Source organism: Takifugu rubripes, chromosome 2, assembly GCF_901000725.2.
Source record: "Takifugu rubripes chromosome 2, fTakRub1.2, whole genome shotgun sequence".
Taxonomy (NCBI): Eukaryota; Metazoa; Chordata; class Actinopteri; order Tetraodontiformes; family Tetraodontidae; genus Takifugu; species Takifugu rubripes.
The window spans coordinates 14,223,512-14,292,170 of NC_042286.1; the positions used below are offsets into that span (position 1 = coordinate 14,223,512).

At 51.2% G+C, this 68,659-nt stretch overlaps 5 protein-coding genes, 1 long non-coding RNA gene and 1 pseudogene across 7 annotated transcripts in view; 4 read left to right on the plus strand and 3 right to left on the minus strand.

Annotated features, from left to right (window-relative positions):
- Positions 1-771: 771 nt before the first annotated feature.
- foxi2 (forkhead box I2) lies at positions 772-3,208 on the plus strand. Its single transcript, XM_003962831.2, is given in 6 exon segments — positions 772-1,072; positions 1,074-1,112; positions 1,114-1,569; positions 1,571-1,586; positions 2,248-2,506; positions 2,508-3,208. Coding segments are annotated over 6 exon segments (1,275 nt in total). The 5' UTR covers positions 772-964; the 3' UTR covers positions 2,905-3,208.
- Positions 3,209-16,477: 13,269 nt separating this feature from the next.
- Positions 16,478-19,589, minus strand: LOC115247331 (uncharacterized). Its single transcript, XR_003886390.1, has 4 exons — positions 19,486-19,589; positions 19,297-19,393; positions 17,383-17,473; positions 16,478-16,923 (listed from the first exon to the last, which is right to left on the minus strand). It is a non-coding gene; the product is annotated as an uncharacterized lncRNA (long non-coding RNA).
- Positions 19,590-21,067: 1,478 nt separating this feature from the next.
- Positions 21,068-22,550, plus strand: cfd (complement factor D (adipsin)). The gene is made up of 5 exons (XM_003976805.3): positions 21,068-21,202; positions 21,277-21,433; positions 21,522-21,663; positions 21,730-22,020; positions 22,140-22,550. Exons 1-5 carry the CDS (start codon positions 21,142-21,144, stop codon positions 22,317-22,319), a joined length of 831 nt encoding a protein of 276 aa, XP_003976854.2. The 5' UTR covers positions 21,068-21,141; the 3' UTR covers positions 22,320-22,550.
- A 266-nt stretch (positions 22,551-22,816) lies between these two features.
- On the minus strand, positions 22,817-25,289 carry LOC101069795 (GTPase IMAP family member 7-like; annotated as a pseudogene).
- Positions 25,290-26,114: 825 nt separating this feature from the next.
- dnaaf9 (dynein axonemal assembly factor 9) lies at positions 26,115-40,262 on the plus strand. Of its 2 annotated transcripts, XM_011617827.2 has the most exons (37): positions 26,115-26,293; positions 26,957-27,033; positions 27,110-27,235; positions 27,309-27,433; positions 27,618-27,714; positions 27,811-27,917; positions 27,991-28,068; positions 28,246-28,347; positions 28,435-28,490; positions 28,564-28,699; positions 28,893-28,974; positions 29,141-29,177; positions 29,959-30,043; positions 30,112-30,188; positions 30,265-30,309; positions 30,384-30,429; positions 30,500-30,611; positions 30,823-30,893; positions 30,977-31,024; positions 31,085-31,175; positions 31,253-31,356; positions 31,436-31,579; positions 31,689-31,774; positions 31,841-31,942; positions 32,089-32,206; positions 32,295-32,383; positions 32,467-32,601; positions 32,690-32,815; positions 33,779-33,816; positions 33,937-34,072; positions 34,156-34,242; positions 34,874-34,980; positions 35,222-35,296; positions 36,396-36,580; positions 36,653-36,715; positions 36,898-36,991; positions 37,076-40,262. In XM_011617827.2, the coding sequence occupies exons 1-37, from the start codon at positions 26,238-26,240 to the stop codon at positions 37,180-37,182; spliced, it is 3,450 nt and encodes a 1,149-aa protein (XP_011616129.2). In that variant the 5' UTR covers positions 26,115-26,237; the 3' UTR covers positions 37,183-40,262. The 2 variants fall into 2 exon arrangements, with proteins under 2 accessions (XP_011616129.2, XP_029683864.1); XM_029828004.1 differs by having other exon boundaries at positions 36,898-40,262.
- Positions 40,263-40,710: 448 nt separating this feature from the next.
- ky (kyphoscoliosis peptidase) lies at positions 40,711-44,757 on the minus strand. Its single transcript, XM_011617830.2, has 7 exons — positions 44,684-44,757; positions 43,526-44,022; positions 43,136-43,250; positions 42,912-43,029; positions 42,610-42,801; positions 42,312-42,502; positions 40,711-42,240 (listed from the first exon to the last, which is right to left on the minus strand). The coding sequence occupies exons 2-7, from the start codon at positions 43,997-43,999 to the stop codon at positions 40,916-40,918; spliced, it is 2,415 nt and encodes an 804-aa protein (XP_011616132.2). The 5' UTR covers positions 44,000-44,022; positions 44,684-44,757; the 3' UTR covers positions 40,711-40,915.
- A 13,853-nt stretch (positions 44,758-58,610) lies between these two features.
- slc4a11 (solute carrier family 4 member 11) overlaps positions 58,611-68,659 on the plus strand; it is a 47,358-nt gene continuing 37,309 nt past the window's right edge. The window contains exon 1 of the mRNA XM_029828186.1: positions 58,611-58,808. The gene's annotated coding sequence lies outside the window, so the exon portion shown is untranslated. The remainder of the gene's footprint in view (positions 58,809-68,659) is intronic.

Here is a 68,659-nt window from a genome sequence, read left to right on the forward strand (position 1 = left end):
CAACTATCCGGGATTATTGGGTTTGTACTGATAGAAGAGTCTGAAGGTTCTGGGTTCAGGGCTCTTCTCCTGCTGCCCACTCGCTTTTAAACTGGGAGTTGTTTCAGTCTGTAGCCATCCACACCTGAAGATCTCGACTCTGTCCGTACAATTCACAAAAACAGAATCAAGAAGCTGAAGAAACCAGAAACCAAATCTGGACCTGGTGGGCGGAAGAGACGCGCCTGCGTCACATGATTCTCCACCAATCCAGATGGCCGCTGTCTCTCACGTCATCCCCTCCTCAGCAGGTCCTGGAACACCTGAATCATGATGAGGATGATGATGATGATGGTGGTGATGATGATGTTGAGGATGATGGTGATGATGATGATGATGATGATGGTGGTGATGATGATGATGGTGGTGATGATGATGATGTTGAGGGTGATGATGATGATGGTGGTGAGGATGATGGTGATGAGGATGATGATGTTGAGGATGAAGAACCCCCAATTTCCCTACCAGCAACTAACTCTGGTTTCCACATCTGACCATGAGATTATGCAAATCCTTGAATATAAATACACTCATCTTGTCTGTGCACGTGCGTGCGTACGTGCACTCTTTCTATCTTCATCCCGAAGGTTTCGGCTTGAATGGAGGAAACGAATGTTTAATATTCACAGTTTATTTTAATCGGATTTGTTCTCCAAAGTTTTCAAAGCTCAGGAACCTGCTGCTGCTGCTGCTCAGAACTTTTTTGGGAACTTCTCCGCGGAGCGAGGAGCGACCACACCTCCTCCGCTCCCCGGTGTGTGTTTATTGGCTGCTGGGCTTCATCTGCTGCCTTCCTGCGGCTGCTGTCAGGACTTTAAACTTGGAAAACTCCTCCGTGCTGTCTGACACTTGCTGCCGCCCGCGCACCGCCGGCCGAGGCCACCTGAACCGCTGCAGCATTTCCTGGGATTTCCCGCGGGGAGTGATGAATTCCATCGACCCTCAGCAGCCCCATCACCAGCACCACCAGCACCACCAGCACACCTCCCCGACCGTCGGCTCTCTCCCCCCTAAAGGTGCCCAGGAGGCCCCGTGATATGGCCGCCGTCTACTGCGACAACTTCAGCAGCATGTTACCACCAGCAGAGCCTGCCGGGCGCGCAGAGACCCGCCGGCTACGGCCTCGGGGACTACGCCTCCTCCCCGAACCCCTACCTGTGGCTGAACGGCCCGGGCGTCAACTCCTCCGCGCCCTACCTGCACGGAAACAGCCCGACGTCGTTCATCCCGCCCTCCTACGGCTCGCAGAGGCAGTTCCTGGCCAACTCACCTGGCTTCGGCGGGCCCGACCTGGGCTGGTTGTCCATCGCCAGCCAGGAGGAGCTGCTGAAGCTGGTGCGGCCGCCCTACTCCTACTCGGCCCTGATCGCCATGGCCATCCAGAACGCGCACGAGAAGAAGCTGACGCTCAGCCAGATCTATCAATACGTCGCCGATAATTTCCCCTTTTACAAGAAGAGCAAAGCCGGCTGGCAGAACTCGATCCGGCACAACTTGTCTCTGAACGACTGCTTCAAGAAGGTTCCGAGGGGACGAGGACGACCCAGGTACCGGGAATACCGGGAATACGGGAATGAAATAGATTATTAAGGGGCATTTAAATACGTTTATTCCATTTAATTGTGGTGTTCGCGATTCTAATTGATCGAATTTCAGATTTTTTGATCAAATTAAATGTCATGTTTGCCCAAAATATTAAAAATCAACAAGTATAATAACAATAATAATATAATAACAATAACAAAACTCATAATAATAATACGTGTTTAAAAACGTTTATTACAACTTAATTTAAAAAGTTAAAATAATGGTGGGAAAAATACTTAAAAATTAACTGTAAACAATTAAATTCAACTATATAAAGTTTAAATAATATAATAATAATAGCAGTGCTCAGAAGTGAAGCTTCATCTTATTTTAAAATTTGATTTAACTTGAATTTTATTTTGCCAATGTTTCATTTTCTCTCTTATTAGAGTCTGAATTATTAGAACTAGAATAAATATTATTTTCATTGTTTTTTTAATTGCTGATGTTTTATCATTGTAATAATATGTAATAATAGCTTTACTATTACGACATATAATAGTTTTATATGTTATAACAGTTGTTATAGCTGAAATTTCATTTAAGGGGTAAAAGTTTGATCCACTGAATTAATAATTAGATGTTAAAATAAACTCCTAACACGTCCTTCTGCCTTTTCAGGAAAAGGAAATTATTGGACTTTGGACCCGAACTGTGAGAAGATGTTCGATAACGGGAATTTCCGCAGGAAAAGGAAAAGACGGTCGGATCAGAGTGGAGCAGCGGGAGCAGCCGTGGGGGCGGGGGCCACTAAGATGGAGGACGGGCGGCCGGCGGCGCCGCTGAAAGCCCTCCGACAGCCCCCAGCTGCTGGGGCGTCCTCGCCTGAGATGGAGGCCGTGAACGAGAACCACAAGAGCTCGACGGCGTCCTCGCCGCGGGACGTCCTCGTCTCCGTGCTTCAACAACTTTTACAGCAGCATGTCCACGCTCGGCTCCGGGGCCCCCGGCAGGCAGGGCTCCCTGGGACTGGTGAACGAGCTGTCCAACAGGAACATTACGGCCCTGAGCCCGTACCACCTGAACCACGGCGGGCAGGACACGGGCCCGTCGGAGCACGGCGAGGGCCTGCATTTCAACCGTGGAGTTTACTACAACACGTTTGGCGGCGGGCAGAGCGGACAGTTCAACAGCCACTTCTACAACAGCTTCAGCGTCAACAGCACTGATTACCCCCGGGAGGGTCCGAGCTCTGACCCACGCCGCCGGACTGCTCACCTGTGTTTGCCAGCAGAGAGGGCAGAGTGCATGCTGGGTAGTTGCTCCTCTGCACCCTGAACGCTGCCGTTAGCATTAGCACAAGTGTATTAGCTAAATCTGATTCGTAGCACCAGCTTTACTGTCAGAAAATCAGCACTTATCTCTTTTTTTTTGCTTATTTTAACCTTTTTCACATATCGACTCTTTGTTTTTATTATTAAATCCACCCACAAGTTAAATCCACCACAACTGAAAACCTTTAACGGCCGTTTTCTCTGCCGCTTCTCAATGTTTGCGTCTGAAATTTCAGCCCCATTAGTGCTGGCTACCGATCATCCATCCATCCATCATCCATCCATTCCATCATCCATCCATCCATCCATCCATCCATCCATCCATCCATCCATCATCCATCCATCCATCCATTCATCATCCATCCATCATCCATCCATCCATCCACTCATCCATCCATCCATCCACTCATCCATCATCCATCATCCATCCATCCATCCATCCACTCATCCATCCATCCATCCATCCATCCATCATCCATCCATCCATCCATCCACTCATCCATCCATCCATCCATCCATCCATCCATCATCTCATCCATCCATCCATCCATCCATCCATGATCCCTCAGTTTAAGTAGTTGATTTTAAATCCAATCAATGTCCACTATTACCTAAAGAATCCTGTGTTATGATGCTGCTGCTGATGACAATGATGACGATGATGAATGAAAGACAACAATGATGATGATGAAGACAACAATGATGACGATGATGATGAAGATGATGATGATGCCACCCGCCCCTCCACAGTTTACCGATGCAGTAACCCTCCATAACACGTGTGCGTCTTCGTCTCCTCGGTTCCGCCTCCACGCTGGCTGAAATCACAGCTCATGTAAATACCTGTGGACTCTGAAGTTGTAATTTTGTAAATGATGAAGATAGTTTGGGACTATTTATGCTATTTATGCTACTAGGCTTTGTTTTCTACTCTAAACTAAATGAGATTAGCTTCCAAAACCCGGCAGGGACGTCTCGCTGTGACCCAGACGCCCTCCTGCAGGACAGAGAATCCCAGTTTCTCTCAGGATCGGTGAGAACATCACGGAACAACATCTGCCTTTAATCATCTTTACCTATGAACCAATATCTGGTCATTGCCTCTTCACGTGCATGAATTTGTTCCTGTTTCCTTCCCCGTCGCCTCAATAGCTGCCTCTTTAATCTGTAAATAACAAAGACCTGCCTGTTTTTTTAAATGTCTTTATTTAAAAACTTTGGATTGAACAGTTTAAATTTGTCTGCCAGACTTTTTATTGCTCACATCCAACTGTGGCTCTCAGCTTCCTGCTGGATCTGAGAGGAAACCTGCTGCTCAAAACAAACTTAAAGGGAAAATATGGAGGATAATTCTATGGAGATGTTGAAATATGCAGATTACAATAAAAAAAACACAAAAAAACACATTCAAACAAATGTTTTCACATTAAACAGCAACACAGATAAAAGGATGCACCGGCGCGTTCTGGGTTCACGTCTCCACGGACGAATTGCTTAAAACAAAACGAGGAGAAAGTTTGGCGGGGAGCCAAGCGGCCTGCACAGGACACCTCTTCCTGACAGACGTCTCGATTGTGAGGAAACAAAAGATGGATTGTCCTCAGACCTTCAGAGGTGAGGAGATCCTCCGCAGACCCACCAGTTTTAAGAACCTCTTTTGTCTCCTCTCGTTTGGCCCAAATCGAGAGGAGACGTCTTTGTTCCTGCTGCGAGCTGACACACGGAGAAACCCCGTCCCCAGATCTGTCCCACTTCGGTGCCAGTATAAAGACAAACAGGCTCATCACATCTGACTGTTTCACAACTATTAGTCACTTTACTCTTTGTGTCCATCAGATCATCACGTTCTTCATTCTAACCAATAAAGCTGGTGAAAAGTGTGACAGAGCTATTTTTACATGACTTACGGAGACCGTTTCCTGTCTGTCTCCGTGCCGCTGCCCATGACCCCCGTCTAACTCTAGAGGTCAATCTCAGTTCTGGCCAAAGGTTTTCCACTCTAGCAGTCCATGCCGAGGTTGTCCCGTCCAATCAGGATCCCCGCTGCCAAGAGTGAGCTTCTCAATTAGCGGAGATCCACTGACCCGGGTTCTGTTTGACCACCTTCTTTTGTCCCTGGAACATCAGGCACCCCCGTCCTCATTTGGCGTCCTCACGGCTCAGCCGGGTGACATTTGAAAGGCGGCATTGTTGGCCGGGCTGGGAAGCAGGTTGAGCGCCGGGTGGTATCACGATGGCCGACTGTTGGCTGTAGGATCCGTGTCCTAGGACAACCTCAGCAAAGGAGCCTCCCCCAAGCCCAGAAAAAGGTCATGTAACAGAACTAGTCATGGTAATATAATGGTAATGGTAACCGTACTAGTCATGGTAACAGTAACATAATGGTAATGGTACTAGTCATAGTAACGGTAATGTAATGGTAATGGTACTAGTCATGGTAACAGTAACATAATGGTAATGGTACTAGTCATAGTAACGGTAATGTAATGGTAACTGTACTAGTCATGGTAATGGGACAAAAATCAGATATAAAATAAGGTGCCAGAGTGTCACTGGGTCAAATTCAGTTTACCTGCTACTGCATAGAGAGATTAAATCATGTTTAGACAACAGGTAGCCATGGGCGCCCCCTATCAATCAATCAATCAATCAATCAATCAATCCTGATTAGCACTAGCAACCACTGTGACAGCATTGCATCAGTGAGAGGAAGAAGTGAGAGGAATGGAAACATCCATTTACATCGCTGTGTTTTTACAAAATGTGGCTTTTGTACACTTCCGAAAGGAGTGAAAAGACAAGATACCATTAGTATGATCAATATTTCAAGACTCAAGTCTTGATATTGTGCTGAAAGCATCTTGTTCTCATCTGTGGAACCGAGAATTCAGCCCAAGATGATTGTTTTCACACCAGCGTTACTGCTCCCAGGAAGTTGAGTCATATAACAGCCTTAAATATCAATAAAAGCAACTCGTGTTTACACCTTAATGCTGCTGCGTGGACCCGTCCTAGTTCTGGACTTCTTAAGTAAGTTCAGAAGAAGAAAGTCAAGTTTACCAGCAAAAGAAACAAAACCGTAAAGGCGGAAGGGGGGGGGTGCAGGAAAACATCTTGATGGGTTGTGTCCGGGAGAAAGTTTGAGTTGGTGGGGGTGTAATTGCGGGGCATCTCAGGGGGTCCTGAGTACGATTTGATCCTGGAAGGCTCAATTAAGTGGTTCGTTTACCCCTCGTGTGGAGCTGGTGAATTGGAGCCAGGTCAGCTCCGGGTTGAGGTGTTGTTCATTATTTTTCCGCCTGTCGGATCTCATGAGCGGAGGCTGGAGACGGTGGCTGCCCGGCGGCCGAGGAGCAAAGGGCCTGCCGGTGGGGTACGTCAAACACACTCAAAGCCTCTCCCCTTACCGAGGGGATTATGATCAACAAAGCATGTCCCACACCTGCACCGGCCAACACAATGGAAACTCCGCGGGCCAATGGAGACGCAGGGAGAGAGCAGTTATTAGAGTCCCCCGCCAATGAAATGGATTACATTAACCCCTTCTGTTGTTGCTCCTCCTGGAGCTTAAACATTGAAGTGACAGACCCCTCGTCCCATTGAGGAAAAAATCCTTCTAACACTTTGTTACAACGGTTTTAGTCCGCCTTAACCGCTAATAGGGAAGTGTTACGTCCTCGCTGATCACTCGGCTGAAGGCTGGTGAAGTCCTAGTGAGGCTTGGAGGAAGCACCAAAGAAGAGTTTTTCAGGTTATTTTAGAGTCATTGAGGCTTCTGTAATTTTCTAAGAACAAGCTAAAATGAGGTTAGCAGGCAGGTGATGTACCTGCAGAAGTGTCTGGCTCTGTTGGGGAACAACAATAAAGGTGAGGTTTGCAGTGTTACAACTGCTGCTAGCAAGATTTGAACGTAGCCTCATTTCGATAATCCCCTGGGTCTCTGACCAAAGCCACGCTCCTCACGTGCACACGCGCGATTCTCAAACACCGCCACCTTCCTTCCAGATATACGGTGGCCATCTATCATAGCAGCAACCAGTTAGCTAACTTTGTTGTTTCTCATTTACCAGTGAGGCTACGCATGCCCACTATGAGCTGAAATGATTGACACCTCGTCAGTCGCACCTTCCGTCTCTGATTGGTTGACTTTTTTGCGGTTTCAAAAGAGAGGCTGTTTTTTTCACCGATCATTTATCTTAGGTCCTACTGACAGCTCATCGTGACGGTTTTAACAAATATGACAAAAAGTGTTTTTTCTAAATGTCAAACTCCACCTTTAATGGTTCATCACTAGCTATTATTTATGACACACCCACGTTGGGTAACTTCAGATGAAGACTGTGGTCTGGCACATTCCTCTGTGTGTGTGCGTGTGTGTGTGTGTGTGTGTGTGTGTCTAATATAATTAACACATTCACACACCTAAAAAAAAAAAACAGTCGGGCGGCAAGGCTAAAGGCTGCTACACTAAGATTTATAATGATCACATGACTGAACACGAACGTCTCTTGGCGCTTTAGAACTTCCAGCAGACCCACTAAAATTACTACATTGATATGAGCTCAACTTGGTCCTTACACCTTGTTTGGGCTCCTCCTGCAGACTCAGGGTCAAAAGAACCGTCTCCAGAGCACAGTGGCCTCATCACTCGGAAATGGGGGAGTCTGGAAGAACCAGGACGCGGCAGTGTGGGCAAAGGGTCTGGGATGTGACCCAGTGGTCTCTGGCTTTTATGGATTTTCTGTTCTAATAAAACATCTTTAAACTTCAAGCTCCATCAGGTGATTAAGCTTCTAAACAAACATTCTTCTGAGCTGTGGTGGCTCAGGCGTCTCTCCATCCATCTTGGTCTCATCCAAGTTGCTTCATGAATTATGATGAGGTCCAAACTGTTCATGTTCTCTGTGTCTCACTTCCCCAACTGTATCAACAAGTAAACAGCATCGTTTACCCGTGGCTGTGTGGTGGTAACGTAGCCTGCGAGTGTGTTTGGGGTTTGTTTCAGACGTGTTTGGGAACAACAGAGCAGGAGGATAGTCAAATATTTTCAGCAGAGGAGGGTGTCAGTCCCCAGGGAACCCGTCATGGGCGAATTAGACCGAAGCTCAGAGGAATGCGTGTTGGTGCCCTCGTCCTCACCTCCCCATCCCGCGGGTGCACACACACACACACACACACACACTCTTCCCCCATTCTCTTTTAATTGGACCCGTTCTCTGGCACCTCTCCAGATCACACTGTCATTTTACACTGTGTAATAAGCTATTAGCCCCAGCTGGTCCGGGTTCTGTCGCCACCCAACGCTAATCTACATGGACGTGGTCATTGTGTGGAGCTGGGACTCAGGACAGCACAGTCTAGCTATTGTTTTAGCCTGACTTTGGAGCCCTGGACGCCCACATTCTGAGGCGGTGGGGGTTGAGAGAAGAGGAGAACAAGAAAAGGTGAACCCATTCTTAGTGCCCCCTACCAAACAACAAAACAAACTGTAGCACCTTTGGCAGAGACACCCTGCTTTGGCAAAAATATGACTTCCTGCCATGTTTCAAACTCCTGAAAGATCGTCCGACGTTCAAGGCCCTCAACTGAAGCAGCAGCAGAAGTTTCCATGACAACTGACTGTTTTTGTAACAGGATTCATTGACTTACTTGACGGTGTGGAGGTGTTCCCCAAATTTTTCAATTTTCTGGCTGTGCGTTGGTTTGGTTGTACTTGCTACCCCATTATGCAGACGATTCTGAAATTTATATTACTATTATCAAAACTAGAAAGGGTGGCAGTCATCTGTGTAATTATCTATTGTCTGACATCGAAGAAGGTGGGTGTTCCAAGAGAAATGCCTCTTTTTACACGCTATACATTACATTTAGTCACGAGTCATTGGTACTGACAATAACAATCAGATTTTTTCCCTTTAGCTCAACCCTTTAGTTGTCTTAGTAAAGCAGAGCCTTTGGTGGTTTCCTCTCATGTTCATCTTTGATCAGAACAAGAAGGGAACCTTCTTAGACCAGGTAACATCTCCTCAACAAGTCACAACACCTACAGGCCAAAAATGAAGGGGTTAGCGGTGGCCTTGGCACTACAGCCCGTCTGAGGAGCTAATTCTTACACACAGACTTGGCAGAGATGGAGATTTATTATATGTTTGGGATGTACACACTTCACATTCATCACCAGGTGTCAATCTCTCATTTGAGACAATGGTGGGGTCAGGAGGTCGGGAGGGTTCGGGACCAATCACAGACTCGTAAATCACATCAGAGGAAGTTCTCTGACAGGAACTCTGCTTAATTACTTAATGACATGGTTGAAAACTAAACTGCTGATATTTTTGTAGGTTTTCTGTTCAGGATATCAAAGTTTAGTGCTGCAGGGGCAACAGGAGCAGGCTGCAAAGAGCCGTGAACAGATGCATGATGGGTCGGAAGTCCAGGGGGGGAAGCCCCCGTAGCTTATTAAGAAAGTGACGGGTTACAAGACTGGTTATATTTCAACATACACTGATTTAAACAAGGTTTAAATATGAAATATTAAAGCACATTTCAAGGGCTTCATTAGCACCAAAAATAGGTCCATATTTTAGAAGCGTCAATAACAACAAGGAGATGTGTTCATTTAAAAATCCTAAAAATTAAAGACGACACACACACACACACGCACACACACACACACACACACACACACACATGTGTCTGCTTCCTCTAATCCAGCCCCTTCTGTGCTGAGGAAAGGTTCATCCAGAGGGCGGAATCAGCTTCCATGGCAAAGATGGGAAGAGGTGTGTGTGTGTGTGGTGGTGTGTGTGTGTGTGTGTGTGTGTGTGTGTTTGGAAAAAAAGAAAAGAAGGGGAAGCAACAACAGTAGTGACCATTTCTGCTAGTCTTTAAGATGATGGTGACGGCTTCTTGAGTGTGTGTTGGAGGTCGACCGCTTCCTCCGGGTTCACCACCGCCAGCGTCTGCACTGCGGTCACGGGCGACCAGGTTGCCGGTCGTGACGGGGGCCACGGATTCTTCATGGAATTGCAGTGAAGCAGAGCACAGCTGTCTGAAGCAACCCAGCAAAACACACAAAATTCCAAACCTTTCAAGGACCAACTGTCTATTTAATGGAACGTACCAATGCATTCTGGACTGTTCCAACTCATTAAAATGAAATCCCTTCAGGAGATTTGGAATAATGTTGTTAACAATCCCACCAAGTTTTATGTTTTCCATGAAGCAGATCGCACTCCTTCAGACCTGATTTTCACTTTATCATCATTGAACCCTGCTAGTTCAGACAGTCGTGTGCTGCTTGACAACATACGTGTGTTGGTGTGTGTGTGTGTGTGTGTGTGTGTGTGTGTGTACTGTTTACAGTTTACCCAGCAGCGTGCTGGCAGAGCTTCAAAACCATGTTGCTTTTTGTTATGAGGTAAACACAACCCCCAACCCGAGGCAGGACCGGGACAAACAGCACAGCTCCGGGGTGCGAACGTTGTCCATGATACCCCAGCACACCAGCAAGGACCTTAAACTGGTACCAGTTCTCACAGGTGTACCGCTGCCCCCCCAGGCTGGTTCTGGTGGTGCTGGGTGCATCAGCTACAGGTGGCACCAGAGATGGACGTCTGTGGATTTGCCGCCACATTTGCACACATTTATCCGTCAGACAGTGAAACTGTTCTCAGGGTTGAGTGTGTGTGGACTGAGGGGGAGCCGGGGGGGTATCTGTGGTGTTGGTGGGGGTGGGGGGTGTACTGAGAGCCCCCGGTGCAGGTGCAGTCCAGGGCCATTCGCGACGCTCCGTCAGCTGCACGCTGGGCTAGGGAAGAGTTCAGACAAGGGTGGTGTTGGTAGGGGGGTGGGGGGCTGGAGAGTGAGATCTTCTCACCCCGCTGGCCTTCTTCTGTGAAGCAGAGCTGGTAATTTGGACAGAAAACTGGATTGGAGCCCAGCGGAGCCTGAGCAGCGAGGCGGTGAAGCCGCCCGCGGTCGGGGCTCACAGCGGGGGGAGGGGCTGAACTCGGATGACCAATATGTTTTCCCTCGTTCCATTCATTCATTCTGCTTCTCCTCAGAAAGGCTTCGTACTCTCGACCCCTCCCGTCCTCCCACTGTACTGATCCGCTGCTCTGTGATCAGCTCGCCGCGACGCTTCACCGACTCCATTGTTACAGCCAAGCACAGCAACGACGCAGAGCAGGTCCAGGATGAGCCGTTTTCAGTGTCGCCTGAAGAGGATGAATGATATTGGATCAAATCCCGTCCAGACTCCAGAAGTTACTGAATCATTGGCACTCTGCAGGCGCAGTTTTGAAGCTGCACGCTTGGCCCGGCGTCTGCGTCTGTGGCGTTTCCCCTCGCCCCGGGCTGCTCTCGTCTCCGACTGTCACTGTCACCGATTGCGTAATCACCTTTAAAAGCTCGGCCTCCTTTGTTCTCTATTCCTGCACGCAAACGGAGGAGCAGCCCGGTGGATCCACCTGCCAAGCCGTGTTAGTCAGTGTGAGGTCTGATTCTGCCAGCAGAGTACTTGAAGGTAATAAAGTACCCCGTAATAGAGCAGCGAGCAGGAGGTAATTACAGTGAGGGATGCCTTTTAACGGGTTGTTGTAATGATTCATGGTTGCACAAATGCAATTTTCATTGTCACCACCCCCCCCACACACACACACCCCCACATCACTCATTGCTGCTCATCTAGATCTGCAGATAACCTTCCTCGTCTGTAGTCTGTCAGCTCAAGCTAGCAGCCATTTCCTTCATTATCTTCACACCAAAACACATAAAAAAGCCTTATTTCTAGGATTATTTGCCTCTAATAAAGTTAACACTTTAATAATCTGACCTGTTGTGGCCTGTTCCTCCAGGCCACAGGGTGAACCAAAGCACAGATGCTTGAGGTCCTAACAAACAAACTCTGCACCTCCTCATTGTCCAACTATGGTGTCATTTTTAATAAATGATTAGCTGTAAAATGATTTCATAAAAGAATTTGGGTTAATGTGAGTTAAAGCAAAACACACGGCCCAAAGTGAACCTTATATTGTTAAAAGCTGCTCTTTTCAGGAGAAAAATATTGGAAATCAGAGTCATGCTGATTAAAGGAAAATCTTTGGTTATTTATTAATTTGCCCTGGTGGAAGGAAACCAGTGATCCCAGTATTAGACCTTGAGGTACGCCACAAAATAGGGTGTTTCAGCAACAGCAGGTTCTTAATTATAGTTGCTAAGGTTAATCAAAAAAAAGCACCTTTTTGCTGTTTTGAGGTTTTTCAAGTCTCTGAATTGTCTGTTTGTCGGCGGTTGGCGTCCTTATGGTCTTCTTGTCACCACAAAAAGCCTGTGAGCCGCCTGCAGGACCCCGTCCCAGTCTTTGATAATGGGTGTGCATGAGACGCCGTCCCTGCAGAGAAAAGCACCGAGGCGGCTTGCGACAGGGTGAACGTGCGTCTCCCCTCTGCAATCCTGGCCCCAACTGAGACCCAGACATCAAAGGCAGGTGGAGTGAAACCATGAAATTACAGGTAAGGTGTCAATTACCCTTTAACACCAAGCACTCTCCAAATCCAGGCAAGACCCGGCTGGTCCCTGGAATTAGAACAAATAAAGAGGAACCGAAGGCAGAATGTACGAGAAGGGGGGAAGGGGCGGGTTTCCAGGCTGTTTGACAATCTAGCATCAGAATAAAGATCCTAATTCACCTTTAATTACCCAGCCGTCCTCCTCGGCTCACCTGTGGGGGGAGGAGGGGGGGGGTTCTGTCTGCCGGAAAAAAAGTGAGAGAAGGAATCTTTCAGGCTGGAAGTCGGTGTCCCATGGCAACATCAGAGCGCATTATTTACTAGTAGCCAAAATGAAGGTGTGACATAAACGTATTGCTCGGTCTCTATTTTTAGATCATTATCCTGAGGATAATGTGTTTTTTCCTCCGACGTGGTGCATCGTTGGTTAAAGGAAGATTCAGAAGAATATTTAACGCCAGACGTTGTTTGATTCCTCAGTGATTGTAACAGATTATGATCTTCTCATAGAGAAAGCTGTCACCCTGGAAATTAATTGAATTAATTATGCTTCTCTCTCGCCGTCTGTCTCCCTGTGTGCCATCGGGTTGGATGGCAGCTCATGTGGGGGGAAAAGTCCACATACAAACCACAGTTTTGGGTTGCACCAACACACACACACACACACACACACCCACACACACACACACACACACAGAACACCCACACTGTGGCTCCGCCCCTGACTGCAGAACTTGGTCAAACAGAACAACACCGACCAAATACCTGTAAATAAAAGCGAAAACATGAGGATCAATTAAAAAGTGGCACAACGACCAGAGTCCTGGTCTGATTTCTTCTTCTTTGACTCTTTCTCCATCCTCTCGTCCAGACTGGGTACTTCTATTAAACATCTCGCTGTACCTCGCTATTGTGTGGGAAAGCTGGTTAATGAAGGCTGGGGCCTCTTCAGATGTCAGAGGTTCTTTCCTCACCCGACATTCAGCACTCGAATTAGCCTTTAGCTTTAGCAGATGCAGAACCAGAATCGACGGACATCATAATTTAATCCATGTTTCATCACAGCTGCAGGAGACTGATGAAGAGCATCTGATCTTCATCCAGAGCTGCTGCTGGCCTCTGCAGCCCCCCCCCCCCCCCCCCCCACACACACACACACAGGGCCTCCACCCCCCCCCACACAGGGCCTCCACCCCCCCACATTGGACTCTGCAGACTCTGACCTGACTCATTGAACTGAGTGAAAGTTCTAGTTTCATATTAACACCTGATGAATCAAACCAAGAGAAACCACTTTACCTGCACTGCAAACAGCCGCTCAGTTACTTACAATAAACATAATAGCCGTCCTAAACGGGCAGCGTGTTTCCATGTTTATGCTAAAAGCTGTTAGAGTCACGCTGGTTTCCCAGTAAATACGGGAAACTTCAGGAGCACGAAAACAGACGGAGGAGCAGGCAGAGCTCTTCAGCTTCGTCAACAAACCTCCCATTATTCACGTCTGCTGTGGATTCATTGTGGGCTGTGGTCGGGAGCGCGGCGTGTGTGTGTGTGTGTGTGTGGTGTGTGTGGTGTGTGTGTGTGTGGTGTGTGGTGTGTATTGTGTGTGTTGTGTGTGTGTGGTGGAGATACCAGCCAACTGTCTGTCACTTCAGTTTGAGTGTCCCTAATGACATTTTTGGCTCTGCGGGCGCTTTATCAGATCTTGTCGATACTCCAGCAGGAATTCCGACTGCGTCGTCTCTCACGCACGTGTTCACAGGTGACCTGCGCTGGCTTTGAACTGTTTCACCTGTGCTGGTCCCTCGCGGTCGCAGGCCTCAGAGGAAACACCAGGAAGAGCTGCAGGTTGGGATGGACAGCAGTGTTGACAACAACAAGCAGCACTTATGATCCCTTTGATCCCGACGTAGAAGAAGAGATTTAATTGGATATACGTTTGATATCTGAAGAGGGAAAGCAACAACGTAGCCGATCATACAGAGATTCCAACCTGTGTGAATGGAGAAGAAGGAATGAGGGGCGTTGGTGTGTGTGTGTGTGTGTGTGTGTGTGTGTGTGTGTTTGGTGTGGGGGGGGGGGGTAACCGCAGATCAAGTTGCTGCTAAGAGCTGCTGAACGACGTGTGAGCTGCTACGATGAGCGAGCGAACGCTTTTGTCTCCCGCAGACGGGAAGTGATGTAACACGAAACAAATGAAAGAGAGCGGCGTTTTGCTCAAACAGGTCGCCTGTCCACTGACAGAGGGGGTGCACACACACACACACACACACACACACACTCAGATGTGCTGTAAGTGTGTTTGTGTGTGTGAGTTGATGTCTGTGTGTGTGTTGTGTGGTGTGTGTGTGTGTGAGTTGATGTCTGTGTGTGTGTGTGTGTGAGTTGACGTCTGTGTGTGTGTGTGTGGAAGCCAAATTTGGCAGGGTGACACCTGAGCCCAGCAGAAGCTGCCTGAACCAGTTTGCTGCTGGTTCTTCCTCCCGTCTGCAGCCTCCTCTGATACCTCAGATGGTTCCTGCTTTCACCTGGAGGTTGGAGTTTAAAGCAGGATCTCTTGGACGGTTTTATCGGTCGAGCTGAAGTCAACACGCGATCGAGTCGAACGGATTAGTAACCTGAGAGGGAAACTGGTCAGACACTGGCCAGTACAGTGCTGGGTGAGGAGCATCAACCAGGCCGTTACCACTGGCAACAGTAACAATGTGCACCAAAGTCCATAGTTATAAACAATATGGCAAACACAGCATTTGTCCCAGTATTACCGGTCCATTTATGCTAGTGTGTGTGTGTGTGTGTGTGTGTGTGTGTGTGTGTGTGTGTGTGTGCGTGTGGTGTGTGTGTGTGTGTGTGTGTGTGTGCGTCTAGGATCAAACGCCCCGGTGCTCTGTTTCAGTCCAGTCGTGCCGTTGCGTTGGTTCCCGTGTTGACTGACTGTCGGTTGGTCGGGTCAGCGCCTGCGAGTGACCTTCAACCTTTGCTCCGCCCCTCCGACATCTTAGCTGACGCTCTTCACAGGAAGCAGTCGGAACATCAAAGACGCCCCACCAGAAAAATAACACGACTCTTCTGGTTGAAACTCGTCGGACTCAGGTAGAGACGAAGGAAAGGCTGAGTGTGTGAGATGTTGCACCCTCTGGTGGTGAGAAGAAGAACTGCACGTTTGAAGGGTCCCCTGCTCTGCTCTATCAACTCCAGGATAGATATCTTTCATCTTCTAATTTTAAAATCTTTCTGGGATACTGTGGAAAGAAGGCGGGGCATCTATAAAGGGGCGGAGTTTTCGGTGTGGGTGGGGTATTGTGGAGAGGCGGGGGCAACGTTGAGGGCGGGGCAATCATGGAGGGGACCCACTATTTATGTTGTTATTCAGTCTGAGGTGATTGTAACCATGTTGGTTGGCAGCTTAATTTAGAATATCAATAGAGTTGAAGGTTTGTCATGATTCTTTAAGAAGAGAACAGGTTCTGTCACCTAGGGTGACAGAACCTGTTTTCTGCAACCACACAAACAACCTTCGGAGGGCTGAATATGATAAATATCACATGGTTCATTTTTTCCACGGCGACGTCCAGCCGACCCCAACCTTAAAGCCACATATGAACCTTCAAACAGTCGTTTTGAAGTTGAATGTGACACACACACCACACACACACACACACACACACACACACACACACACGGGTGGTCTGATCTGAATCTGTGTAAATTACATCTGAAACATGACAAACACGAGTTCAGACAAGAGCTCTGGTCCCTGACTGAGTGAACTGGTTACACTGGGACAGGGAGGATAAACAGGACTGGTTATACTGAGATTGGGAGGATAAACAGACTGGTTATATGGGATTGGGAGGATAAACAGACTGGTTATACTGGATTGGGAGGATAAACAGACTGGTTACACTGGGACTGGTTAACCCCCATAAATAGACTGGTTAACCCGCTAGGCTCTCTAGGCTTAGATAACTGCTTACGTTAAATATAAGGATAAATGATGATGCAGCTTTGCTGGATTAATTATTTCATTTGATTCCATGAAGATGAATTTTATTTTCTGCTGAGCTAAACCATCAGCTGACTTTAACAACCTTCATTCCCTCTTTTATAAAGCATAAATATAAATCATTTGGCCTTCGTGATTTCCCCAGTGATCCTCCCGCTTTATTCAGGGATTAATTTATATTCCCGGGAGCCGTAATTACAGAGCTGGAGGGTCTGATTCTCCTGCTGGTTGTGCTGTGAACGCCTGGATTGTGGGAATGTGAGCAGCAGTTTTTGGGACTGTCGTTGGTTCTCAGGAACGTCTCTGGATGAACAAACAAACGCAGCTTCATACAAAAGGCCGGCTTATGGGCGAGGCAGCCGGATCAGGAACCGAGTGAGAAAGGTGGGATCTCCACCGGGACCACCACCAGGAAGGGGAACATCAGATTTACAGGATTCAGCGTTCTCCTGGGAAACCAGCGGGTTCTGACGCACGTTACTGGTTCTACTGGGAATGAACAATCCTGAGAAAAGGAAGCGAAGCGTTTCACACATTCAAACTTCAGCAGCTGCACAGATGTTTAATTAATCTAAAGTCATTAAAGATGAGAGAATTCAAACACAGATATTAAAAGACAGTGACAACCCAGGAAGGATGTTCTGAGACGGTTTAACTTTGTGTTCATGTATAAATCTAAATGTGAGGGTCAGAATCATCTGCCGTCCTTTATATTTTAGACAATTTATTCTATATTTAATTCATAAAATGAGACCAGGTTTCTAAAAGAAACCACTTGATTTCAAAAAGACCTAAAATGTTGACCAGCATTTAATGTTGTTTTGCAATAAGGACGATAAAGAGAAAACGTAAGTGTCTAAAAACACATTTATCTGAAGTGTTTACAGAGATTAGCTGCAGATTTCTGCTGCCTGGAATTCAGATTATAGTTTAAACAGAATAACTGAGGTTTGCAAGTTCCCACCTGGGTCTAAAACGTCTTCCTTTCCAAACCTTGAATCCCAGACTGATGTTTTCCAGGATGGTGTGAAGATGCAGGTCTGTGGGACCCCGGCCTGGAATAAGACGTCAGCTTAGAGAGATTAGAGTTAAAGAGCGGTTGGACGTGTGGAGCCCCCCCCCAGCAGCAGCTCCCATCAGATGGGCCCGAGCTGGTGCAGGAAACAGGCCGTTTAGCAGTAATCCCCCTCCTCGCTCCGCTGGAGACGCCGTCCAGCTGCCTCACATTCCCACATCTACAGATAACGTAAGGGAAATCACGGGAGGCAGCGATTATTGGGACCTGGACCTTTCACTGTCCGGCTGTTCATACAGGCGCTTCACAAGCAGCCGGGCGAGATGATGGACGACAGAGTATCAGGAAAAGGGAGAAATCTGGGAAAAATCTGGGGGAAATCTGGGAAAAATCTGGGAAAAATGATGCAGCACATGATTGACTGAAGGGCTGAAAACAGGCTGACAGAGCAGCTGAGTCAGCGTCTGAGAATGAGGGGACAGAGGGGAGGGAGACTGGGGAGAGGGAGGGGGGGGAGGGAGGGAGAGGAGATGGAGGAGGAGGGGAGAGAAGGGGAGGGAGGGAGGAAGGGAGGGAGGAAGGGAGGGAGGGAGAGAGAGGGAGGGAGGGGAGAGAGGGAGACTGGGGAGGGGAGAGGGAGGGGGGAGGAGGGAGAGAGAGGGAGGGAGGGAGAGTGGGAGGGAGGGAGAGAAGGAAGAGGGAGGGAGAGGAGGAGGGAGGGGAGAGAGGGAGAGGGGAGAGGGAGGGGGGGGGGGGAGGGATGGAGGGAGGGAGGGAGGGGGGAGAGGGAGGGAGAGGGGAGGGAGAGAGACAGAGGGAGGGAGGGAGAGGGAGAGAGAAAGCGGAGAGGGAGGGAGGGGAGAGTGGGGGGGGGGAGGGAGAGAGAGGGGGAGGGAGGGAGAGAAGGAAAGAGGGAGGAAGGAAGGAAGGAAGGAAGGAAGGAAGGAAGGAAGGAAGGAAGGAAGGAAGGAATGAAGGAAGAGAGAGAGAGGGAGAGGAGAGAGAGGAGAGAGAGGGAGGAAGGGAGGGAGGGAGGGAGGAAGAGAGGGAGAGAGGGAGGGAGGAAGGGAGGAAGGGAAGGAGAGAGGGGAGAGAGAATGTAGAAAATGAGTCTGTTAAATCATATCTGATAAATAGTTCAGTGTCAGACCACACACATGGATGAACAGATAGACACGGCTGCATGCACACACCCACGCACGCACACACACACACACACTCACACACACACGCACACACACACACACACACACACACCTGGCTGGGTGGGCTTGGTTGCTGGAGGCCAAAGTTGTAACTGGCAACACCCAGAGAGTAATTACAAGTGTAATCATCTAAACACACATCACAATTTATGAGTCGGCTGAAAAGTCCGAGCTCAAATCTACAAAAACCATTAAACGCTGTCGCTTCACCAGGAATCAGCTCCTAAAACTGGAAGGGCTGAAAATGGTGAGTTTTAAGTCCCTGGGTGAGTTTGTCACGACTAAACATCAAAACTTAGTTAAACTGTGAGAACGGAGATGACGTCACCAGCGGTGGCCCTGTAATGCTCAACACCGCCTGTAGGGGGCAGCGCAGGCCGCCGCTTTCTGTCCGATCCTCGTTCTGGGAACAAATAATCTCCAAAATATTCTTATGGATGATAAATAGGAGATCAACACAACAAAATAACAACTGGTTCATTAGCGTTTATCACAGTTATAGTCGATTTCTGAAGTAATGTTTAACTTACACACTATGATGTGATTCTTATCTCATGATCATGTGAAAATACCTCATAATTACAAGATAAAATCTCATAATTATTTTTCATTGCATCACTTAAGATCCAGTAATTATAAGATATGCATCTCATCTCACCATCTGATTGATCTGTTGTCCTAGCAACAGCTTTAGAACGACGTGTTTCCATTAATGGTCCTCTGGATTTATGAGCAGTTACGTCCTCAGTTTAACACTGTGGAATGTAAATATCAGAGATATAAATGTATAGATGTGCATTCAGCTTCACTTTTCAACATTGTCACACAACAGCGATCAGCCACCTACGGATCAACTGGTGGTTTCTGAACTCTGGGATCTTTGATCCAGAGTCTTTCTCATCATCCTGAGATCTTCTCATCATTAGAAGATCCTGATGTGACGTCTTTCCTACTAATTATGAGATTGTCTGTGTAAATATTGATGGATAAAGGCTCCAAACAGGAGTCAGAAAGCACTTTAATGGGTCAGACTGGCCTGTTTCGCTTATTTACCTGGAGAAAAGATGATGTGGGAATGATTTTAAACAGGAATTCACAGGTTTCTGGTGGAACCTCCATCAAACCTGATGAGACGAATCATTTAGAAGCGGAGACGTGAACGACCTCAGCTGAACCGTGTGATGGAAGGAGCCTCTGGAAGGTCTCGCGTCCTCTCGGCTTCTTCCCAAACCTGAATCAGACAAGTAAAAGTTTCCCTGACGACGGCTGTGTTTCACCGCAGGATCATTCCGCCCCGACACGCCGGCCGAGGAGAAGCAGAGCTCCGCTGGCAGCCCGAGAGAAGCTCCAGGTTCGGTTTGTCTGGACACGAAACAAGCGAACGGTGCCAAGACACGCGCACGCGCACGCACGCACAGCACACACACACACAGCACAGGTGGAAGTCAGGCTGTAATATTCACTTCAACACGTGGAGGGAAACGTGCACAACACAGCAATTACTGACTTTAGCCGCGTTAGCCGCAGCTCAGACGTGTTTGGCAGGAGCGGCGGCGGCCTGAACCGGGTCTGGGAACAGAAACAGCTGCACTCGGGCCCACGGTTGCATCACATCTGACAGAGGGAACAATCAGACGCTCTTGCGAAACAGTTTTCATCACGGTTGGAAATTGGAGGTTCATTTCAGGGAGCGGAAACGTGTTTCCCTCCCAAAACGTTCTGCAGGTGAGCCTCAATCTTTTCTCACCTTTCTAATGAAGCCTGCAGCGCCTGGAGGGTGTCTGCCGTCTGGTTCTGCTCGTGTCTGAGCGCTTTCCTGTGTCAGACGGAGATGAAGACAGGCAGCAGCTGCAGAAGGTTCTGCTGCACCTCCGTATCCGTCAGATGTAGCCCTGCAGCCCCCAGGTGCCCCCACAAACTGCTCCTCCAGCTGCTGCGGGTCAGCTGACCAGCCATGACAGCAACATGCAGGAAGGCTGACGACTCCAGTTAGCATCTGGCAACATTCTGCAGTTAGCACACAGCGGGTGATGCCACCAAGAACCGACTGGTTTCCAGCATCCTGCCAGCGCATCGCACATGCTAACAGACGGAATCGCCGGAAGAGGGAAGCGACTGTAGCGCTCAGTGTTGCAGAGGCCGGAGCAGGGACCATCGAGACCTCTTGCCACCGCCGCCCCTCTTCCTCTCCTGTCTTTGATCTTAACACCGCTGTTGTGTTCAGGTCTTAGATCAGGGGAGTTCTGAAAGTCCCGGGGGTCGAAAACCTCCCTTAACCTCAATTTATTAACGTGTTGTTGAAGAATGTGGAGGGTTGTAAACAAACGTCTCAGAATGTGTTTACTTTCCTGTTTCACATTCCCGGAACTGTGGAACAGGAGGATGGACGTACTCCCACATGTGTTCTGCTGCAAATCTCCTTGATTTATGTCTCCTCTCCTCAAGCTGGAGCCTTTAAAACGCCGCCGTTGCTGGATCTGACTTCATTCAAGAGACAACCAAGATGTTGGAGAAGCACGCGCGTGTGGCTGCCGCTGTCTTCGTCCTCGCCTTCGTTTCCCACAGTGAGCCGACTCGCCGCTGGTTCCTCATGCCCGTGTCCGTGTTTGTGTGTCCTGCTCTGTATTTGTGGTTTCAGGTGAGGGAATCATTGGCGGCAGAGAGGCGACGGCGCATTCTCGGCCCTACATGGCGTCCATACAGGTGCCCGAAGGCGAGAGCATGAAACACGAGTGTGGAGGGTTTGTGGTGGCGGACCAGTGGGGTGATGACGGCGGTCCCTGTCTGCCGACGGGGTGAGACGATCTTCTTCTAAATAGGACGTTTTTGCTAAACCAGCCTTGTTGCTAACGGTCGTTTTCATCCGTGCGATTTGTTTTTCAGGCCGAACGGACGGAAGGTGGTCCTGGGGGTCCATTCTCTGAGCCAAGCCGAGGACACCAAACAGATATTTGATATTCTGGAGCTGCACAATCACCCAGACTACAACACGCTGAACTATGACAACGACATCGCGCTGATCAAAGTGAGTCTGGTTGTCTTTCATCTCCAGCTGAGGGAGCCATCTCACATCTGAAGCTCTGCTCTGCAGCTGGACCGAGCTTTCAACGCCTCCCACGCCGTCCAAAGTGTGGAATACCTGCGGGAGGGGGGCACCAACCCCGGCACCAACGTGGCGGTGGAGACGGCCGGCTGGGGGTCGGTGGACAACCTGGGGACCAGGCCCGACAAGCTGAAGGAGGTGGTCCTGGAGGTGGTCAGCTCCGCCCGCTGCAAACGCAGCGACTACTTTGGCAGAAAGTTCACAAACAACATGTTGTGCGCGCACAAAATTTGTGAGGATCCCTGCGATAAGCCGTTCAGGAAGGAGGACAGCTGCGACGTGAGTTGGACCGGAGTGTCTCGCATTCCAGGCGGATTTAACCGCCAATGTTTCGAATAATTGAGGCTGTTTTATAGTCAAAACATTGGGACCTTGATTGTGGACTCCTTGTGTTCCAGGGTGACTCTGGAGGCCCGCTGCTCTACAACGGCGTGGCCGTGGGCATCACATCCAACGGTGGGAAGAAGTGCGGCCAGCTGAAGAAGCCTGGAGTCTACACCATCATCTCCCACTACACTGCCTGGGTGGACCGGGTCATGGCCGAGGAACCGGCTCCAACAGAGGCTCCCAGCAGCTAAAGAGCAGCTGAGAACCAACAAATGTATTCAAACATCGACCCTATTTACTTCTGTTTGTCTGTTTTGGCTTCACTAACATGTAAATCTGCCAGTTTGATGCTGTCTTAACTGAAATCATGTGTAACAACCAACCCAGTGGATCTTTAGCAACATCCTGGTTTTGTTGGCACCAGCCGATGGATCCTGTTTACACATGACGAGATATGAAAGAGTAAATATAAAAACTGATAATGTCTCGTTCTTGCGTCCAGATGTGAGTAAAACCGTCAGCCAGGCTTCTCTTCTCTTCTCTGCACAAACGGAAAAGATCAAATCTTCAGTTTAGTTTAAAAAAAAATGTCTTTCATTTATTGGGAATTTAATGCTTGCTGCTTTACATCCTCGGAGATGTAGCACAAACTTCGCACCGTGAACCTTCTCAAACTGCTGCTCCCCATTTAGAAGCTGGTGGAAGCGGCGATGCTTCAGGCTGTGATTAATGAGAAAAGTAGCCAGGCCTGACCCGAGTCAGTGTTTATTAGACTCCAAACAGGGACATAAATCCTGAACATCAACACAACGGCGTCGTTTGGGAGGGAACCAGAAATTCCGGAGCAAACTTCTCCAGAGTGGTTTTCTCCTCCAATCAGGTCTCGGTGATGTCGCCACCTGCCGGCCATTAAAGGCATTTTCACAAGAATGCACAATACATATGTAATATAATAAACCAAAATCAGAGGGAATTTGCGAATAAATGTAGAAAAGAGCTTTGAAAAGAGCTTTATTTCCTCAGAAGGGAGTTCCCTTCCGGCGCCCCCTCTTTCCGCCCCTCCATCTGTCTCTTCCGCTCCTGCAGCTCCTGCACTGGAAACCTCCTGGTGTTGTAGGGTCGACCTCCGAACGCCGCCGCCAGTTTGTTGATTCCAGCCAGCAGCTCTTTCACCTGGGGGTAGCTCAGAGCATTCTGGGACTTGGTGACGTTCAGCTCGTAATAGCGGCTCCCGCATTTCTGGACCACCCCCTGGAGGGTGGCGTGGGCTCCCGCCACAAAATCGCTGATCCTCGGGGGCCTCTGCCCGCCGCCATCGAGGCGAACGAAGAGGACGATGCTGTGCTCCACGGAGTCCCGCCCAAAGACCTTCTGCAGGTGCGCCAGCATGTTGCTCTCGCCCTGGGTGAAGCGCCCCACTTGGAGCACCAGCAGGAAGACGTGGGGGTCCAGGCAGGGACAAAGCCAAGCAGTCCTTGACCAGCTCCAGGTTTTCCATCCCATCCTCGTCCCACATCTCAGGGGTGTCCACCAGGACGAGCTGCCGTCCCTCTGCAAACACCTTCTTTCTGTCACAGGCCAGCGTGGCCTGAGGGGCTTCAGGTCGCGACTCACTGACCGAGTAGTGACCACCCGCTCGCTCCAGGATCAGGTTCAGGGCCGAAGTCTTCCCACATCCAGAGAGGCCCAACAGGACGACCGACGTCTTCTTTGCATCGTTACCTTAAAGCACACCCAAAAAGTTAAATCAGCTTGTAGATAATGAATTATCATTAAAAAAAACAAGACATTAAAATAAGCAAGTTTTTAGTGTTTGTTTTCGTTTCTGTCAGTAAAAACTAAAGTAACGTACTGTATATTAAAAAATGACGAGTAGAAAACACGTCAATCACCTTAATGCAATATTATATGTACTTTACATTATTCTGAAAATATTTACACCCGTGATCAACAACTGGTCTTAGATAAATGTGCTTGTTTACGCTCCATAAATTATTGGTTCCGATTCTACGTAAACAGCGCCCGTGTGTTCCTCTGCTGACCTCTAGTGGTCAAAGGTGGGAGGAGCACCAGCTGCTAAAACTAATGTGCTCATGAATGAAATAAAACGAGCTTTTCTTTTAATTCAACGTATTTGAAGCGATAATAAAAATGACAATAAGTTACATTTGTGTCAAAGAAGTTACCTTCACTCATCTGGCGCTGCAGCATGGCTCTGTGGCTCACCACGGCCTCCTCCAGAACTCTCTCGCTTTGACTCGTGTTTTTTCCTCTCGGCTATCTCTTTCTTCCTTTCCTCAGCATGTTTCACCTTCAGTGCTTCCATCTCTCTGGCTCTCCTGTCCTCCTGGTACCTCGCCAGCTCCTCGAAGGCTTGTCCCTTCACTTCGGCCTCCTGCACCTTCTGCCTCAGCATTTTCATGGACGACTCGTCTGTGCTGCTCCGCTTCGCCGCGGCCAGCACGGCCTCGCTGTAGCCCGTGCCGCCGTGCTCGGTCAGCGTGAGGTCGACCATCTCGAACAGCGGCCTCAGACCGTCGCCAGCTCCGGCCGCGCTGACTCTGCAGTATCTTCCGTCACAGGTGTTTATCAGCTCCATGAGACTGTCGTCCAGCGTGTCGACAATTTTTACGTTTTCCAGAGAGAGAACCACCAAGAACTTCAAAGCTTCAGCTCCAAAATGTGCCTGCAGGATTTCCATCATTCTTCTTTCCCTTTTGATAAAAATCCGCCTTCAATCAGCAGCACAAATATACAGACTCCATCTTTGCAGGACCTAAAGCAGCCCTCTATTTCCCGGCCGATGTTCTCCTCGCTCATGTCTTGCTTTAGCTCAGCGTAGCGCAGACAGAGGGAGCGATGCTCCACTGTCAGCTCGCACACCTGGTTGGAGCCCTGAGAACTGAAGCTACACTGCAGATGGTTCCCTGAGCTGTCCCGAAGCAGAGCCTCCAAACAGAACCACTGTTCTGCTGTGGATAGCACCACCACCTCCGGCCCGGGGCTCCTCACGCCGTCTGACAAGCGCAACATTTCACACGAATCTGCAACATTAAAATGTATCCGTCAACAGCAACGCCGTCTTTTCTAAAGAGAAAGCTTCTACGGAGAAGTACTCACCGTGCTGCATGTCTTCTCAGGTGTGCACAGGTCTGAGATCCTTGTCAGCTTAAGAGAGCCGCTGAAACTGGCCGTACTGGTTCTGACAAAGGTACCATGCCGGATGCTTCTTGATTACAACATTTTTGCTGTCACCTTTTGCACCTCAAGGAAGTGCATTCCACTGACAACCCAGGAACAAATGCTGCAGGTCGAGGGTGTCTGTCTCTGGGCGTCATGGCTGAGTTCCACAAAAGAACTCCCCCAGGATCGGGTTTCCCCCGCAGACTTTGTTTTTCAGCTCTGAAGTACAGACTGACAATATTCTTCATCCAACACAAATTGTTGCAATAGAATGGATTAATCATCTTGGTCATAAGTGGGAACTGAAGGCAACTCCTCAAACATAATGACTGCGCTGAGTTTCTGCCAGAATAAGGCTTGATGTGGTCGTTGCTGCTGAAACAGGAACTAAGTTGGAATGTAAATAAACATCAAATTATGATTAAGATTAAGATGAACTTTATTCATCCCCATGGGGAAATTGAATTGAAAATTGAAATGCAATTGTCATTGATGGTGACAATGGAGGGAAGTGTGCATTTGGAGTGTGTCCCATCGTTATGGCTGGATTGCTGTCTGACGGGAGCTGGTCCAGGCATCCCTGTGGTGAGGAGCTCCTCTCCATGGTGATGCGCTTACTCAGGGGTTGCACCATCTCTCTGCGGCCGAAACCAAGACAGCACTCCTGCCAAAGGACGGGGGGGACCGTCTGGCAACGACAGATATGTCCGTATTTCTGAACAAGTAAATTAAACCAGTATGTATACGTATATACTTAGGATGTTGGGGATCACTCGAATAAATTCTTTTAATATTTTTTCCTCTTAAAATAAATTGTAGATTTTTTAGACCCCCCCCCCCCCCCCCATCATGGAATGGTTCAGCCCGTTGCTGCTATCTTGAGTAGACGTTCCCAGGATGATGGAGAGGGACCTTAGTTTTTCCGACTGAAAATTCCAAACAACGTTTTTATAACGTGAGTTGAAGAAACTGCGGCTACGAGCAGCATGGCGGGCATGAGAAGAGTCAACGGGAAAGTGTCCGGGGTCAACCCGGCTGTCAGGTAACATCGACGCCGAGACGCCTGGGAGTGGAGCTAGCATGCTAATGCTAGCTGCAGCAGCTGAGGTTCTAATGGTTCCAGCTGATCCACCGGTCCAAAAGAGCAGGAATCAATCAATATATAAAGGGATCAGTCATCAATAGATGCATATTATGGTCCCCCCCAAACAGCATTACGATTAATAGAGAAAGCGCAATAATCATTAGATTTTAACAAAGGGAGTAAATCTGTGCTGATTTAACATTATTATGAAATCAGGAGTAACTTTAAAAGGTTTAAAATAATCTACTGACTTACAGAATTTATGTGGTGCATTTTATGATTGATGGTATTTCTATTTTCTTCTGTGCTTGTATTGAGATTTCTACCTAAATGCAAATAAATGGTTTTTGAATAGAAGTTTGTGGGGATTTAGAATCTTTAAAGATGGAGGGATGATCCAGAGTTGTTATCATAAATCATGTTCGAATTGCACGTTTGTGTTGCTCTAAAACGCCTGTTTTCAGTTTCTGCCCGGCACTTCTCAGTTCCTCCGCCTGCTTTTTGAGGGCACGTGATGCCATTCTTCTTCGAGATGTTGTTTCTGTCAAAGCTGCTGATGTTTCTGACCAAAGGAATATGTTTTTGATGCTGATCGAACCAAACTGTCGGTGTCTGTGTCAGTTGCTGTCGGCTGCGGCAGGTCCAGGCGCTCCTCCGGGACGGTCCGGCCTCCACCGACGGCATCCTGTGCTCCCTGGGTAACAGCGTGATCTTCAGCCTGTCTCCACCTTCTATTAGATGTTGAAGTTAATACTTCTGTCACATTTGTTTTAGGAATTGACAGCAGATATAATGAAGGATGCACTGAACTGGCCAAATACCTGTTTTATGGCCTTTATGGAAGAAATCCACCGAGTGTGGAGCACGTTCTTGAGGAATTTCCTGAGGACCTGCTGGACGGTGAGTTTTAAGGTGTCACTGGGAGTCCTTCGGCTGGTTCAGCCTCTCTGAGACGCTGCTGCCTCCTCTCCAGACGTCATTTTGCTGATCAAGGCCCAGTGTGTGCACCTGTACTGCAACCCCGTCAACTACGGCTACCTGCTGCCGTATGTGTCCCACTGGAGGAATCTGCACCTGTACTGCATGACCGAGGCCGAGGTAGCGCGCACGTCCTCGTGTTGGTCACAGGTTCATCACAGCGGAGGACCGCCTGACTCTCACGCTCCTCCAGGAAACACAGGACAGAACAGCATTTGTTGCCTCCAAGCTCTGCAGACACGTTGATGCTTCATGTGTTGAACAAGACTTTCCTTTTTCATCCCTCTTTTCCTCCGACTCCCAGTATGAAGACGAGGAAGCGGCGGAAGAATTTAAAATCTCCAGTTTCCTCACGATGGTGCAGGACTGCTCCCGTATCGGAGTTCCTTACAGCTCCCAGGGTACACGTCATCACAGCTGCATTACCATCATCCGCTCTATAACGCTTGTAATAACAGCACTATTACACGAGTCCAACTCATGTTCCGCACTCGCAGGACACATGCAGACGTTTGACGTGTTCATGGTGGAGAAGTGGCCCCTGATTCAGGCGTTTGCCTTGGACGGCATCGGCAGAGGGAGCTTTTTCACCATGAAGTATAAGGTAGGAGATGCTGGCAGGGCCGCCGGCGTCCGTCCGTCCCTCCGTCCGTCTCACGCTGGTGTTTGTTTTCCAGCTGATGGACGTGAGCGAGAAGCTGTGGCAGGTTTACAACAGACTGGACCCGGTGTCTCTGAACCAGGTCATCACCGAGGTAGCGCCGCCTCTTCTGCCGCTCTGCAGCTCGATGAGGATTCTGAAACTGTCCTAATTCAAAGATTTCCTTCGGTTTACGTGGTTGAGCGTGTGACGGGGGCTCCTCCTGGTCGGGCCTCGTGCATTACGCTGTGAAGATGGTGACTTCTGGGATTTGCTTGTCTGTGTTTTGAAGGACTTGGCTTGTTTCGAGAAGCAGTGGAGCTGTTTCTTCTCCAGCATGGACCTGGAGAGTCACCTGTCCATTTTGGAGCTGTCTGAAGCACAGGCAGGAGAAGTAGGTCCAGTCCTCCTCCACCTCAGGGTGCACCAGCCCTGCCTTCAGGAGGAGTGTCACTGATGATGTTTGTGTTTCGCTCCTCAGCCGTTCCGCACTTATTACACCCATGGCCTGAGCTCCAGCAACATCCCAGATAAGAGGTACTCCCGACCTTCTCCAGACGCTCCGGAGGTTTCACCTGATCCCTGTGCTGATGTAATCAATGTGTTCCAGTCAAGGCCGGCAGCCCTTCGTGCTGTTTGGGAAACATTCCTCCTCAGAGGATTTGGAGAATTACTCCTTCAACTTTGCCTCGGAGAGTCATCAGGTCCGCAGCACAGGTCCTGGAGGCCGTCCAGCCACACACATGGTGAGAACCACGCTGTGGTGCTTCCATCAGTCCTGCTGCTCAGAGCTCCCCGCAGGTGAAGCCGTCCACACAGGAGAATCCCTTTTCTGGTTCTGCTGTCTGAGAACCTCTGCAGGATGATTCCTTGTCCCTCATGGGAACTGTGAGGTGGCTGCGGTCAGATCCTAACCAGAACACATGCGTCTGATCTCAGATCCTGCAGTGTGCAGCACCCAGAGCTCCTCTGTCCTGCTCGCGGACATATTTCTTCGGGACCACTCACTCTCCGTACCTTGGTGAGAAGATACTGCTTTTTAAGCTCTGTTCGATTAATGTCATCACTATTCTTGGCGTCAGCCCTAATGAGTTAGTCTAATATTAGATTTTTATCTCATTTAAATCCATTTGTCTTGATTTAATTGGTCAAAAGACGCACTTACATCTGCTGTGTTTCATCCACAGGGAATCAAAACGCAGAGCAAAAGAACACAGAAGTCCTGTAAGTGATTGAACCTTTCAAAGGATATTTTCCCCTCTGCCATTAAGTGAAGTATTTCTGTACGAAAACCTGCAAAATTCCACTTTGACCCAAACCTTAAAATAGAGGCTGGACTCAAGCGGGTGTGGAGTTCTGGTGCATCACTCATGGGGTGAAGGACAGATGTCAGCGTTCCCATTCCGCCGCGGATCGCACCATCTAATATCTTAATACCCTCTGGTGCTAATACCAGCCAGAGCGTTGCCAAGGATGCTAACGTTATGAGCAGGACTCGTCGTTAACACCAGCACGTGTCTGTCGGGGAGGGCGAAGGGTCTGGTGGAGGTATGTGACCAGACGGTGGAAAAATGTTTATCGTAACAGGATCTGACATCACTGGTGACACGAGCTGCCATTCTGGACCTCACAGGTGCTGCCGATGGGTCGGGTGCTACATAAAGTTGCTGGGGTTAGCGATCCGCGGAGCGCTGGGGCTAATTTGTTTCGCGCCGAAGATAACCCGTATCTGTTTCAGAAAGGCTGAAACCCGGGCACGAGCCGCGGGGTCGCCTTGCAGAGTGAATTTAGAATGATTGATGTCGTGAGCGTGATCCTAAAACCATTCGGAGGTCATTTATTCCAAATCTTTGGCCCGTGGTTGTTAATGTGACCCAAGTATGACGAAGCTCCCTGGACCTCTGCTGACCTCTGCGCGACCTCTGACATCTGCGGCGCGGCTGCAAATAAAAGAGGACCCCGTTTTTGTGGATGTTTTTACAGTTGCAGCTTCTTGTCTCTGCAGGCTTCTGTCCCAGATTTACTCGGCTGCTGTTCAGGCCGTCCTGTCGGGGATCAAGCGCTTCTCTTCCACCGCCAGCTTGGCCAAAGTCAGCTCATATTCTAAATGACTGCAGGTGTTAGGGCGTGCACAGGGACTCATGCACTGTTGTTTCAGGCTAAAGATGTGGCGGAGAACGCCTTTGTGATGACGCTGGCCGCCCTGGACTTGAGTCGTTACTGCTCTACTCTCAGGTGCAGTTTTATTCATTCCCCACGTGAACCTTTCGGCCCAACAGGAAGTCAGACGCATTCTGTGTTCCATCCTCAGATCCAGGTGTGACTTTACCATCCAGGCGGTGAATAACCAGGGCAGGTGCGTGTTGTTGCCTGTGGGGGTCTTTCTCTTGGCCAGCTCTACATTTGGCCCCTGTTTTTTGTCCCTTCCAGGATCCTTCCTCTGACTGATGCAGAGAGCCGCTTCGCCATCAAAACAGTAAATCTCGTCTTTTCTTCTAACCACAACAAAGAACTTCCTGCTCAGACGTTCCTTTTGTCTTCCTCAGGCCTCCGTGACCGTGCGTGACATCCCAGATCTGCAGCGGGGGGGCCAGGACCTCGGCTCCGTGGTCTTCTCTGAATCCTTCTTGGAGTCGAGCATCAACATTCAGCAGAAAGGTAAAATATCGATTAGATCAAGTCTGATTACAATCGATCGCTGATCGACTCCACTAAAGAAATTTGATTTCCATAATGAGGACGATTCCCCGCGTGGCCGTTAACAGACGGCAACAGTCATTTCGAAGCCGAGCGCCAGTCTAAGAATAACCGCCTCCTGTCCAGACAATCCCATTGGTGATTCATCTCCTCGTCCCGTTCGTTCCCACAGATGGCAGCGTGTCCACGGACGGCTGCTCCACCATCCTGACCACGACGGTGCCGCCCTACGCCTGCTGGCTGGTAAACCTCAGCTGCAAACCCATTTTCCTTGGTCGATCCACACGTTCACGTGTGGAATCCTTTTTCTTTTTTTAAATCTCCAGATGGAACCTGATGTGAAGCAGTCCCAGCAGGCCCAGCTCCTCATCAAGGTGAGTCCAGCACACGCGTGTTCACACAGCAGCCGTGAAGCTCATCGATGTCTTGGACAGGAGGAGGGAAGCCGGTGTTTGGGCGCCGTGCTGACCGACGCAGACGCAGCCTACCTGTCCTGCAGCAGTCACCTGTCCACACATGAGGAAGGTGAGACCTTCATCTTCCTCCTCCTTCAGTGTTCACATGAATAGTTATAGCGACTCCACGTGTTTTAAATGCTGCAGGGAAAATCGTCTTCTTCTCTGAGGGACTTCTCTTCATCCACTCCCAGTATGGAAGCATCACTCTGGGCAAGAGTCACATCAGAACCATCAGGTTCTGCAGCCCGGTAACACTCGCTAATATAGCAGGGAAGGTCAGGGCCGTTTGGGATGGGGGTGTAAGTGGAGGTGTGGTCTCGTCCCCAGGACTCCGGCGGCGTGGCGTCTCTCTTCGTGGAGTATGAGAGCAGCCTGCTGCCTCACCTGCCGTTCCCCCTCCACACCTCTGACCAGTGTCTGGTCTTTGCTCTTCAGCCTCGGTCCAAGAGCCACAGAACCTTCTTCTCCAAGGTGAAGCAGTGACTGCTGCTGATGGAACAGCTCTTTATTTCAGTGACTCTAATCACCTCCCCGAGGTCCTGAGAGACCTTTAGCTGTTACACAAAGTCTTTTGTTTCAGGTTTTGTCAGTGTGGGAAAATGCTGAATCTGGACTAAACCTGCAGATGTTGGACCAAGAGCAGCTGAGCTGGAGCCAGAGGAACATGTAAGATCACGTCTTGTCTTTGATCTCGTGCTATCGGTGTGCTAACGCGTGGCTCTGCTATCACAGCCACGCCAGGCTGCAGAAGCTGCACGACAGTCAGGAGCCGCCTGTGGCCAAACGCAGAGGAAGCCTGAAGACCTCCTACTCCCAGCTGCCCGAGCAGGACATGTTAGTGCACTCAGGTCCCTCAGACGGGCCACACCAGCCACAGAACTCGCAGCACACAATGCTTGTTTCCTAGTAATGTTGCACCTCTTTAGTCATTAAGAGATGTTTGCGTGTTCCTGACGGTTCGATTTTTTTCCCCCTGTCAGGTTTCTGCAGCACTTTGCTCTGAGTAGTGTGAGTCAGGAGGTTATCCTTCATGGCCACCTGGGGGCGCTCTTCCCTTCTGCAGAGCTGAGCGGTCCAGCCAACAGAGAGAGAGACAAGGTGAGCCTGTCGGTCCTCTGAGTTCAGTCTCTCCCGTCAGATGGAGCTAAAAACAGGTGTGTGTGTGTGTGTGTGTGTGTGTGTGCAGATCATCATCAACATCATCACTGGATTACCAGGAAGCCATAAAGAGCAACTCTGCCGTTTCCTCATACAGTCCAAAGAGAAGAGTGAGAGGTGCCTTTTCCCCAACAACAACATTAAACATGTTCTGATCCGAGGCTGCAGGTGATGCACTGACAATGTCCGTCCGCCTGCAGGCTGGCGCTGTACCCGCCTCACCCCAGGAGCCCGTGCAGCTTCTCAGCGTCTCACCTGCAGCAGTTTCTGACTGACTTCCTGAAGAGCCGGAGAGAAGCAGGAGGCCGGAGGCGTCTGCTGGTGCTCCCCCCAGGGTGAGAACGATGGGCTGCGAACGCCTCGGCAGGTCTTCGCCTGAGGCGTCCAGCAGCTGGACGCTGTCTGATGACCCCGTGTGTTCAGATACACAGATGTCCTGGATGTGGTCCAGGCGCTGCTTTCCCACCCGGACCCATCTGTCCCGGCGTGTTTCGCCATCGGTGGCGTCACCGCCTGCGTGGAGCCCCTGGCCTCCTTCATGGAGCACAGGTGAACTGTCTTGGCTCTAGTGTGGCTGACATGAGAGCATGAGAGTCGTGTCACTGTCGAGTAGCAGAAGCAGAGTGGATGGCGACAGATGGGCTGGACGTCCAGTTCCTGGAGCTGTGGAGGCTTCGGGCATGAGGTCGGGTCTCTTTCATAAAGAGGATCAGCCCAACATATAATCTCACGCTGCTTTTGTTGCAGGCTTTAGCTGTAGCTTACGCAGCTTCGCGCCCTCAGAGAGCGGCTGAGCTGCCCCACACAGCACTCTGGGTAACAGGCGGGGGCTGCAGAGGGGCCGCTGAGGCTGCCCCCCCCCCACACACCCCTGTTTTTGTGTGTGCTCAATTTATTAATGTGGTTGGAAATAACTTTACTGGAGGTTTATGCAGCAAGTTCTTCCTGATTATGTGGAGGCTGCTGGGGGCTAATTGGGTGTGGTTAGCTCATCTTGGGCTTGACCCGCCTGTCAACCCCCCCCAGCAGATCCCTCTAATCCCTCAGGTCCACATGAACGCCCAGCTCCGTGTCCTCAGTCAAGCTCATCAGTCAGTCATGATCTATTCTTTGTGATGAATTTAGACACTTCATTACTTTGTGACAGGAAAGATAAATGCCTCTCAAACGGCCAACGGCCCCAAGCTGGGGGGGGCGGGGGCGGGGGGGGGGGGGGGGGGGGGGCAGCCTCGCCGCTCGCCCTTTCACGGAGCAGATCGATGTGAAATATCAGGATAAATTATGTTAAGATGAAACGAGGTTACAGAAAGCTTTTATATCGGTCAGTTTCCAGCGGCGGTCGTGATGTCATCCTATAAAAGGCCCAGCGATGGATCACGACATGGGAAGCTCACGGCAGTAACACGGAATTGGCCTGTTCATGGCTCGGCCACGGTACCGGGATGCATTTGCCCTTTTCATTACCGCCACCGTGACGTGCGTGCTCATGTTTGTTCTTGTCTCTTGTTTCAGATTTGCGTTCCCCAAGCTGCTGGAGCAGTGCAGCCAGGGTAGGCCCCCCCGCCCCCCTCTGTCCGCCCCCCTCTGTCCACCCCCCCGCCCCCCTCTGTCCACCCCCCCCGCTGTCTCTGCTGTCCCGTCTCTGACGTGAGTCCCTTCTGTCCTGGCAGGTGTGGTGAGCACGCTGGTGTTCACGGGGCCGGCGGCGGAGCAGGAGCTGCCTCTGGCGCAGCACCTCCAGCAGCTGCTGCGCTCCTCCAACCCCACCGCCGCGTTCACGCGGGCGGAGAGGGGCGCCGTCACCAGGTAGGGCGTGGCTCCGTCCCCTCCCGGACGGCCCCGCCGGCTCCGTTCTGCTCGTTGTTGCTTCAGTAACTTTCATCCTTCAGGAACGAGGACGTGGCTCTGATCCTGTCGGACAGCAGCTTCAGCGAGCCGCAGATGCTGAGGGCACGTTATGTCCTCTACCCCGGGTGGTGAGTCCATTCCTGCCCTGTTTTCCACTCTGTTGGTTGGAGCTGCCCCCCCCCAGCTTCTCTCCCCGCCTCCCTCCCTGCACCTTAATCGCCACTCTGCCTCAGTTGTTGGGGTATCGGCTGCTGATTGCTGTTAAGCCCCGCGGAGCATCTTGTGTCCTATCACCAGCTGGCCCCTGGCAGCCCAGTAACGAGCTGTTCGCCGTCCAGTTGCCGTGTCCACGGAGGGGTCTCCTTCCTTTTGGAGCGGCTCCAGCGGCTCCTCATGCCTCGGTGGTCAGCCCGACATGAACCTCCGCTAAATTCCGCTGTCAGCTCACACTCCGGACATCTGCTGCCCCTCGTGGGGCGGCTTTGTTTGGGGAGCGTGTGTGCGTTACCGTGTCGGAGACGCTTCTCACACCTCCGCGGCTCGTTGGCCGAGACACATTAGAAAGTTGACATTTAGGGAATCATCTCCCGCTTCCACTCCGCTGCTAACGAATCACGTATCGCTGCCCCGTCGGAGTCGACACGTCAGCGGCCAGAGACGGGATCCCAGCGCTCGCTCCGGCTCGCTCCGGCTCGCTCCGGCTCGCTCCGGCTCGGCGTTCTCCCCATGTGTGTCACGTGCACGTGTCGTGCGTTTCAGGTGCAGAGGCTGCTTCCCGACCGGGTCCGGGTCTCTGGGCCTCGTCCAGCTCTGCCTGACTTTCAGACGCCCCCTCGAGAGGCCTCAATTTGTGGCTCGGTGTAAAGGTGAGACAGAAAGCAATTTTCTCCACTTTTCGACTGTCCCACGTGTGAGAAGCTGGAGATGTGAGAAGCTGGAGATGTGAGAAGCTGGAGATGTGAGCCGCGGCCTCCAGCACCAGCCGCCCTGCTCCAGCTGCTGACGTGTTTCCCGTCTCCTCCCGATCGCTGAAATAAACTCTCTTCTCCCCTCAGTCCTTGTTCTGATGGCGTGTTTTAATATGAGACTCTCGTCCTTCTCCTGCAGCCTGGAGGTCGGCGCTCAGCCCCAGTCCCTTCAGAGGAAACGTCTACAATGTTTGGGGGAAAGTCCAATTTTCTGGTAGGAATTCCTTTTACTGCCTCACGGATGAGTCCTCATGTTCTTCATGCAGAGCTTTGCATCGCTACACAGCAGCTGCTCCTCTGCTTCCTGGTGTCTCCACACACTCTTCCTGCTCCTCTGGTGTCTCCACACACTCTTCCTGCTCCTCTGGTGTCTCCACACACTCTTCCTGCTCCTCTGGTGTCTCCACACACTCTTCCTGCTCCTCTGGTGTCTCCACACACTCTTCCTGCTCCTCTGGTGTCTCCACACACTCTTCCGGCTCCTCTGGTGTCTTCACACACTCTTCCTGCTGCTCTGGTGTCTTCACACACTCTTCCTGCTCCTCTGGTGTCTCCACACACTCTTCCTGCTCATGTCTGGTGTCTCCACACACTCTTCCTGCTCCTCTGGTGTCTCCACACACTCTTCCTGCTCATGTCTGGTGTCTCCACACACTCTTCCTGCTCCTCTGGTGTCTCCACACACTCTTCCTGCTCCTCTGGTGTCTCCACACACTCTTCCTGCTCCTCTGGTGTCTCCACACACTCTTCCGGCTCCTCTGGTGTCTCCACACACTCTTCCGGCTCCTCTGGTGTCTCCACACACTCTTCCTGCTCCTCTGGTGTCTCCACACACTCTTCCTGCTCCTCTGGTGTCTTCACACACTCTTCCTGCTCCTCTGGTGTCTCCACACACTCTTCCTGCTCATGTCTGGTGTCTCCACACACTCTTCCTGCTCCTCTGGTGTCTCCACACACTCTTCCTGCTCCTCTGGTGTCTCCACACACTCTTCCTGCTCCTCTGGTGTCTCCACACACTCTTCCTGCTCCTCTGGTGTCTTCACACACTCTTCCTGCTCCTCTGGTGTCTCCACACACTCTTCCTGCTCCTCTGGTGTCTCCACACACTCTTCCTGCTCCTCTGGTGTCTCCACACACTCTTCCTGCTCCTCACGTCAGCGTTTCTGAGCACTTTTAAACATGAAGAACTTGTGGGTTTGTCACACACGCGTGCTGAGATGGATGTGTTAGCTGCTCAGGCCGTGCGTGCGTACGTGCGTGCGTACGTGCGTGCGTGAGCTGCCTGTGAGATGTTTCCCGTGTGGCACCTGTAGACTCAGAGCAGCTGATGGAGGTGAGCTACAACACCATCAGAGGGAGCCTGAATGTGACCCCGGACCAGAACCAGCCCCTGAACCTGGGCCCCAAAGACTCCAGCAGCTCCTGCTTCCTGGTCTTTGACGGTCTGGACCTGACAGAGGACGGACTCAAGGACTGGCTCAGACTCTGCGCCAAGCAGGTCAGTTCTGTCGAGCCGGTTCTGATCCACGACCCGTTTTCTCACTCCGTGTCTCTTCAACTGCGCTTGCAGACGCAGGAGAAGCCAGAGAGGACCAAGAAGAACCTCTCGCCACAGGAAGTGGAGCACATACGTGTGAGTGTTTCTGTTCAGACTCAGACGAGTGTTCAGGAGCTCCCAGCTGCCCTGTTTGGGCCGAAATTAAAGTCCTGGCATGCAGGCGGTGCACACGTGCACGTATGTGTGCACGTGTGCACCGCTGACGAGCGCTTTTGAGAGCTGCTTCTTCTGCTAATGAGAGCTGAACCTGTGTCCAGGTGAAGAGGCGCCTGGATCCTCTACCTGCAGGCTTCTCCTACGACGGTCGGCAGTACGTGGACGTCTTCGGGGACAAGAGGAGCCTCCATCCCAGTATCCTCCCCCACGGGTCTGAAAGGTTCTGCCGCGCTCCTCCGGACGCAGCCGTTGTTTCCCTGACGCCGCTCCCCCGTGCAGACATGGACGCCTTTATCGCCGAGTACGTCGCCGAGGCCAACAGAGAGGTCGAGCTCGTCAACCGTCAGCTGGAGCTGCGGGGGCAGCCGGACCTCTTCGACCCCTGACGGGCCCGCTGCCCCCATCTGTCGGCTTTAGCTGTACGGGGACCACGGTGGGGAGGGGGGGGGGGGGGGGGGTACGTTCCAGCCCACTCCGTTGGTGAGTGCACCTTTCATTATCCCCTCGCATTCTTTCCTAATTTGCTGTCATAAAGACGTCAGCTGTGCGGCGAGTTACGTTCGGCTTCTTTACCTCCGCTAACGCTGCCGCTAACGGCGCCGCTAGCGCGCGAAGACACCGACGTCAGCGGCAGATAAATCTGAACCGTAACGCAACACAACACGGGATCTTTAGCCCGGCCAGATTAGGCCCTTAAGCCTGCCGGCTTTGAGACGCTCACAATTGAGGGGAATTTCCACTGGCGCACGCCTCCAGCCCGCGCTTTTCTGTTTATCACAGTTGGCAAATTAATGCCTCTATTTCTGGAGCGGCATGGATAGCCGTGTGATTCTGGTGGGCTCCCTCGTGGGGTTTCTCAAGAAGCGCTCCCCCTCTGTTGTCACCCGATCCCCGCTCCACCTGTTATCTTGTCTGCGTGCCACGGCGCGGCGGGGCAGAAACATCAGCCGCGGACGGCTGACGGAGGATGGCGTTAATCACGCAGCTCGCCCTCATCTCGCCGCTTTATTTTAAGACTTCCAGAGTGAATTTAATGAACGTGCATTAAAGAAGACTTCAGCCGCTTGTTCTCAGACAGCTGAGGACGGCGTCGGGAGAGGCTGGAGTTAGCGAGCGTCCAGCAGTAAATCAGCGCACGGCTCGTCATGCATCAGATCACAGGTCAGCAGCCAGGTGGGGAGCGCACGTTCAGTGTGTGTTCGGGGGATTTAATGTGGGCGGGACCTTCACCTCGTCTTTAACCGTTACCAGCCTTCCCACATCCCACTTCTTCTTGGACACAGATGATTAGAAAGTTTCATTTAGAAGCGTAATAACAGCAGTAATAACAAAAACCCTTTGTCTGTAGAGATAAGAAATGCCGCGACGTGTCGATCTTCAGCTCGTGGCTAACGCTAACGTGGTATTGTATCCTTGTGAGGACCTGTGCCGTGTGATGGGTCGTTCTCTCCCCGTGAGCGTCTCACACCGATGTTCTATGCACGTCCTCCTCTTATCAGCAGGACTTCAGAGGAGCCCTGTTGTTTAGGCCCCCAGCTGTTTTGTCCTTTAACGTGTTTGCTAACGTCGAGAGTCGTCGACCGGCGGAAGAGTCCGAGCCTGTCGCTCATCCTGAGGTCAGTCAGACGGATTAAACACCTCTGGCCCCACGTCTGCAGCCGCTAGCGGTACCGACCCGGGTCACCACAGCCAGAGCTCACCAGTGAGGCGCGTACTGGTCCAGCCTGCGCCGGCGTTCTGTCAGTGCTGCTGGTGAAGTTAAACAGGCCGACGTGTCTGAAGTAAGAACTCAGATCTGCTGACCTCAACCGTCCAGTCGGTCCAGTCTGGTCCCGACCAGCCGTCCCAGACGTCCCGCTGGCTAACGGACCAGCTAAAGACCTTATTGTTTCCCTCCTCTTTACCTTACGAAAGAAGTGCAATTGTACCTTGTGTGTTCTCTATATTCTTCTTCCGTTTCCCTCCGACTGCTCTTTAAGGACAAACGCTGACGAGCTGCTGAATTCTAATTTGCAGTGATTGCCGCTGACGTAATACCAGAAACGACCTTTAGCAACAAATGAAATGCACAAAAAAAGCATTGCCTCTGCTCACACGTGGCAGAACAAACAGATCAGGGTCGGCCTCTTATCCGTCCGTGGGCGCCGAGCCGGATGTTATGCAGCATAAATCCTCTGACAAAAAGATAACTCTTGTTTAAGCTGCGTCTTTGCTGCAGAGATGCACTCAAAGCCCCCCCCCCCCCAGCAACAGTTGCATCGCGCTGCTGTTGCGTAACACCACAGAGGGTTACCTGGATTGTCAGCGGGGATGACGTCCGGCCAACTAAAGGTCTGAAACATGTCAAAGAGGAGCGGGAGCGTAATTGGGAGGAGAGGAAGCGGAGCAGCCGGTCCTTAAAGGGTGGGGGTTGCGTAAGCTAGTGCGATGTTTAAAGGAGGCTAACACATTTAGCGTCCTCACTATGTGCATGCGTGATGTCACGTGACTCTTGTAGCCTTCCCCCCCACCGGTACGAGAGGGAGAGGAGCCAGGTTTGTTTTATCTGTGACGGATCTCAGTTGCCTTCAAGTGACCAAAACTATTTTTATAAACGCAATTAATAAGCTGCGACCAGCAAAAACGGACATTTCGCACAAGCTCCAAAAAACAAGAGATGCAAAAAGGCGCCTGACGGCAGCGTCGGGGCCGTCTGATCCAGCAGTGCCTTGGCCACCGCTAAGAAAAGCAGCTCCATCACGCCCCCCCGTCATGGGGGGGGGGGGCGGGTGTTGTCAGGCCAGGATCCGTCCTTCAACCGTCTTGGTGAAAGGAATCTGTGGAGTCCTTCTTTCGAGCAACGTGTGTTTTACTGAGCCAAAGGGGGGGGGGGGGACACCGGCGAGGCGGCGCTGGGGGGCTCGCAGCTATTGGGCTCCCCTCCACCGGGTCATTACGATGCTGCTGCGTTAGCATAGCCGGCGTCCTGCCGACGAGGCTTGATAAAACGTTAGTTTGATTAAAAACGTTATAATGAAAATAGGAGGCGGAGCTTATTCTGCCCCCAGTTGGACCGGGGAGATGAAACTGGGGGGGGCCCCCAAGAGCCATCCACCCGCCTCCCTGCGTCCCGTCTGGACCCGGAGGCTCCTGCAGCTGAAGTTATCGGACAAAAACAAAGTTTGTGCTTTTCTGTCGGCGAGAAAAATGCTGATTGGTTAAAAGACGTGGACACACTTGAATCGGACATTTTAACGGTGTTTTGTGACGACGTTTGACGTCACGACGGACTGAAAAACAACAACGCCGTCATTGTCGAACCACAAATTACTTTAATGACTTGTCGTCTCAAACAAGCTACTTCAAAAGTGCCAAAATGAGCGTTTAAATCTGCTCCAAACTGCTGGAACTTGTTTTTTTCCTGTGACGGAAGCTTTTCTAACCTTTGTTGTAAGTGTTGCATTAAATATTTCTATGTTTGATCACACTCCTGCCTCTGTGTCACTGTGTGTGTGTGGGGGGGGGGGCGTGTGTGTGTGTATCCTTGTATTGTTGCCAGGCAGAGACAGTCGTCCACATGTCTAACCTCTGACATCAGCGGTTCCTCGCCGCGCCGCTGCCAAGTTCTCCCCAGCGACTCAAGGCGAAAGCCCCGCTCAGACCCCCCCCATCATCCAGCCCCCCCCATCCCCGTCCCCCCCGTCCCACCATTGTTGTATTTTTGCTGAGGCTATTTGTGGCCCCTCATGACAAGTCAACACTCGTCACTCTCGCTGGCGGCGCTGCCAGAGCGAGCGGGTCCACGTCAGCCGGCGGTGCTGAGCAGGAGAGAACGGGCCCGTCTAAATATACTCGCCCCCCATCCTCCCGCGATCGCCCCTTTTAGGCAGGTTTCCGATCTGTCCGTCCTAAAATCACAACAGCCGAGTCCTCAGAACGGTGGAACAGTTTTATTTCCCAGATTTTACAAACATCAAAGAGCAAAAGCAGAAGTTTGGCGTGAAATCACCAAAAAAGCGAGCGGAGCACCGTTTGTTCTCTTACCTGCACCCACCAGGAGAAAAGAGCTTTCACTCAACGCCTCTGACCTCTGACCTGCACATTTGCCCCGTCTGGATCGGCAGCTCCGGTCCCAGTCTGTCACTCATGCCGGACTTCCTCCCCTTTGACATCAAAGACCAACAGAACCGCCATGTCCCCCGCCCCCCCCGCGGCGGTGGCCAGCTTCAGGGGCTGCAGCCCGCTGAAGACGTCGGCCTCCCACACTCGGCTCTTGTTCATCTTCAGATCGGTCTTGGTCTCTCCGATCACGCTCACCCTCTGGGCCCCGGGGACCCGCACCCTGAAGCGGACCCAGGTCCGGGGCTCCAGCAGCCCCACGCGGGGCTCGAAGAGCACGCAGCCCCTCCTCCAGGCGGAGTAGACGCAGGGGAAGGGGGCCCCCGGCCGCTCACAGCTGTTCCTCAACACAAAGTCACACATGGGGTCGAAGTCTCCGCCCGGGCTGAGCCGGGCGTACAGGCCCAGACGGAAGACGCCGGCGTCGGGGAGGCTGGCGCTCACCGTCACCTTGCTGTCCGTGTACGTGCAGAAGAGGTGGCGCGACAGAGGCGTGGCGGCCATCTTGTCCTCCGCTCTGCTGAGAACGCTGTGGAGCTCCAGGTCCTGCTGGTTGTGGAAGGTGATGTTGCACTTCCCCTGCTGCGTGCTCACCACCGCCGCCGCGTGGCTGAATTTGGACAGCCCCGCCTCCGAAGTGCGGGTTCCCGGGCCGCACGCCGATCCCAGGTTGGGAGGGAACAGCTCGTCCGGACCGAGCGTCTTCCCTTTGCAGTGCAGCAGGAAGTTGGCGACATTCTGGAACTTGACGTCTGTTTTCTCGTAGTCCCGGACGAACACGGAGAGGCGGTAGAAGCCGCGCAGAGGACACAGCACGTGGCAGGTCAGGGCGTCGGGCTGGATCTGCGTCGCCAGGCACCGCTTGGCCGTGGCCTGGTCCAGCGTCGGGTGGACCAGTTCACAGAGCGCCATCAGAGGTCGGGACGTCTTCAGCGCCAGATCGAAGACGGCGTCTTCCACGTCGGCCACCTTGCTGCCCTGGCTGCTGCCCGTCACGCCCAGAGATCCCGCCACAGGCTGAAGGCCCCACGACAGGAAGGGGTTCTCTGGAATCTCCTCCGTGGCCCTGGGTGTGGGACACTCCACCGTGAAGGAGCAGACCCAGGTCAGCGGCGTGGTGGCCGACTCGGGCCTGGCGAACACCTTGACGTCGTAGACGCCGCTGGCTGGTGGGAGAATCTGCAGCTTCATGCTGCGAGGGGACACGGTCAGGAGGCCGCAGGAGGAGCTGGTGGAGTCCTTCTGTTCCAGAGACCCACTGTGGAGAAGATCCTGGTGCTGCGTGATCTCATGGGTAAAGGTTATGGGCCTGGGGTAACCGAGGGCGACGTTCGCCTCCCCGTCGTCTGCGGAGGGAAGCAAAGGCAGATGTTTACAGAGGCAACGCCACTCCCGGGCGAAGGCGGCGGCGGCGGACCTGTGAGGACGTGAGCGTGAGGAGGGTGGATCAGCCTCAGGCCCATGTTGAAGAACGCTGAGGTCTTGAACACCCGCTTTTCAAACTCCTCCAGGGGGATGGGCGCCTCCAGGAGCTGCCACTGCTCTTCATCGGGGAAGTGTGTGTATATGAACTCCTCGGGGTCGGTGAGGAAATAGAAATCATCGAACCTTCGGGGGGGGGGGGGACAGATGGAGACAGCAGGTCTGAGAATCAATCGCTGCTGGTTTTCAGCTCCATGAATAAAAACATGAGGCTCCTCAAACTTCTCTCAAACCTTTTCACGAAACTTTCATGTTCCATATCTACTCGTCCTGCTCCCCAGCAGGCGTCCAGGAGGAACCACTGCCCCCCCAGGAGCACGGCGTTCCACAGATGATCGGATTTCACATTCCTGAGGCTCTGGCCCTGCCGGTACCCGATGCCCTTACTATGGCCCGGCACCTCTTGGCACTCGATGCCCACCTCTCTGTGAACACAGAGCAAACATGTTGTCGCACGTTCTTGGGTTCGCTTCCCTAAACTGCTGGAGCTCAGCTTCAGCTGTTGACCTTCAGGTGCGACCTCTGCCGACCTCACCTGCACATCTCCGTACAGAGGTTGGAGTAGCCGCAGCACACGCCGCAGCCGGCCGCTATCACCTCCTCCGGCGCCGTCAGCCTCTCGGCCTGGCCCAGGTAGCCTTTCACATCGTACGCTTCAAAGAAATACCACAATTCTCTTGAGCGGGAGAGTAAAGGTCCCCCATAATTAGGGGTCGGGGTCATAATTAGGGGTCGGGGTCATATTTGGGGAACACGCACCGATGTTATGGCACAGCCACACCCAGATCGCACGAAGCTTCTCAAGCTCATTTCTGGCGCCTTTCGTGATCTTCTGTACAATCGCCTTCACGTCGTAAACACACTTTTCCTTCAGCTGTAACACACAGATCAAAGGGAAGTCAGGTATGTTCTCGCCTGGTGGGAGGGGTTTAAATCTCCCGGCGGTCGAGTCTCTCAGGGCCGTTCCACTGAATAAATAATGTCGCTCTAGCTGGAGGATGCTAGCGCTGCCTGCTAGCTGTGCGACTTATTGGCTCGTGGTTTTGTTACGGTAGATCGGGAGATGTTATCAGGTGGTTCTGGTGGAGATCTGTTGTCAGATCGGACCTATAAGGGATGAAATGCAGACGTAAGAGCAGAAGAGGTTACCTCAGCCCCCGTCCTGATGGCATGTGAGTCGATTCTGTGGAAGACCTCCGAGCTGGCGAACAGGTCTTTTCGACGCCTCCTCTTCTCCGGCGCCGCCCTCTGGCCCGGATGGGTTTTAGGCTTCGGTGGCTTCGGCTCCTCGGCCTCAGTCCTCACCGCGCTCTTCTTCACCGCCGTGATGGTCCTGGCGGCACTCTCCGAGGACAGCTGTCTCTTCGTGGCGGGACGCTGGTCTTCGCCATCGACGCTCAGCTTCGCGCCACTCTGAGAGGGGTCGGGACGGAGCGGGAGCCGCGCCCCTGCGGCGTCGTGTCGCACGGAGCCGGCGCTGCTCAAGCTGGGGCTCTGCTGGAGGTCCTGCAGGGACAGGGCCTTCACCTGTATACATCCCTTCTGGCTCAGCTCCTCCTGAGAAAGGCGAGCGGCGGAGGAGAAGGGGAAGGAGAACTTCTGGGCTGCGACTTTGGCTGACATGGTCAGGCAGGAAGCATGGCGTCCTGAGCAGAGGAGACGGAAGAAAGACAGTAGCGAGGACTATTTTCAGCGAATGTTCGCTAATCCCGTGAGCAGGTAGCGCTTCTACTCAACACCCGGGTGTGAAGCAGAAGGTTCTCCACCTCACGGAGACAGTGATGAATTGGCAATTACGTCTATTATGTCCACTGGTGACCAGAAACGGACGCAAAGGTTGGAGTCGTTAGTCACTGTCGCCGAGGACGTCTCCTGCAGACGGGCGTGATGTTAGAACTTTCCGCATGTGAAGAACCTGCTGAGGAACCAGCAGCATGTTCGAGCATGTTGGGAGCAGGTGGCGAGCGAGGCTACGCAGCGCTAACAGCAGAAAGGTGCTAAAGAGTCGCACACTGGTGCCTCCACAATCCACAAAGTGATCATGTGATTAGCGTTTTGCTGTTCAAGGTTCTGGTCGTCTTGTCATGAATCTGCCCAGTTCAGGTTCTAACTGTCCTCAGCCCAGCAGCACCGTCCCCGAACCGACCCCCCCCCCCCCCCCCCCCCGCGGGGCAGCCGTGCATCCCCCTGATGTTCACACAAAACCCGCTGATATCAAACGGTGTTCCGTAGAACCACACAGGTCAAGCGGGGGGGGGGGGCAGGAAAGTGGCAGGTCTATGTGTGCCCCCCCCCAGGTTTACTCACCCTGAGAAGATTGGAGAAGCCTGCTGGATGTTTGCTGAGTGTCAGGCAGAGATGTTTCCACTGTGGTCTGAGTGGTCCCCAGCTGCAGGGGGAGGTTTATATACCCCCCCGGTGGGCTGCCAGGACGGCCCAGAATAACAGGCCTAAAAATACTACAAAGCAGTTAAGACCAGCCAATAGCCAAAGCCCCAACTCAGGAGTGTGACGCGTGTGTGTGTGTGTGTGTGTGTGTATGTGTGTGTGGCTTATAGATGTACAGTCTAATGTGCGTGCGCTGTGTACAAACGGCACGCACACACACACACACACACAAAAAGGCATATTTGAACCCTCAAGTGAGTGTGAGCGTGTGTGTGTGCGTGAACTTTAGCGGTTGGCGCGGCGTTGACGGCCAGATGGAAAAGTCTGCCGCATGCGAGCACGTGTCAGGACGGATTAAAAAAACAGTGGCTCAATAAGCGGCGAGGCCCTCACACACACTTCGGACCGGGTCACGACCTCAGCGGCGGATCCATCCCAGCGGGGGTCCTGACGCCAGGTCTGAGGCCTCGGCCAGAACACGGTGGGCTGCAGTCATTAGGGTTATTATTGATCAGTGGCTCGTTATTATTGATCAGTGGCTCGTTATTGTTGATCAGTGGCTCGTTATTATTGATCAGTGGCTCGTTATTGTTGATCAGTGGCTCGTTATTATTGATCAGTGGCTCGTTATTGTTGATCAGTGGCTCGTTATTATTGATCAGTGGCTCGTTATTGTTGATCAGTGGCTCGTTATTATTGATCAGAGGCTCGTTATTGTTGATCAGTGGAATCGTGAAAAAAGAGCTGTGTGTTGATGACAGAGTGTGACACAACCTCCATATGTTGAGGTTTGATGCTGTTAATGGTGGAGGTGGTAGATCGCCCCCCACCCCCCCCCCCACCCCCCACCCCCCACCTCAGTGGTAGATCCTGGACCAGCTGACTGAGGAACCACAGAGTAATAATGCCATCTGGAACAGCTGTCGACCCAAGAATCTCACACTGGCTTATTAGGGAAAGTGTGTGTGTGTGTGTGTGTGTGTGTGTGTGTGTGTGTGTGTGTCTGGTCCTATTGCAGTTCCAAACTTTTGGACCCCACAAATTTAATCACATTTTAGGGTTAATTTAAGGGTTCGGTATGAACTGAGATAAAGATAGCTGAACACACGTGTCTATGCGTGTGTGTGTGTGCGCGTGTGTGTGTGTTCATGTACATGCTACATAGTGAGGACCAGAACACACACTTCCTCTGCTAAGTGAGAACATTCTGTCTGTTCCTCGTTAAAGGTGCGTTGGAGCGTTCAGGTGGGAATTGGCTTTAAGTTTGGGGTGAGAATGCCTCTGAAAGTCCCCACAAAGACAGAAGAACACGCTGGTGTGTTAGATATCCCTCTTTTTCAGGAAGCAGCGATGCAGCGCTGAATGTCTGACAGCTAGACTCTGTTTTTAATACTTTTATGATGAATGACACACAAAAACATCTGCTTTTAAACACTAATGATGTGTAAATGAGGGAATGTTAATCCTTAAAAGTGCTTCAGTGTTAAAACTATTAGTCAACACAGTTAAAGCGGAAACTCACAGTCTACAGAATGAAATCACAGGACGTTTGAGCTGGAGGATTCTGTCTTTGCTCCAGCTGAGTGTTTCAATATCTGGAGGTAAGGAAGCTGCTTCCGGAGCTCCCAGCGCTTTTAGCTCCGTAAAAAACTGACATAAGCTGCATATTTCAAGTGACGGAGGCTCTTTGAAATCTACGAGCAGCAGGTTCAGGTCGTTTATGGACGGTTTAGAACCTCACAAGTGTCACATGACCTGTCTCGTCTAACAGAATGAGTGTAACACTTATAAACACCTAGAAAACGCGGCGCTATCTTCCTTAAAACAACTGAAATGCTAATAGCTTAGCATCAAGTGATGGGAATTGTCCGCGGTAAATTAGCCCACGTTACATAAAGGTTGGAAAGGAACTGCCATCAAAGACCGCGACCACGTCCTTTCATCCTCCAGAGATCAAAGCCAGGAGGCCTTTGATCGCATCAAGCATCATGTTTAACCGCTGTTTATGACTCTTTTACCCTTTGTAAACACAGCTGCATATACGTAAGATATATTTGCCTCCAACTGCCTCATGTACACATCTGTATGTTAGCAACCCTAGCAACTGTTAGCAACCCTAGCAACTGTTAGCAACCCTAGCAACTGTTAGCAACTCTAGCAACAAGTTCACCATCTCTGTAAGCTGCAACGCTGCAGCTTCCTGACTGATCTCCACTCAGATTGAAACCCAGTTGGACGTTTCCGCGCCTTCCTCCAGGGGCGCTCTTGACTCTCTGACCGGGATTCACAACCTTCTGCCTCTCCAGCAACCGTCACACCCCCCTCACGGTGAGCTGCATCTTTAATTTTTAGCTATCAATGCTGTTTAGCTAACATAGCTACAAATGTTGCGTTTTTAAGTTCAGTGATGCTCTTCAGTGAGAGCTCCCTGTGTGTGTGTGTGTGTGTGTGTGTGTGTGTGTGTGCGTGCATGCGTGCATGCGTGCATGCATGTGTGTGTGTGTGTGTGTGTGTGTGTGTGTGTGTCATAATTAAAAGGAGCACAGGCAGCACAGACGACGGCCAATATAGTAAAGAGGAAAATTAGACATTGTGGAAACAAGTCTCCATCTTTGTAAACCTCCATTATGAGGAGTATTTTAGTCTTCTCAGCAGCGTTCCACTTCTTTTCTTCACTCTCACAGCTTCTATAGGAGCCGACAGAGAGGAGAACCAGGCCGACAGAGAGGAGAACCAGGCTCCCTGGAGCTCAGCTTCCCCCCCCCCCCCCCCCCCCCCACAGGTCCAGGGTGATGGAGCAAGTGCAGGGCTGGATTTTCCCTGAATTCCGGCATATATGTTCCTGTCATACTGTCACAGATGTAAGGTGTCAGGCGATATGTGAGTAGGAACTCATTCCATATGGATGGAGGAACAGTTGAGCACAACAAACAGCATCAGCGCTGCCAAAAACGATGTAAACAAGCAGCTTTAAATAGAACAAACAGTGAAATGTGGCCCGGCAAAAACAACACGTTTGCCAGTGTTTGTTGCTGCCTCGTGTTCATATCCTGAACTAAAGCTTCTTTACATATGCAGAAATATAGGCCTCAGCACCTGTTCACCACTATTTTATGGGATGGATTACATGTGTGGTTTATATAAGCAATAGCGTTCAAAGTTGGCTGGAGACATTTCAAACATGATGAATTCGCTTCAGGATGTGGTTAAAAACGTAGCAGCTCCACAGGAAACGATGGTTTTTAATCAATCGCCCAATTTATCGGAGAGGGAAGTTAGCTCGGACGTCATGGCAACAGCCGACGACTACGAGAGGGTTGGCTAAACACCAACACAACACAACACAACACAACACATGTGACCACAGCCTAAAAATCTCACCCAGCCAAGCTGATTTCTGTGGGTGGGGGGGGGTCTAATGACCCCAGGTTGTTATTGGACCCGGCCCTGGGGAAGGGGCCCAGTGGGCCCAAAGACCTGTAGCTCCGTCAGACTAGCAGAGCTACGTACAGACCAGCAGTTGGTGAGAAGAGGAAGAAGCACGACACAAAATGTGTTTCGCAATAATAAATAAAGTTCCGAAATGGAGGCATTTGATTATGAGCAGCTGCCGATACCGATCCGATACTTTGGAAATGCGATTTTTAAAAAAGGACGATGCATCAAGGCTAGCCCTTAGGTTTTTGTTGTTGTTGTTGTTGTTGTTGTTGTTGTTGAAACAAAGGTTTGCCGTGTTGTGTTTCTGAAGGGTACCGACACTGATTGGCGTTGGCGGTGCGCTCTAGAGCCTGAAGGACGCCACCAGCGGGAGTCACCTGTGGACTTCTGTGCAGTGTTTACGACATTTCCACCTGATTCCGATCTTCCACCGATCCGCCATCAATGAGGCCGGATGGGCGACATCCCAGAATAGTCCGGTGGAATCAAGGGAGGAAGTTCACTGTAAAAAACTCGTCACCCTTGGAACTTCGTAAACGTTTCCTCGGTTTAGAAGCAGCCGATCCTTCAGCAGCTTCGGCCTTTTATCTCTTTTATGTGTCTGGCCCTTTCATCCCGAGCTTTCACCCCCCCCCCCCGAACCCTCGTGCTAATCAGCCATTAATCAACATGTGCAGCGTTGAACTCGCTGCCTATAGGCGCGTGCACGTGCGTGTGCGTGTGCTGAGGGTGCGACCCGCCGCGCTACGATCGTAGCTGATGGGCGGAGTGAGGAGGACGGTTCAGGGCGAAGCTCCACAATCTGTTATTCATCTTTCTGCTCCCCAACAAAGAAGAGAAAATTGGAATTCATGATTCCGTATCTGCCCGGTGATGAATCCCGACACAGCCTGCAATTAATCTGATTAGAGATTTGAAACCTTTGCAACCCTGATTGTTACGTACGAGCACGACGGGAGGTGGCGACTTCCTGCTCTTCTTCCTGGTTGGAGCCAGCGCAGGCGGTCCGGAGGGAATCTTCCCCCGACCGGAGGGAATCTTCCCCCGACCGGAGGGACTCTTCCCCGACCGGAGGGAATCTTCCCCCGACCGGAGGGAATCTTCCCCCGACCGCCTGCGCTGGCTCCAACCAGGAGCCCTCAGCCGAAGGAAGCTTAATGCACGGAAACTTTGTTCAAATGCTCGTTTCATTCCCGTCACCTGAACCGGGACAATGTGAAGGCAGGGAGGAAATCCCACCAGTGCGGCGGCGTTCCAGAGCTCGATGGTGACCTAGCATAAATGCTATGAGCTCTAACAGGAGCCTGATTAAACAGGAATCCTCCTGCAGACGCGTCTGGAGTGAGGAGCATCAGGAAATGATCGTTTTCGACGAGGGAGAGATGGGCAGAGATTCCAAAATGATTTTTTTTTAACCACATCAGATAAGGAGAAGGAGCACAGGAATTATAATATGATTAACTGGGACCATTAATCTGCCGTCGTTACCGTCCTCGTCCAGAATTCATTAGTTGAGGACGAGTTCTATCACGACTGGCAAAAAATTCACTAAACCCACACGAACATCCAAAAGCTCCATGATGAGACGATGTCGGAGCGTGGGGGGGGGGTTAATGGGGGGGGTCAATGGGAGGGGAAGGGGGCGTTAATGGGGGGGTCAATGGGGGGGCGGTCTCTGCGCCTCTGGTGTCGCCCACCTCACTCTCTAGAAAGTGTGTGTCAGCACTTTAAAGGTAACAAACATTTCCTCTGTGTGTGTGTGTGTGTGTGTGGTGTGTGCGTGTTGTGTGATGTGTGTGTGTGGTTTGGACACTTGTCGGAAGCTGAAGGTCAAAGGACAGGATCACTCGCTGATGACTGCCCTCCGACACCTGATCACGTGATCAACTTTGCCGATTCTTCACATTGAAAAGCCTGTTTTAGTCTCAAACATCCCCGCGAGGCCCGTCGGCTCCAGCAGGGGGCAATGTGCACGTGTCCACGCGCACATTAAGCTCGAGCGTTCTCAAGACGTGCGGATGTGGTGTGTGTCAGTCCTGCTCTGGCTGTTATTACTGGCTGTTGTTACAGGCTGTTGTTACAGGCTGTAGTTACCAACTGTAGTTACTGGCTGTTGTTACAGGCTATTGTTACTGGCTGTTGTTACAGGCTATTGTTACAGGCTGTTGTTACAGGCTATTGTTACTGGCTGTTGTTACAGGCTGTTGTTACTGGCTGTTGTTACAGGATGTAGTTACAGGCTGTAGTTACAGGCTGTTGTTACATGCTATTGTTACTGACTGTTGTTACAGGCTATTGTTACTGGCTGTTGTTACAGGCTGTAGTTACCAACTGTAGTTACTGGCTGTAGTTCCAGGCTGTTGTTACAGGCTGTTGTTACAGGCTGTAGTTACTGGCTGTAGTTACAGGCTGTAGTTACCAACTGTAGTTACTGGCTGTTGTTACAGGCTGTTATTACAGGCTGTTGTTACTGGTTATAGTTACTGGCTGTTGTTACAGGCTCTATTTAGGCTGTAGTTACCAACTGTAGTTACTGGCTGTAGTTACAGGCTGTTGTTACAGGCTGTAGTTACTGGCTGTTGTTACAGGCTATTGTTACATACTGTTGTTACAGGCTGTAGTTACCAACTGTAGTTACTGGCTGTTGTTACAGGCTGTAGTTACTGGCTGTTGTTACAGGCTATTGTTACATACTGTTGTTACAGGCTGTAGTTACAGGCTGTAGTTACTGGCTGTTGTTACAGCCTGTAGTACAGCTGTAGGTGTAGTTACTGGCTGTTGTTACATACTGTTGTTACAGGCTGTAGTTACTGGCTGTAGTTACTGGCTGTTGTTTCAGGCTGTTGTTACTGGCTGTTGTTACAGGCTGTTGTTACTGGCTGTTGTTACTGGCTGTTGTTACTGGCTGTTGTTTCAGGCTGTTGTTACAGGCTATTGTTACAGGCTGTAGTTACCAACTGTAGTTACTGGCTGTAGTTACAGGCTGTTGTTACAGGCTGTAGTTACTGGCTGTGTTACAGGCTATGTTACATACTGTTGTTACAGGCTGTAGTTACCAACTGTAGTTACTGGCTGTTGTTACAGGCTGTAGTTACTGGCTGTTGTTACAGGCTATTGTTACATACTGTTGAGGCTGTTAGTTACAGGCTGTGTAGTTACTGGCTGTTGTTACAGGCTGTAGTTACAGGCTGTAGTAGTTACTGTAGCTGTAGTTACTGGCTGTTGTTCATACTGTTGTTACAGGCTGTAGTTACTGGCTGTAGTTACTGGCTGTTGTTTCAGGCTGTTGTTACTGGCTGTGTTACAGGTTGTAGTTACAGGCGGTAGTATGGCTGGTTGTTAACATTACTGTTGTTACAGGCTGTAGTTCTGGCTGTAGTTACTTGGCTGTTGTTCAGGCTGTTGTTACTGGCTGTTGTTACAGGCTGTTGTTACTGGCTGTTGTTACAGGCTGTTTAGGTCTTTAGGGGAGGAGATGCCTGCTGTCAGCACAAACATCAGCTGTGGATAATCACTCTATCAATACAGGCTGATTCAACCATAATGCTGAATACATCTGATCATTTCCTTAATTAATCCAGTAATTAGTGCGTCGCTCTAATCCTGATCAGTGGGTAAACAGGAGCAGCGTTCCGATCCAGACAGGCTCCGTTAAAGGGAGCAGAAACATGAAACCTTGAGACATAATCATGATGAGCCAACGAGCCGTGTCTCATCTCTCGACATCAGAATCTAAAACCAGGTCCAGTTTTAAGGGGGAGATGGAGGCTGGAAAGAAGCTTGATGTGGAAATCTTGAAGGAGCTTGAAGAAGCCCATGCAGAGACTGGACAGGTGTGTTCCTGGTGAGCACGAGCAGAATGTGGAGAAGAACCGGCAACATCCCCCCGAGCGTGTAGGATTGTTTGTGCGGTGGAGGATGAACGCCAGCGAGGAGGTGCTGAAAAACACGCTCCTCGCCGTGCCGGAGGTCTCGTTTTACAGTTCCGTGTGATGCAGGCTTGGAGGACAGCTCAGCCCGGGGGAGCAGGCGGGATTATCGTGTGGCAGTTTGGCGGCGCACGCTTGTTACCGGACACGCACAAGGATTGAGTCTGTCAAAGTCCGACCACCCCGGCAGCCATTATCATGACAAACAAACAGCAGCGAAACTCAAATTACCGCCGGCCAGCGAGTGACAGCGGAGAGAGACGGCGCGCTGGCGCTCGTGCTGGTGTGACTGGGAACTGCTGGGAACCAGAAACAGATTAATTACAGGTAACAACCGGTAACAAATGGTAATAGACGGTAATAAACGGTAACAAACAGTAACAAGACAGTAACAAACGGTAACAAACGGTAACAAACGGTAACAAGACTGTAACAAACAGTAACAAACTAACAAACGGTAACAAGCGGTAACAAACAGTAACAAACGGTAACAAGACGGTAACAAATGGTAATAAACGGTAACAAACAGTAACAAATGGTAACAAGACGGTAACAAACGGTAACAAACGGTAACAAACAGTAACAAACGGTAACAAAAGGTAACAAGACAGTAACAAACAGTAACAAACTAACAAACGGTAACAAATGGTAATAAATGGTAACAAACAGTAACAAAAGGTAACAAGACGGTAACAAACAGTAACAAACTAACAAAAGGTAACAAGATGGTAACAAACGGTAACAAACAGTAACAAAACAGTAACAAATGGTAACAAAACGGTAATAAACGGTAACAAACAGTAACAAACGGTAACAAGACGGTAACAAACAGTAACAACCTAACAAACGGTAACAAGATGGTAACAAGCGGTAACAAACAGTAACAAACAGTAACAAACGGAAACAAAAGGTAACAAGGCGGTAACAAACGGTAACAAAACAGTAAAAAATGTCTACATCTAGAGTCTGCTGAATTCTGTCTCCTGTCCAAATTGTCCAAACTTTAGTCAAAAATGTTTTCCGTCTTGCTCACAGCGCAGAAGAACACTGTAAAAAAATGCCCTTTTATTAATTTAACAGGTCTCCATGGTAACCGTGCAAGAGCATCATCAACGATCAAATGAACAGATGCACTTGAAATTCTGTCTGCACAAGGTCACGAGGTTCCGCGGTAAAACCGAGCACGGGCGTGTGCACGCCGTGTTCCTGCTCTCACGTGTTCCCGTGTTCACCTGTTGTCTCGGTTACATTCTCCCCCGGACCGTCGCTGCCACCAGAACCTAATCAAGTTGTTCTTGTCCAAATTAAATCTGCTGCTAGTTTGAGACCTGAAATATGTCCTCGTCCCCTTGGCAATACCTCCAGCTCTGTGGACACACACACACACACATGCAGGCACACACACTCACACACAAACACACAAACACGCTCACCACACTCACACATGCAGGCACACACATATACACATGCCTCACACACGCTCACACACACACACAAAGACGCTCACACACGCTCATACAGAGGGAATTGCAGTAGTATATTCTGATGGCTCCTGCAGTGATGTGGGGGGGGGGGGGGGCAGAGTAACGAAAACCAGCTGCTCTCCTCCTCCTCCTCCTCCTCCTCTTCCTCTTCCTCTTCCTCTTCCTCTTCATCCTCCTCTCCTCTCCTCTCCTCTCCTCTCCTCTCCTCTCCTCTCCTCTCTCCCTCCTCTCCTCCCCTCCTCTCCTCTCCTCTCCTCTCCTCTCCTCTCCTCTCCTCTCCTCTCCTCTCCTCTCCTCTCCTCTCCCCTCCCCTCCCCTCCTCTTCCTCACCGTCTTCATCCTCCTCTTCCTCACCGTCTTCATACCTCCTCTTCCTCACCATTTTCATCCTCCTCTTCCTCATCATCTTCATCCTCCTCTTCCTCACGGTCTTCATCCTCCTCTTCCTCACCGTCTTCATCCTCCTCTTCCTCACCATCTTCATCATCCTCCTCTTCCTCGTCATCTTCATCCTCATCTTCCTCGTCATCTTCATCCTCATCTTCCTCATCATCTTCATCCTCCTCTTCCTCACCATCTTCATCCTCCTCTTCCTCACCATCTTCATCCTCCTCTTCCTCGTCATCTTCCTCCTCCTCTTCCTCGCTGTCTCCGTCTCCTCTTCACTCCCTGACAACGCTGTGCATCACGTGACCACACCAGCACATGAACCCCAGCAGAGGCCCTGATTATAGAAAAAAGACAAATGCACAGCAGACAGAAAGACGTGCACGAGCACGTGCACAGACAAAAGCAACAAAAACAGGCACCTACGCAGAGACACACAGATGAGTTCTACTCCTACACATGCTGACTCCAGAGCGCAGTTACCAGACGTGCGCGCACACGTGCGCAGCAGAGACGCACGGACAGCGGGCTGTTAATGAAGGTTGTTTCCTGGGAGGAAAAAAGCAGGATTCCCCTTCTGGCTCACTGGTGCTTCATTACTGGCACAGCACCAGTGGAACCACTGCTGCCACCGCAGCCCCGTTAGATGGCAAAACCGGGTCAGCGCCTTTAAACCGCCGTCTCCTGGCGCTGACGCAGGGGCAGGCGGGCGACCCGAAGGAACGTACAGCACATCTGGCTCGAGGACAAAAGGACACGGCGTGCACTGCCGCAGCGCTCCTGTACGACTCCGGACTACAAATCAGTGAAACGGCATCATTTCCATGGGCCCACACGGCGCCCGGCGGCATCAGAACCGCCAGAAACCACGTCGCATTTCTTTAAAGGACCAACTGATGGCACAGGAAATATAGGACAGCAGGACAAATAAAACCGACGCGTTCAGGCACCGAGGAGCCCTGGCAACACCGTCACGCCGTAACAGAATGTGGCCCGAACGAACACGCGCGGGGAGAACAATCGTGGCTTCTCGTTAGAATATGGTCTCCGTCGTTAGCTGCCTGGCGACGTCTGGAAATCACCTCGTTCTGTCCCATTAGCTCTTGACAGAAGACCAGGGGACGGCTCCTTGCACCCATCAGGTCCAAACATGCTTCTGTGGCTCTTTATGAGCACAGCAGGGGGTCGGAGGGGACAGCGTAGGTGTTCTCGGGGCTCAATCCCAGACCAGCGGGGGAGGGGGGCATAAGCGTGCTCCTGGAGGCAGAGGTCTAAACTGCTAAGCACCCTGTCCACCTTTATTGCTTCATAGTTACGGCGTCTGACAAGCGGTGATTCATCGCTCGCTAACGCACGCGTACCGAGCCGGAGCTTCCCGGAGGCCATTCCCACCTCCAGCCCCATAACGCGCGTTGATGGCGAGCCACGGAGACGCCGCGGGGTCATTGCAGCCGCCTTCGAGTGCACTGGGAATCAGCCCAAATATTTAATCGCACCTCCACACGGGGGAAGCTTCCCCTCCCAGCGTGGCGGCGGAACGCCGGAGCAAAACGCTCCTCGCTGGGGGTGTCGCTGAGCAGGCGTCCGCGTGAAAACGCGACGTAGCAGGAGCCAGTTAGGAGCCCGTCAGAGGTTCCAGATGGATCGGTGATCAGTGATTAAGTCAGATAGGTCACTTTGAAGTGGAAATGACCAGTCTTATTCTCCCGGTTGGTATTATTGTTACAGCAGTGGTCGTAACCACAGATAGCTGATTTCACTCAGTGGGCCGGTCCTGATCCGTTAGGGATATCAAAGGAGGGGCTCCAGGGCCTTTTATGTCCCGTTTTTAGCTGGCAGCCCAAACGGAGCCTTTTGTTTGCATGAATAAACACATCTTTCCTTTTGTCGTAGCTGTCTTAACCTTCTTTTCTGGTGTCCAAATACTTCCTGCTGCTTTTATTCCAGAGGGGCCGATGCTCAGATCGGTGACGCTGCTGATCCATGAGGCTCATATTGCTCGGACTGTGTTCTGAAGGTCTCAACGTTGCGTTGCTCCCACTGTGTTTTGAAAGGGGCCTAACTCCAGATTTCCCCCAGACACACCTGCCTCAGGTTACACCTGTGCTCTCGTCAGCGGGAGCTGCTCAGCGATGTGTAGAAAATACCTTATTAAGTCTATTTATGGAAGTCGTGTCAAGCCAAAACTGATGGGATGAGACGGTTCCGGCACATGTGCTCGCTCCTGGGAGCACCAAGCTAAAGCGGCACCTCAGAGACACATTGAGCCACGCTGAAAGTCGCTGTGATGAGCATCTGAAGGGTCCTGAAGCAGACAGTGAGAGTGGACTTTAAGGGACGCGCCAAGCTAGCATATGGCTCTGGCAGACGACGTGGAACCTCTCAGGTCCTTCTGTTAACGGGGGAGAGGTCGTTGCGGGACAGCTGGACGACTCAAGCCTGCGACTCTGTCCAATGGGGTCGGGAGCTCCAGCTGCTTGGTTTTCTGTTCCGTGATGTTAGCGGAGGTGCTAAAAGAATCCAGGACGCTTCTTTACAAAGGTGTAAAAGGTGGTGTCACCTCTTCAGCACAGCGGCTGTAACAATGCTACAATGCTCGCAACAAAATGGATCCTGTTTTCATCTTGTTGTGTTACGGGGGGGCTGTAGAACCAGAGAGCAACTTTATTGCATCCAAAAAGCGAACAAAAACAGCGTAATAACCAGACTAATGATAACAAAAGAATCCCCCAGCCGTCGACAAACCTGACTCAACCATCTGTAAATGACAGGAGCCGCGAGCATCTTTCCCCAGCGCTGCGTTTCGGAGACGTGATTTGGGACGCAGCGCGGCGTTTGGATCTCGACCGGATCGCGGCCGACCCAGGTTCTGGGTCTGTGGGAACACTTGAATTATCCTCCTGAGAGGAAGTTCTGCTGGGCTGGCTGAGTGACGCATGCGCCCTGACGGAGGGTAGCAGACCTTATGCAAAGCAGAGCCGGTGGCCATAACCGCACGCGGTGATGTATATATGCTGTCTTATGCAAATGAGCGACCTTTCACAGAGCATTTCCATCAGAGGAGGAAATTACACTCGGGTGATCCGGTATCATCTGTGTCTGGTTTCCACAGAAGTGCTGCTTGTTCCAGTGAGAACGGCCCCTCAGATCCGACCAATTGGTCCGACTGTCGCGTCTTAGGAGCTCCTGGCAACAAATATTTACATTCTACTTGCATCATATGTACATTAGCAAAGGTTTTTGCTGCTTTTCCAGTCTGGAAAACAGAGGCGACTTTGCCGAATCACTGGAATTTAAAGCCAGATTTCTGTTTGTTCAGGGATCCAGATTCTAGAGGCCCAATTTGGCTCTTTTGGTTCATGGCCGAGCAAACGTGGAACATTCCGTCTTCAGTCGGACGTTTGGTGCCGCACAACTAAAGAGTAACGGAAGGAAGCAGGAGAAAGTTGTGCCGGGCTGTAAAAGTTGGTCCTGTTTTCATTTTTGAAGCGTCTCTTTGTCTCCCCGGGATCCGAAAAGCCCCGGCCGGACCCGTCATGACTGGATGGCAGCGGCAGCCGTGGTGCGTGACGCGGCGGAGGCTACCTGACATCACGGAGGTCCTTGGCAGCAGAAGGCAGAGGTGTCGGCTCAGATCTGATCCAGCGCCTGTCGCTTTGCTTCTCTCCGTGATGCCTCCTTCGCCACCATGGTGCACTCTTTGAATGCCAGGAACGTTGGCTAAAATTAGCAGGAGGGCTGCTCGAGGACGATTCCGCTCTTTTCTCCTCGCCGCTGTTGTCGTTTTGCTCGTATTTCAGGGTCACAAATCTTGTCAAGTGTGATCAGAAATGTTGCTAAAAAATAAACCATTTAGGGGCCAAAGAGAGGGGGAAAGGTCACGCCGTCGGGGGCATTGCATGCCTGAAAGGGGGTGGCGTCTGTACCTGCCTGTTTCGCACCGAGATCTCACCCGGGCCCCTCCTCTGACTGACGGGGGCAGTTTACAGGTGTTTGCACCTTCTGACTCGACTGCTCGCGGCAAAAACCGACGTGAAGAGGCTCAAATTACATTTGGTGGAATTGAGGCGTCTCCGCGCCTCCCTGTGCTGCAGGTTCATCCTGACGGACGGAGGCTTCGGCCCCCGGAATGCTCGACCCTCCCACGGTTGCAGCTTCTATCTTGTAGGAGGGCAACTTTTCTTGTTTCCCCACGCTGAATCGGAAGCCGCCCCCTCTACTCGCGGAATTGCTTTTAACCGTTTTTGGGTGTTTGGCGACCCGCCGCTTTGGGGATGATGGTCACGTATGGATGCTAGCAGTCAAGCTGTTTGCTGTGTTTGTTTAAGATCCTGGAGAAAGATCTGCAGACATACAGCTGAACTCGTTTGGCGAGTTAGCGCCGGACGCTCCACCGATGGCAGCCAGGTGAGCTGACGTGGCTAGAAGCAGGCAGCCATGTTTGCTGGTCCGGGCGCGGAGAGCAGCGTGCCTGGGGGGGCGTGTCCTCACGGCTTCTGCCTCGCTGCACGTTAGCCTGTCACAGGCTGCTGACTGGAACGGTTGGGACGGTGGCGAGGGGCGGGAGGCGCTAGGACCGCGCGGCGCGGCGGGAGCGCGGGGCTGAGTCACTGCATGTGTCTGAGAGGCAGTCAGAAACAGACGGAGCCAGAGAGCAGAGGTGATCTCGCACTCATCAGCACAGGATAACACAACCATGATGGGTTGACTCGGGGGGGGTGGAGGTTGTTGGTGAGAGGAAGTGTGCATTGGCCACCACCCGCTCAGCTATGGAGACCAACAAAGTTCTGCATTTTGTGCCTTCCGGTAAGTCTCTGAGCCGCTCCTCAGCCGTGCACGACTCAGTGTTGACTGGGAGAAGCTCGGGGTTCCCTACCTTGTGAAACCTGAGAGCCCCCCTGTGAAAAACATGTGCTGCCTACCTTCACTTCCCCTCTGGAGGACGACAGATGTTGTGGGCGTGCGCGCCTTCTCGTGTACATACTTGCTGTGTGCTCTTTTTCTGGACTTGTTTGTGAGAGAAACTGAGTTTAATTTTTTTTCCCCGGGAGGTGTGGCTGTACGCGCAAGAAATGCAGATTTGTTTTTTCATTTTTAACTGTGTGTTTGCCGTCTTTTCCTGCCCCCCCAAACCTCCCCCCCCCCCCCCCCCCGCGCTCGTGTATGCGGTTTCTGCAGCGGGTTTCTCCACTTGAGGAACTGCAGAAATACCTGCATGTCAGAGACGCACAGAAAAATCCCCAGTATACCTGCCCAGTATAAACAGCTGGAATGCAGAGGAGCCGGAGCTGGAGACGCACTTCATGTGTTGCGCCCGTGCGCGTGTGAAGCCGGAGACAAAGTGTGTGAGACCGTGCACATGCCTGTGTGAGTGTGTTGTAAATTGAAATGATGTGTTCATCCGTGTGTGTGTGTGTGTGTGTGTGTGTGTGAGGGCAGGTCAGTGTGCTTGGCTTGCGTGTCCCCCCCTCTGAAGGTCCTCTGGGGGTCCAGAGCCCATTCGGAGGTGTGATGCAGCTTCCTCCTCAATTATTTTGTCTGTGATGGCAGAGGGGGATACTGCATCTGTGTGTATGTGTGTGTGTGTCGCGCTCCGTGCACGTTGGCTACATGTCGGCGTGTGTTCGGGGCCGTGATGAACGCTGCTGCGTCTCGTCCCCTGAAGACTCGTTTGCATTAATTTGCTGTGTGTTGATTAGCGGGCAGGTTCCAGGATGTTGTGGTCACGGGAAACGTCTGATCGTCTCCCTGAAATCTCGATTTCACCGCAGGAATTTTCACTCGTCTCCGCTTAACCTTGGCCGATGACCAACGACTCCATTAGCACATGTGCTCTAGAACATTGGCTTTTCCCACCAACTTTAGCCGCCCGAGAACGCGTCGCCTGTCCGGGCGCTGTTGTTGCGACGTCATGGCCGCGGCGGCTCGCGGCTCCGTCGGCGCTAACCTGCAGTCAGGTGACGGAGCCGCTGGGGGAGGAGGTCAGCAGATATGGGTCCCAGGTTATGGAGCCGTCAATTAGCAGCGAGCTGCTCTGTGTCGTTACGCGGTGTCATAACACAACAGCACGTTTGTTTCTGAAGCCGTCGTTTCCGTTTGGATATCAAACGGCGAGAAGCTGCAGTTTGTGAAGGGTGCTGGATGGGGAATCAACAATGTGATGGAAGCAGGTTATTGTTCTAAACTGGAAATTCCACCGCCCGTCTTTATTTTTCTGCTGTTTCAGCCTCATTAATTTGTTCCATCTGTCTGCAGTGGAGTTACGGGACAGTGAAAGAGGCGAAATGATGGAGGTTTGGGTCCAAATCTGCTCTGAAAACGCTTGAATGTGCGGATCAAACTGGTCTGATATCAGTGATCCAGCTTGTTATGGTTAAAGGTTTCAGCTCCAGTGTGACTGATTTCGATTAAGGGCGGGGCTCCAGTTAAGACACGCCCACCCACCCCAACCCTCATGCAGTCACCATGCTACGCTAACTAGCTGCTCAGTACTCGCTTTACCTCTTTAGTCACAATCGTCCCCGATCCAAGCTACAGGAGTCGTCACAGATTGCATAGTTGAAAGGTGCTCGTGTGTATCGGAGGGGCGGAGCCAAGAGTGGCGCCGCCGCCATCGGCCGCCATCTCAGCCAGTTATGACAGACGGGTCAACAACTCTGCTTCATAAGCAAATACGTAAAGAGTGGTTCTTTACTTTACTGTAAGGTCTGGAGTGTAAAAATGTAAGCAAAGTTAAACAGGCCAGATTAGCTCCTGGTCCCAGTATGAACCTGCCCCCCCCCTCCACCTGCCCCCTCCACCTGCCCCCCCGCCCCCCGTCCTGTTAGCGGGGCGTCCATCTCCACCTGTGACAGACAGCCCGGTAACCAGCGCAGCCGTGACCTGCCACAGCCAGGAAACATCGGTGCCGAAGACACACGGTGGCGGTGTAAATTAGCGCTTCCCCCCATGTGGACCTGGAGGTGCCTGTGCGCACGTGTGTGTGCATGTGCCCGCGTGTGTGTGTTCTGTGGATGTGACAGTGATCTCTGATCAGTATTCACCACTGGCAGCAGAGCTCAGAAGCGTCTGAGCTCAGCCATCTGGGCAGAGGCAAAACACACGCACATGCACATGCACGCGTGCACGCACGCACACTCTTATACACGCTAATATAAATACACACCGGCAACATGCAAAAGCATCATAAAAACCACTTCAGGTTTGCCACATAAGTGCCCACACACAACCATTTAATGCCCTACCTGCACACACACACCTAACCGCGCGCGCACACACACACACACACACAGTCTGACAGATATTGTCCATAAACACTGTGTGTAATCATGTACACTCTTCATTCTATTACACGATTCATTCAATTTCCATAATTTGTTGGTTTTCACTGGTGCAGGGTGTCGTCACAGGACACCCATCAGTTCAAGGAAATGAGGCTGAAAAACATGTTTATTACAGTCACACACACACACACACGCGCACACACCCCAAGTGTCTTATTTACTGTTGTGTTGTGCTTGTCCTCGCTGCGTCTCCCACACACACATTTGCAGACTGTTATCGCAGCGTTTAGGCAGACCTCTGAAAAATGTGCCATAATAAAGGCTAATGGTGTAAAGTGTGTGAAGCTGAAGGTTCTGTGTTTACGTCTCCCGGGTCTGCGGCGCTGGAGGCTCACACACACACTCTCTGTCACCGACTCCGCGTTGAAGTCGGTGTGAACCTGCCAGAACTCCTAATCTCTGTCAGGATCACAGCCGGTCCAGCTCCTCGTGTGTGTGGGATCCTCCCGGCCTTCAGCTGCCGTGGAACAGCAGCTAAATTACAGCTTCTAATTAACCCAAGCATTTGCTGTAACTCACTTCCTGTGTCCACTCAGTCTTCTTACACCAGCCAGATGTAGTAATGATCATGGTGAGGGTAACTGGGGGTAGCTGGGGTGCCTCTGGGCCAGAGGCAGGAATGCACCTGGGACAGGTCACCTTTTGCTCGCACCCATCTGAACGTCAGTCTCCAGTTAAGCTCGTGTGCATTTTACTGGACCTCACCGGGTCCAGAGAAAACCCGACCGGCACATCTGCCCACTGGTGCCGCCAGAACAGTGGCGGTTTTACAGATGACGCCGGGCAGAGCGCCGACGGGCCAACGGACGACGGGACGGCTTACACAGGTGGACACTGCATTTGTGTGTGTGTGTGTGTGTGTGGGTGTGTGTGTGTGTGTGTGGTGAGGCATTAGCCTGAACATGATCCAATTTAAGCTCTATAGATTATTAAAACCCCATTTGTTGATTCCCAAGGAAATGAATTTTGAGCGATTACACACATTTAATATGAGACGTCGTCACAAAACAAACATCGGCCAAGCGAGGGGATAAAGTCAGCTGTCGGGCAGCAGCGACGGCGCCCGAGCGTGGCGTTCGCCGAGGTTCTCCGGTGAGGTGCCCACGCTCGCCTCGGGCAGATCTTTGCTTCTGCAGGGATCAGTTGCTGGGATCACATGACATGATCACATGACATGATCGCCATCAGCTGACAAACAGCTGAACTCTGCCGGTCAGAACATCTCCAGGAGTCCTGGAGATGTTCTGACCCAGATGGAGGCGCAGCGCTGCGGTGACCAACAAGCTTCGAGATTCTTTATTTGGGTGTTTTTTTCCGACCTTGTGGATCATCGATTTCCTCTCGTGTGCAGATGTATTCGTTACCCTGTAAAGTCGAGGCTGAATTCAATTCAGAAGGCGTCATTTATCCCATCCACTCCTTTATAGCTAATTATTAGAGTTTGTTAATTAACAGACACAAGTTTCTCCCCAGAGCCGACACGTCGGGTGGTGGGCAGAGGAACGCTGCTAAATCTGCTGCTGAAGCTTCCAAAGCTGTACCAACCAGAACGACAGCAAATATTGCAGATTTATTAACAATCCAAAGTCGTTTTACTAGGAAAACAACACGGAGCAGATTTATTATTTGACTTTTCCGATAGATTAAATACGTATTTCTTTGTTTTCGTGTTGTCAAAAAACCCCCGAAAAAATAACGAGCTGCCTGATTAGCTCATTTTCAGTGTTGTTTAAACTGCTCTTGTGCACTAATTAGGTCGGCTTTCTAAAGGTACTAAGAAAAAGTTGCCGTGGACCCAAGGACAGGAGAAGAAACACCTACAACTGCACGTCTAATTAAACCAACGCCCGGGGACAAAGCAGAAAGAAACAACTAAATGAGAAGAACTTTGGAGCAGTTATGAATTATTACGCTGTTGTATACACGCTAGCAAATGCAAGCTAACGTTACCTAGCCCTCCGCCTCTGCTTGCACTCTGGCGCCACTAGGGGCCGCTCTCACATGCAGAGATTTGTTGAATTAAAATACTTAAAGGTGGAATTAAATGGAGACTGATCAATAGGAGACATATAATGGTTCTAACCATCCCAAACCAAGACCAAACAAAGACCTTTACGTGGCTTTGATGTGGTAGAACAGCATAACGACGCCGTTAGTGACGATTCTCACTCACATCCTTGCTTCTCCTTCCATTTAAACCCATCGGAGGGAGGAGCGGCGCTGGGCTGTAGACGCCCTCGACGTGGTTGTTTGTCCACAGCATGGTCACGTCTCCCCGTTGATCTGACTGGCAGGAGACAAAAATACCCTCCCAACACAATATTAAGCTTGTTTAGAGGGCGACCAATTTTGGTCCCAGGCGTATTATAGCACAAAGGATCTGTTGACGTGAGTCCTCAAAGCAGGAGAAGCCGTCAGTTGTGGTGTTAAAAACTCTCAGCGTGTTTCATCCAGTTTGCTGTAATCAGACGGTGGGGGGGGGCAGACACATGTCGTAAACACGACCCGGGGTTTTAAGGAAGGGAAGGCCCTCCCGGTGGTCCTCCACCGGCTGCGGCCGTCCACGCCCACTCTGGGTTTGCTGCTGGGTAATTAGGCCGCCATCTCGCATGTGTCCTCTCGCTTCGCTGCGGATTACAGCGCGCCGCCGTCTGCAGGGTTGCAGCACAGGAAGTGGCGCTGTGCAGGCGAGGCGTGCTTGGTTCCTATTTTAATATCGCTCTCCACACGGGCCGCGCTGCTCTCGGGGAGGGAACAACTTGTGCTAACAGACAGAACGCCCCCTCCTGCCCCCTCCTGCCCCCACCGCCATGGGGTAATTATTCTAAGATGTATGAACGTATAGCAAGCATGACCCAGACCTCATGTGATCGCTCACACGTGCTCCTGGTTGTGTATTGAAGGGATTCTCTACGTGCACGCGTGGGGACGTGAGGCTCTGCGACGCTGTCTGTTAAAGTTCCTTTATTTCTGCAGTAATTAATGTAAAGCGGAGCACGTTAGCGTGTAGCGGCGGCGCAGAGGGACAGCAGGGAGAGACACACGAGACAAAAGGTCTGACCTTCACAGGAAGACGAGGACAGACAGAAATGAGGAGCTCTGAAACTTGGTGGACAGTGGGATGGAGATCACTTCATGTTTTCTGAGTTCACATGTTGCCCAGCGTGATAGAGTGAAGCTAGCTGGAGGTTAGTGGTTCGGTTCGCACTGAAATGGACCAAGGAAAAGTTGGACTTAAAAGGTTCCTACTGGTTTGAAATGGAAAGTTGATCCCTGATGGTCCAGGCAGCCAGAGATGCTGTAAACAACAGACTTCAGATACAGAATATAGGAAGAACCCAGCAGATCAAAACGGGACCAACACCAAGCTAACAGTTCCATGCTATCGGGATTGCTAGTCTCGTTGGCTACCGCCACCAGTCGCTAATCTGCTGCTACCGTCTCTGTAACGACAGCTAAAATCCTCATATTAGATTCCAAGATTCCAAAGATTATTATTTCATTTTTTTAAAACTGAGCACGAATAGAAGAATCTGACAAGTGAGAGCAGATAAAGTTTCCGTCAGCCCTCCGGTGCTGATATCAGAGCTGGAGGAGATAATTAGTTCCCAGTTTATTGAGCTAAATTCATCATTAGGAACCCTGATGAGGAATAATTAATGTGGGAGCGATGGATGGATGAGGGATGGATAAGGGGATTGATGGATGAGGGGATGAGGGATGAGGGTGAGGTGGATGAGGGATGAGGGGATGATAGGATGGATGGATGATGGATGAGGGGATGGATGGATGAGGGATGGATGGATGAGTGGATGAGGGGATGGATGGATGAGGGGATGAGTGGATGATTGATGGATGGATGGATGAGGGGATGAGTGGATGATTGATGGATGGATGGATGAGTCCTGCTGTCTTTGACGCCTGTAGCAGAACGATCGGAGAAACAGGCCAAGGGACTTTCTGCCTGTTCCTGCGGCGTCGGCCGTCGCTTCAGATTAGCGAGCGTAGCTCTAATGGATGAAACGTTCTCCATGCTAACGCTCACTGTCACGTCAGCCACCAGCACCGAAACGTTGGGGGGGGTGGTTTCTAGTCCCGGCTGTGATCCGAAGAGCTCGTTGAGGTGTTTCACCACTGACGTGTGGCTTGGGGATTTGATGCTATTCAGAAGGATGATCCAGAAAATTCCGGTACGAACGTCGTAGAGCTGGAACAGCTCAGCAACTGTTTTCCACTTGGACTCCAGAATGTTGGGAGTTGGGAGGTCAAAGGTCAGGGTGGCAGCGGCCTGATCTTTGGGTTCTCCTTGGATCTCAGGAATGCCGTTGGGAGCAAACATGAACTTGGCCTCAGGGTTGAATGGACTCCATCGTAAAGGTCAGAGGTCGGTCAGGAGCCGTGAATGACGTGTTTTTAGGGATTATTGGTCCCCCAAACTATAGAAAAATATTGGATTTGCTACAATTATCCTGCGTTCAGTGTGGACCAATCAAAGCAACGTTGATGCGCAACAGCGTTTGAAGTCGTAGACAGGAAGTGGCAGGAAGTGACAGGAAGTGACAGGAAGTGGCAGGAAGTGACAGGAAGTGGCATGAAGGGACAGGAAATGCAAAACCAGTACAGAGAAAGTCCAGACTGGAACTGTCAGCTTTAATTGGGACGCTTTAACATTACTGGGCTAAATCTCTCGTGATACTTTAGAAAACCTACATTTATGTCAGTTTCTGCTCGACTCACCACGTTTTTTCATCTTTGCTTCAGTCTTAAATACGGAGTTTTTCCATTTGGCTGCCAGTGAATCAGGAGGACAAGGCAGCTTTTTTCTGTTGATGTGACTCATTGTGCTTCAAGGCTCTTAGGTACGAGCACCCGTCAAAAACCGCCATCTTGTCTTCATACAGGCGGGGTGAAGCTGACCAGACGGTAGTCGTGGTTACCACCTGTGTTAAACACCTGATCTATAGAGGCAGGTAGACCCGCGTGACCTGGTCAGGACCACCTCCTTACGTCCCCACGTGACAACAAAGGCAAAGTTTAGCCTCCCTTTAATGGCTGTGCTTAATTAATGCGACCGTTTAAACCCAAGTGTGATGACAAGAGGACACTGAAGGCTAAACGACCGCCTGCTGCCCCAGAACCTCTGTGGGAACGTCCCCCAGCAGCTCTTCCAGAGGAATTCCCTCTCCCAGTCTGGGACTCCGTCAGCGACCCCGGCTCCAGGGTGGAGGCTGCCAAAAATGCCCCAGGGCACAATTAGCCATCAAAAGGCCGCGGTTCCTGCTCAGCTTTGGCCCACTCCTCACAGACCCCCCCACAGACACAGCAGGGACACCTTTTAATCTTCTGTTGTTCACTTCCCCAACTCACCTCGCCCTGAAATTCCTGGACTTGCCCCCCCCGAGGGCACGTGCGCGTCTTGTGCATGTACCTGCAGCGTTTGCTCGGGTTGCATCAGTATCAACTCTAATTAAAGGACCTCTCGCAGCACTTTACAACACAAACGTTGTTTTTAATGTCTGGGGGGGGACTGCTGGGTTAATGAGACGCTCCTGCCAGTAAAGGTGCCCACAAGTGCTCGTAGAACATTTAAGCTCCTTCACTTTCACTTGATTAAAATACCTGAAGCCCTCAAACAGCAGCAGGAAAGCAGCTATTTAGCGACATGCTAGTCAAGTTGAAGCAGAGCAGCTACCAACTGTTGGCTGACGGTGGTTCTGTGGGACCGACCCGGGGGTCCTGACTCATCGTGTTGCAACATGTGACCTCCCAAAGGCGCATCACGAGACGCGGCCGAGCGGCATCATGTGACATCAGTTTGTGCGGAAATCCTCGGCAGGTTATTAGCTGCAACGTGGTCGCCGTGTGGGGCAAGCGAGGCGAGTTAATGAAATAAAACTACCGTGAGTCAGCCTGGGATGTGGTGTGGGATCGATTAGGGAATTCTCCTGACATGGACAGCAGAAGGAACTGTGTGGGGGGGGCTACGATGAGAGCTTGGCGTGAGATAGAAAGAAGGTTTCTGTTGTTCTGTTGGTTAACGTATGTCTGGTTTATTTCTGGGTCCAGAGAAATGGTGTCGCTCAGCCCTCACACTTCGCTTTTCTTTGGGAAAAGCAGCCGTCGTTCCTGACAAAGCTCTCGTTGTTTGCAGGAGGAGGAGTTTGTCGTCGTGTAAACTCAGCTGACTGCTGGGCAGCGATGAAAGCACGACGCACGCCAGACCAGCCCCGAGACGTTGGTGCGACAGTGTTTCTGTGGCTTAGCGCGCGCTGCTCCTCTTTTTACAGAAAGGCTGCAAAGGTCACAAAGGTCGGCTTTAAACCCCGCGATAATCAACTCAAGCTTGATTAAAAATGGGCTCAATCATTTCCTGTCATACAAATTTATCCCGTGAGCGTGTGAGGTTGTCACGCTCACGTTTAGCTTAAAGCAACGGCCTCTTTAGCATTCGCGACAGGGACGCGCTACAGCGGCGTGCTGCGCATGATGGCGGCGTCCCCTCAAACGTGGCTGCATTTCCAGAGAAATGAGCCTTCTTTACGAGCTGTGCCGCACAAACGCAACGCAAAGGTTGAACATCAAAGCGCATCTGCTGGAGAAGCGTCGGTTTGGAGCTGTAACGGCAATAATGGGAAATTCTGCCCGGCGTTCTGAATCATCTCCTAATTACCTGCACGACGTTTGTCTGCTCTCCATTTTGAAAAGGAATCACGTGTTTTTCATCTCTGCACCTCCGGTGGAACCAATTTATCATCAAAACAGAAAAATACACCCAAGTATCCAAGTTTCTGCTGCTCTTGATGCATCTGCTCCTCCAACGCCGCCGCCGTCAGGACGTCAGGACGTCAGGACGTCTGTCCGCCCAGCAGCAGTTGACAGGAGGCGAACGTACGGACGCCTCGGCAAACACGTGCGCCATCTCGGTCTGGACCCGGTGTGTCCGTGTTTCAGATCCGGATGGATCTTCTGCCCTGACAGCAGAGGAGACTTCATGACTGTTAATGAGGCCGCGTCTGAAAGGCCAGCGGAGCGTGAAGCACGTAAAGGTCCTTAATCAGCTCCCACCATCACGCCGCGGCACCAGCACGCGCGCCAAAACCCCAAAGTCGGAGCCGACTTGCTCGTCTCTGCTCTTCCAGTGTGCACATTTAGAGCAAAGCTCTTCATTTGTGGAGGGGTGGAACGTTCCGCGGATCTGCCAACGCCAGAAGACGGACGATGCGCACGTGGACCGTAGCCGACGCCGCCCCTGATCACAGCGTTCTGGCAACGCCGCGGCTCAGAGGAGCGCGCCGTCCTCCCGAAAACATAAAT

What these genes read in the sequence shown, in the direction of transcription:
- cfd (XM_003976805.3), top strand. Translation starts at nt 21,142, where the DNA reads ATGTTGGAGAAGCACGCGCGTGTGGCTGCCGCTGTCTTCGTCCTCGCC. An exon ending in CCTCGCCTTCGTTTCCCACA is followed by an intron (nt 21,203 to 21,276) that starts GTGAGCCGACTC and finishes TTGTGGTTTCAG; the next exon opens with GTGAGGGAATCATTGGCGGC. An exon ending in ACGACATCGCGCTGATCAAA is followed by an intron (nt 21,664 to 21,729) that starts GTGAGTCTGGTT and finishes TCTGCTCTGCAG; the next exon opens with CTGGACCGAGCTTTCAACGC.
- dnaaf9 (XM_029828004.1), top strand. Translation starts at nt 26,238, where the DNA reads ATGGCGGGCATGAGAAGAGTCAACGGGAAAGTGTCCGGGGTCAACCCG. An exon ending in TCCTGAGGACCTGCTGGACG is followed by an intron (nt 27,236 to 27,308) that starts GTGAGTTTTAAG and finishes CCTCCTCTCCAG; the next exon opens with ACGTCATTTTGCTGATCAAG. An exon ending in ACTGCATGACCGAGGCCGAG is followed by an intron (nt 27,434 to 27,617) that starts GTAGCGCGCACG and finishes TCCGACTCCCAG; the next exon opens with TATGAAGACGAGGAAGCGGC.
- ky (XM_011617830.2), bottom strand. Translation starts at nt 43,999, where the DNA reads ATGTCAGCCAAAGTCGCAGCCCAGAAGTTCTCCTTCCCCTTCTCCTCC. An exon ending in GTGGCTGTGCCATAACATCG is followed by an intron (nt 43,030 to 43,135) that starts GTGCGTGTTCCC and finishes ATTTCTTTGAAG; the next exon opens with CGTACGATGTGAAAGGCTAC. An exon ending in TCACGCTCACGTCCTCACAG is followed by an intron (nt 42,241 to 42,311) that starts GTCCGCCGCCGC and finishes TTCCCTCCGCAG; the next exon opens with ACGACGGGGAGGCGAACGTC.